General features: G+C 32.7%; 5 protein-coding genes and 1 pseudogene across 16 annotated transcripts; 4 read left to right on the top strand and 2 right to left on the bottom strand.

Moving 5' to 3' along the window:
- LOC126700892 (probable polygalacturonase At3g15720) overlaps window positions 1-634 on the top strand; it is a 7324-nt pseudogene extending 6690 nt beyond the window's left edge.
- Window positions 635-11077: 10443 nt separating this feature from the next.
- Window positions 11078-14862, top strand: LOC126700891 (probable polygalacturonase At3g15720). Its single transcript, XM_050399059.1, has 9 exons — window positions 11078-11212; window positions 11664-11798; window positions 12408-12560; window positions 12686-12709; window positions 12950-13157; window positions 13267-13348; window positions 13512-13620; window positions 14428-14544; window positions 14632-14862. Exons 1-9 carry the CDS (start codon window positions 11078-11080, stop codon window positions 14860-14862), a joined length of 1194 nt encoding a protein of 397 aa, XP_050255016.1.
- Window positions 14863-23265: 8403 nt separating this feature from the next.
- On the bottom strand, window positions 23266-26794 carry LOC126700149 (cell division cycle 20.2, cofactor of APC complex-like). The gene is made up of 6 exons (XM_050398164.1): window positions 26388-26794; window positions 25427-25699; window positions 24662-24931; window positions 23980-24561; window positions 23743-23884; window positions 23266-23328 (listed from the first exon to the last, which is right to left on the bottom strand). The coding sequence occupies exons 1-5, from the start codon at window positions 26493-26495 to the stop codon at window positions 23744-23746; spliced, it is 1374 nt and encodes a 457-aa protein (XP_050254121.1). The 5' UTR covers window positions 26496-26794; the 3' UTR covers window positions 23266-23328; window position 23743.
- Window positions 26795-31151: 4357 nt separating this feature from the next.
- Window positions 31152-34576, bottom strand: LOC126700148 (gluconokinase). 3 transcript variants are annotated; one of them, XM_050398162.1, is made up of 5 exons: window positions 34173-34574; window positions 32449-32662; window positions 32246-32288; window positions 31710-31789; window positions 31152-31624 (listed from the first exon to the last, which is right to left on the bottom strand). In XM_050398162.1, exons 2-5 carry the CDS (start codon window positions 32465-32467, stop codon window positions 31188-31190), a joined length of 579 nt encoding a protein of 192 aa, XP_050254119.1. In that variant the 5' UTR covers window positions 32468-32662; window positions 34173-34574; the 3' UTR covers window positions 31152-31187. The 3 variants fall into 3 exon arrangements, with proteins under 3 accessions (XP_050254119.1, XP_050254118.1, XP_050254120.1); XM_050398161.1 differs by having other exon boundaries at window positions 32449-32585; window positions 34173-34573; XM_050398163.1 differs by lacking the exon at window positions 32246-32288 and having other exon boundaries at window positions 34173-34576.
- A 1563-nt stretch (window positions 34577-36139) lies between these two features.
- On the top strand, window positions 36140-46096 carry LOC126700147 (altered inheritance rate of mitochondria protein 25). 4 transcript variants are annotated; one of them, XM_050398157.1, is made up of 13 exons: window positions 36146-36302; window positions 37121-37175; window positions 37282-37911; window positions 38294-38380; window positions 39388-39429; window positions 39559-39603; window positions 41354-41419; window positions 41535-41591; window positions 41700-41761; window positions 42925-43045; window positions 45146-45223; window positions 45313-45419; window positions 45782-46096. In XM_050398157.1, exons 3-13 carry the CDS (start codon window positions 37303-37305, stop codon window positions 45810-45812), a joined length of 1305 nt encoding a protein of 434 aa, XP_050254114.1. In that variant the 5' UTR covers window positions 36146-36302; window positions 37121-37175; window positions 37282-37302; the 3' UTR covers window positions 45813-46096. The 4 variants fall into 4 exon arrangements, with proteins under 4 accessions (XP_050254115.1, XP_050254117.1, XP_050254114.1 ...); XM_050398159.1 differs by lacking the exon at window positions 36146-36302 and adding an exon at window positions 36326-36412; XM_050398158.1 differs by lacking the exon at window positions 37121-37175 and having other exon boundaries at window positions 36140-36302.
- A 10101-nt stretch (window positions 46097-56197) lies between these two features.
- On the top strand, window positions 56198-64952 carry LOC126700146 (YDG domain-containing protein At5g47150-like). 7 transcript variants are annotated; one of them, XM_050398153.1, is made up of 3 exons: window positions 56198-56628; window positions 63201-63298; window positions 63670-64952. In XM_050398153.1, exon 3 carries the CDS (start codon window positions 63709-63711, stop codon window positions 64768-64770), a length of 1062 nt encoding a protein of 353 aa, XP_050254110.1. In that variant the 5' UTR covers window positions 56198-56628; window positions 63201-63298; window positions 63670-63708; the 3' UTR covers window positions 64771-64952. The 7 variants fall into 7 exon arrangements, with proteins under 7 accessions (XP_050254110.1, XP_050254109.1, XP_050254111.1 ...); XM_050398154.1 differs by lacking the exons at window positions 63201-63298; window positions 63670-64952 and adding exons at window positions 57240-57328; window positions 57717-58968 and having other exon boundaries at window positions 56266-56524; XM_050398151.1 differs by lacking the exons at window positions 63201-63298; window positions 63670-64952 and adding exons at window positions 57240-57328; window positions 57717-58968 and having other exon boundaries at window positions 56266-56628.
- The last annotated feature ends 6086 nt before the right edge of the window (window positions 64953-71038 follow it).

Genomic DNA, 71038 nt, shown 5'->3' with positions numbered 1-71038 from the left:
ATTGGCAGCCTTGGAAAGAATGGTCAATGGAGCTTTTGACACAGTCGAAGAAGTACACGTGAGGAATTGCACTTTTAAAGGGACCCAAAATGCAGCAAGAATCAAAACATGGCAGGTAAAAAAGTGAAATGAAAACATCATTACATCAATCTTATACTAACTAATATTTAATGTGATTAATGAAGGTTTTTGTTGTTTTTTACTATTGTAGGGTGGAAAAGGGTATGCTATGAAGATCTCTTATGAGAATATCCAAATTATAAATTCTCAAAACCCTATCATTTTTTACCCTAATTCTCTGAATGCCAATGCACAGGTACAAAAAAATTATAAACATTAATTTGTTAACCATTCTTTGTTTAAATCAATGTAATGGTGATTCAAATGATTATATTGAATGCAGTCAGCAGTGGAGATTAGCGACGTGACATTCAGAAATGTGTATGGAACTTCGGTTGATGAGATAGCCATTGATCTAGTTTGCAGTGATCACTTTGGCTGCAGCAACATTGTGTTGAATAATATTGATATAAAATCGGCTATTCCAGGGAAGCAGACTATTTCTCGCTGCAACAATGCTCATGGATCAACCCTGTCACTCTGCACTCCTATTGTTCCATGCCTATCTCACTGATTTTGAGCTTATGACTGTGGTGGCTTCGTGCTGTCTACCCAACCGAACTAAAAACCAAGGCCCTGCAAAGATCTAAACCCCTAGATGTTAACTTTTAGGAATAGACAAAAAAGAAAAAGAAAAAAAACAGCAAATAGTTTGCCGCCGAAATGAATGTAGTAAGAATAAAACTTTACTGTTGCACCGTGTTATCCTTTTAGAGTGGCTAATATTTTATGAATTGTAAGCCCACCAATTAATGCAAGCATTAGTTTTTGGAATTGCCTGATTTTGATGATTCATATTACGGAGTTTGTTAATCAATTACTTACATGCATGTTGAAAACCAAATTTTTTTTAATTGATGAAGTACTTTATTATTAAAATCCTCTTAATGCATAAAATTTAAAAATAAATAAATAAAGAAAGAAAGAAGCAAGTGATTGCCATTGACATACTAAAATTAAAGGGAGTAAGTGCTTGAGGAGCTAATTGATGAGATGACTGATAAAAAAGCGTAGACTGACTTGATAGCTTTTTATTTTATTTTGGGCAGTGTTTATGGCACAATGCATGCAAATACACAGTGCCAAAATACACTAAAAACATTATATTTTTCAGTGTGTAAGCACACTGTTAAATCCTCTGTTTCCTCACCTAACTGCATCTCTAGCAAAGCACTCACTTACACACTGTAGACTAACTTCCCATCAAAATTTTCTCTCTCAACTTTCTTATATCTCAAATTTCATTGTCTTCAAAATGCATGGTGCCACCCCCCCCCCCCCCCCCTCAAAAAAAAAAAAAGAGAGAGAGAGATAAATAGATAACTTATAATCAAAATACATCTTGTGGCTATTGGACCAATAATCTTGGGCTTATATATTGGGCAAAACTTAGATACATTCTCTTAGGTGTTGTATCTTAGGTTTCCCAAGTGAATTCAACCAATCTTTTATATTCATATGTTATGTTGTTTAGGGGTGGCAAAATTGGATACGACTCGTGAACCCGACATGACATGACACGAAATTAGCAGGTTATGGGTTGAGACTTAATAAATTTGTGTCATATTCGAGTTGACACGATTAACCCATTTAATAAACGGGTTGGGTTAATGTTTAACCCATGAAACTCGTTTAACCCGTCTGACCCGTTTAATTAAATAACATTTTACTAATATACCCTTCAAACCCTAGGTATATAAACTTATTAGTTATTATGGTTTATTTTCTTTAACATATTGTGATTAATTATTTGTGACATTGAAATATGTTTTAGTTTTGAATAATTATTTGTGGTGCAATTACTTGTTAGTTCTAATTTTATTTTTTTTTCATTTTGATAAAATTTGATAAATAGGTCAACACGACTGACTCGTTTAATAAACAGGTCGTGTTAGGGTTGAGGAATCTTGACCTGTTTAATAAACATGTCGAGTTAGTGTTGACTCATATAGTCAGATACTCATGAGTTAAAACGACACGAACCTGACACATGAACACAAATTGCCACCCCTCATGTTGTTAACATCAATCATCATATTTATTATCTTTAGCATATTCCATGGTTTATGGTCAAGATAAACAAAATGGTTGAATTCAATTGGGGAACACCTAGCACCTAGAAATTGTATTTAAATTTTATCCTATACAAAATAAAATTGAAATATATTACATATGATCGATCACATTGGGAATATAAAGATTTATATAGTTCAGCTTTAAGCTTACCCCTCCAATTAAGTTCTAATAAGATTTTCATTATTTATGCTATATAATTAATTTTAATAATCTACCATAATTATTTGTTTTAATAGTAAAAGTTGGGCAGTATTTATTGTGTTTGTATCATATGCGCCTAAAATTTGTAAAACAATTTTGCAATGTGTCTTATTATATGTACAATAAAATTAGTAACATTGTATACTATGAGTTAAACTTTATTACAAACCTTTTAATAAAATTAAAAAACTTTTCCAATTAGAATTCAATATTAAAAGTATCAAGGAATTTAAAAGGAATTTCATTATTTATTTTAAATTTTTTTGTAATTTATTGTAATTTTCAATTTTTTTTCCTTTTATAAAAAGTTGGTCTTATATAAAATGCATTTGTCATGTAACTTAAAGTAAATTTTTCCATTTTTTTACTATCATTTTTTTATTCAATTTTTTTATTATATTATTGAAATATCCATCATCATTTACATATGATTCTCGATTAAGCAATTCATTACACTTACATAATACTTATGTACTACAACTTCTGCCATTTTTCTACATTTCATTTATTTGGAAGTTACTCACAGTTGCAAAGTTGCTTTATAACGTGCCCTCCACATAAATTTCATTTCTATGATTCTTGTGCTTGTGTGCAGTCCAAAAATGGACATCTGTGTAGATTATAGAGCTATAATTGGGTGCTTAATATGTTAATTTGTAAGAGCTATTAGCTCCTTGAATCGAGAACTATCTTTAAGCTAAACCTAAACCAAGCATCATGTCTCCTTGGATATGGATGTTCTGAATTAAAATGACTACTCAATTTATCTTTGATCAGGTTTAGTTTGTGTTTGGTAATAAGAGGCTAGGAGATGTCAGCATCTTTAATTTCTCTTCTCATTTGAGAGAGTATTTTTACTCACTAATAAAACTTTTGCAGATTTGACCACAATCTTCAGCCACGTGAAAGGACACTGCTTCATGCTTTCTTGGACCCCAACCAAAGCACTGCCTCAACATTATATTCAAGGGCCTAGAATCTCTTTGGAAACAATCTCTTATCTCTTGAGTCAAACATTGAATTGGAAATATCTATATCTTTCAGATCAATGTATTGTCCTGTAGTGCCTGATATATGCAACCACACAATGAATGATCTTATTATGTTTATAGTTTCTTGTGCTTTCCTTTGTAAAATTCCTCTTTTACGTTCGATCGAGAAATTTTAATGCCTATACAGTATACTCTGAGCAGGTCCGGCTGCTTCCAAATCTTGTTGCAACTTTTGACTCCCCAGAAATGACAATTTAGAAGCAAAAAAGCTGCTAGTGACTCCTTTATATATATATATATATATATATATATATATATATGCGGCTTGTGAAAAACAAGTTGATCCTATCAGTTCTATTTCTACAGATTCAACAGCAAATATGCGAAATTGCTTAATGGCCAAGTAGTTCTGAAGAGTTAGGAAACCCTCCTATTTCTTTCATTGTGATTTTGGTTTCTGCTTTTGAAATGAATTTTTCTCATTCGTAAAAATTAAATAAAAAAAATATTTATTCAGAGGAAAGGGTTGAAGGTTCTGCAACTCTTCGAATTTGATTTTCCTATCTCTTTCATTGTGTCATTTGTGTGGTTTCTGCAGTGTGTTTTGCTTTATAAATTTTTCTCATTCATAAATAATTTTAACATAAAAGAATTACAAGCTAAAATACACATAATCAACAAAGGACCACTCAAACAAATACTGGGAAGATTGAGGCAAAAGTTTTCACTAAGAAAAATTAGGAGAATACAGCACAAAAATTTCTCGAGTTGAGAGTAATCAAAACTTTACACATAATACCAAGTATGTTACTATCTTTACACATTCAGCCAAAAAGTAAAACTTTACATCACTATCTTTCTAAAAACAAAAAAGCAAAAACAAAAAACAAAACAAAACAAAAAAGTAAAATTCAATTCGGATTGGCGTTTGTTAGCAAGTCTGCAATTTGAGAATTTGTTCTAACATGTAGCGACTTGATGAAACCTTCCAAGACTTTATTTCTCACGAGGTGACAGTCAATTTTAATATGTTTAGTCCTTATATGAAAGACATGATTGGCAGCTATGTAAAGTGCTGCTTGACTATCACAAAACAGAAGAGTTGCTTAAGGGTGCTTCACTTGAATGTCACTGAGTAGGTAAAGAAGCCAAACGATTTCACAAATAGAGAATCTCCAAGAAAAACACAAAAGCCAGTCACTGATCTTCTAGTGTCAGGGCAGGAAGCCCAATCTGCATCTACAAAAGCCTTTAGATGTAGCATTGATTATTGCTTGAAAAGAACAACCCTTGTCCTGGAGTTGCTTTGAGATATTGCAAGATCTTGTTGGCTGCATTCAAATGTGATTCTCTGAGGTGTGCCATAAATTGGCTTAATTTGTGCACAGCAAAAGTTATGTCATGCCTAGTTATAGTTAGATAGAAAAGTCTTCCTATTAACCTTCTATAGGAACTAGGATATTTTATTCTTTCCCTTCATACTTGCTGAGGTTGAGATTTTGATCCATTGGTGTCTTTGTTAGCTTACACACCAACATACCTACATCACTCAAAACCTTCAAGTGTGTATTTCCTTTGACACAAGTTAATACCATCTGCTGTCCTTGCCACTTTAAGGCCTAAGAAAAAATTCAAATCACCAAGGTCCTTCAGCTTGAATTGTTGATCTAGCAAAACCTTCAAATCTTTCATAGCTTGCTCATTGTCACTAGCAATGAGTATGTCATCAACATATACTAGTAAGGCAATGAAAGAACTAGAATTTTTCTTAGTGAAAAGAGAGTAATCAGCTTTGGACCATGTGAACCCTAAAAGAAGTAAGGCAGTGGAGAATTTTGCAAACCATTGTCTTGAGGCTTGCTTTAGTCCATATAAGGAGTTGGTAAGCTTACATACCAGCCCCCCCCCCCCCCCCCCCCCTTGCTATAGAAGCCTGGTGGAAGGTCCATATACACTTCTTCCTTCAAATCATCATGCAAAAAAGTATTGTTGACATCAAGTTGTCAAAGGAACCAGCCTTTCACAGCAACAATTGCAAGAAGACAATTCACAGAAACAAGCTTTGCAACAGGAAAAAAAGTTTCAAGATAATCAAGGCCTTCCTTTTGAGTGAAGCCCTTAGCCACTAACCTAGCTTTATACCTCTCCATTGTGCCATCAAACCTATATTTCACCTTGTACACCCATTTACAACTAATAGCTTGTTTATTAGGTGGAAGGGGAGTGAGGGTCCAAGTGTGGTTAGCTTCAAGGGCTGAAATCTCAAATACCATAGCTTCTCTCCACTTAGGATCTTGAACTGCTTGGTGATAAAACTTGGGTTCCACAATTGAAGAAATCATATTACAAAAGTGCAAGTGTTTAGGAGATAGTTTATGTGAGGACAGGTAAGAAGATAGAGGATAAGAAGTGCTGGAAGGAATTTATGACTAACTCTAGTGGATTTCCTAAGAGGAGGTATAGTGGGAATGATTGGATCAAGTTGAACAACAAGAGGAGGACTAGATTGAGATGGATTAACAACTAGAATAGTGGAAGCTGAATCCAAAGGGATTGGTAGAAAATCAATTAAAATAGATGTGTTAGGGTCAAGTGAAGTGGAGGTAGAGGGGGATACAGCAGAGAGTGGTTTTGCAGAAGATGTGGAAGAAGAAAAAGGCTAAACAAAAGGTGTTTCTGTAGAATCATGTGCATCAGAAACATTAGGAAGGGAAATGGAGATTGGACAAGATGAAGACTCGGTAATAAGATCAGGAGCACTGGACAAAGGAAGAGACAAGGGAGGTGATAGCAAAGATGTGGATGAAGGAGAAAAAGGAAAAATAGACTCATGAAATACAACATCCCTAGAAATAGAAATTCTTCTAGTATGAAGATTAAGGACTTTATAACCCTTCATATTAAAGGGTTATCCTAGGAAAACACAAGGGACAGCTCTAGAGTCAAACTTCAATCTATAAATAGAAAGAGTTGAAACAAAACATAGACGACCAAAAGATGACTAAAAGAAGGTTGTTTGTGAAAAAGGAGTTCAAAATGAGACTTTTGGTTCAGCAAAGGAGAAGGTAATCTGTTTATGAGATATGCTGTAGTGAGAATACAATCACCCCAATAGGTTGAAGGGAGATTAGATTGAATTTTTAGGGACCTAGCAACATTCCAGAAATGTTGATACATCTTTCAACCATAGAATTTTGTTAAGGTGTATAAGCACAACTCTTTTGATGTATGATGATCACTAAAAAATTCAAGTAAAGAAAATTCTAGAGCATTATCTAATTTCCTTAATACCATTGTTAAATTGGGTGAGAATCATATTATAGAAGGAAATTAGAAGGTGTTTGCCATCGGATTTAGCTTTCATGAGATATACCCAGGTAAAACTGGTAGCATCATCAACAATAGTAAGGAAACACTTAAAACCATCATGTATACTGACAAAATATAAACCCCATACATCCACATGAATTAGGGAAAAAGACTCAACACACAAATTGTTATGAGAAGGAAAAGACAATCTCTTTTGCTTAGCCAAAGGGCAGATAGTACAAATATCAGTACACTTATCAGAGAAAGAAGGTAACATTAATACATCCTTTAAAGGTAACATTTTAGTGAAAGAAGGGTGTCCTAATCTAAAATGCCATAAAGTTTACATATCTTTATTGGAAGTAGAAGTTGAAAAAGATGACTTGAAAGCCTTGTTGGTGGAAAAATAAATAGACAAAGAAGGCGTAGTCCCAGAGGTGGATTTCTGCAACAAGTACAAACCATTGTGGACTTCACCCACTCCAATCGTAATCCAACAAAAGAGGTCCTGAATGAAGCAAAATTGAGACAAAAACACAAGACAAAGAGGCAACTTTTGAGTAAGTTGACTAACAAATAAAAGATTGAAAGAGAATGATGGAACACAAAGAACATGTTCAAGGATAAGAGAAGCTGAAAGTTTAACAGTCCCAATGTGAGTGACATGTGCTAATTCACCATTAGGCAATTCAACAACATAGTGAGAAACAGTGGTATAAGATTGAAAAAGGGATATTGAACATATAATATGATCACTTGCTCCTGTGTCCATGACCCATGTATTATTACCAAAAGCAATTCTATTCACAAGCTTAGCAGAGAATATGGAATGCTTGAGATTTCCTGCCAATGGTGTGGATTGAGATGTTGAAGCTTGATTGAAAGAGACATTGTTGGTCATAGCAATGGCATTGTTCTGAGCATCATTGCCTCCAATCATGACAAGCAACTTTTGGCACTGCTCAAGTGTGAAGAGAAAGGGTTGTTGTGGTTGTATGGTAGCTGCAACAGATTCTTGATTAGATTCAAGAATGGATACTTGATTGGCCCTTGACTTGGTCTTGTATCCGGAGGATATCTATGGATTTTGTAACACTTCTCAACAGTGTGACCAAGCAATCCACAGTGGCTGCAAGTGTTCTTGGAACCAATAGTCATTGTCTTTGCTGCAAGAGCTGTGGATTCAATAAAAGGGCCATTGTTGCTACCTTGTCCAACTGATCTTTGCTTTTCCTCTTGAATTAACAAAGAGTACACCTTGTCAACCGGTGGAATAGGATCCATCAGTAAAATCTAACCTCAAATTTGAGAGAGAGAGAGAGAGAGAGAGTCATTGAGACCCATTAGAAGCTGCATAATTGTTTCTCTATGATGAAGATTAGAAATTTTGTCATTCACATGGCATACACACTTCTCACATGAACAAAGAGGAAGTGGATTGAATTTCTATATCTCATCCCACAGATTTGAAAGATTAGTGAAGTAATCACTCACAAAAAACTCCCCTTGAGAAATACTAGGAAGATCCTTCTACAATTGATAAACCCTAGGTCCATTGCCTTGACAGAATCTATCTTGAAGTTTCTTCCAAACTTCCTTGACAGCCTTGTGGTACACCATGCTAGTTGCAATTTTATGGGAAACACAATTAATGATCCAAGAGACCACAATGTCATTGCATCGTGCCCAGCTTTGCACAATAAGAGGTGATAGGCCAAAAAAATGAATTGACCCCTTGTGATGAATTAATTGATTAATTAGCCAAATTTATTAATTAATCAAATTAACATGCAAACGCGTAGTAGCACAAACAAATCACCAATAAACTAAATATGTAGCGGAAAATAAATTAACACGGTGATTTGTTTACGAATAGGGAAAACCAACACGGCAAAAACTCATCGAGTGATTTTAAGGTCACTACTTCCAAAATTCCACTATTATCACAGCAAGCGGTTACAAGTAAAGGAATCCCAGTACCTTATACCAACCTACAGTTGAACCCTTACCCCAATATCCAATTGGACTTGTTCTGTAGTTACAATTTCTCCTTTTGATGCACGGCTCCCAATACGTGACTAACCAATTACGTGGATCCTAGTATGCGACTTCAATCACCAACTAGAGAAGATTGTTGGTTGCAAAGTTCTTCAGTTCATCCCAACAATGAAAATCTAGAAGATTCTTGGTCATAAAACCCTACGGTGTACAAACACAGTAACTTCTTCACAAGAGCGATGAACTAGGGAAAATTCTGTCTCTGGTCACAATTTTTTTGAAAAAACTTTGCTCAACACTTGTGCAACTTGTGAACACTTTGACGGCCCTTAAAATAATCATTTTATATGTCTAAGGTTGTGAAAAAAGAAAGTCCAAACACATAATCACAGATTGGAGTCAAAACAGAACTGAAATTTGTTTTTCATAAACCTCAACAGATACTCTATCTGTCAAGCTGCTATCGAGCCACAGGGCTGAACAGCTCTTTAAGCTCGATAGATGGCTAGCTGTCGAGATTTAATGACAGGCACTTTTCAGCTTGTTTCTTAGACAGACTTACATGGTTTCAATACTTGATCTTGAAACACATTTTCTTGAAGTATTAAACACATCTTAAATCTACCCAAATACAAGTAAAATGCGTTTTGTCAAAGGATTAGCCAATTACATAAAATAATGACATATGTTCCTAACAAGTAAATCACATATGTCCTAACAAGAGGAATTTTCTCCATTGCTGAAGTTAGAGAAGCAAAGCCATCAATCAACCAAAACTTATTCTTGATACTAAGAGCTCTTTTCATTGATCGTGCCCATGTAGGATAATTTTCTCCTCCAATGAGTGGTTGAGACACGAGGATTGCACTAGGACTCTCAGCGTGGTGAAGGAAAAATGGATGTGACTCATCAATGGTGATACTAGCAGATGTTTGATTAGAGGAAGCCATTGATGAAGCTTCAAAGAAGAAAACCTAGCCTTTGAAAGAGGGAAAAAGGAATTCTCATCAAAGAGAAGAGAGGAAAAATCTAAGCAGAAGCAGAAAATTGCTCTAATACCGTATTGGAAAACAGAGAAAATTCTAGAAGAAAGAATTGTATTGTTTGATTTCTGTACAAGCTTCTACACTAATATATATATAAAGAAACGAAGGAGAAGAAAAACTAACTAACTTTCCCTCCAATAATAACAAACTAACCAACCAACTATCACACATGCCAAATACACGCTTAACACTTACACACAAAACTAAGCTACTTGTCGTTTACACTATTTGTTACTCTTAGTTGATTCTGTTGTTTTGCTCTCAGGTTTGTCATTTGTTGATTTCTTCTTCTCTTTTATCTTCTTTTCTTTGCTCTTATCTCTGTCAATCCTTTTACTATTTTGACAGAATCCCACAACTGTACTTCAGAGTTGTTCAAGCCAATGGCAATGTGCTGGCCATCAGGAGCCCAGCTAACACTTGTAATAGGGCCATCTTCATTATCAACAGTAACAAGTTCTGAAGTAGAACCATTATAAGCATCCCAAAGATAAACTGTATTTCCAAGAGCAATTGCAAGAACATTGCAGCTTCCCCAATCCAGTAAATTTAAGTAGTAATTGTCCACAAGGTCAGGGGCATCTAATGTCCTCTCAGAAGTCTGCATAACCAAACAAAAGAAGCATACAATTCAGACTGATATTACATGAGCATTCAAAAGGTGTATGATGAAATAGCCCTTGGTGGCTGTTTATGTATCATATAAAATTAAATTAAGATGACTTAATATCTAAGCCCATAAATTTCTGTACCACAAAAGAATCAATTGCAAGACTAGAATCATAGACCCCAAAAATAAACTTATTTAAGCATACCAAAGGAGTGTGAAGTATTGTATCATGTAAATTAAATTAAGATAACTTTTAGATATTACCAAGTCCATAAACTTTTATACCACAAAAGAATGAAATGCAAGACTAGTGTGCGTAATCAAAATCAATTGCTGATCGGTTTGGAATAAATATATCCAACTGTTTGTGAACAACAAAAGGTAATTACATCAGAATACCTTATTTCCATAAACATGAACAAAGAGTAAAATAGGAATCTTAATGGAAAATTCAGGATCTATACATGCTAATAATGAATATGAGATTTCAAGGGATGTGAATAATAACTGTAAATGATTTCTTGCCCAAAAAAATACAAAAATTCCATTCATTTGGCCATTGCATGACTTATTTCCATTAGTGGTACATGGCTACCACACTATATATTTATACTTCTCTTTCTCCTCCTTTTCTCATACCTCCACTTACTACAATTTCTATCAATTTTACTTCCTCTCTTTCTCTCTTCAACTCCATTATAATTGTTGTGTCTTAGTTTTTAAAGATGAAAGCTGCAATCCTCACTTTGTTTCTTATCTTCATGATGATTGCTTCACCATGCTTATGTAATGATCTTGGCAAAGTTTTTAACGTTATTTCTTATGGTGCTGTTGGAAATGGCAAAACTGATGATACGCGAGTATGATTTTTCATCCCATCCCTTTTTAATCAAAGTACCATTTTTATCACTTTTTTTGTTTGTTCTTGTTTTGTGTGAATATTTTCCCTTGTCTTTTTTATAGTTCCTCTTTCACTTGAAGTAAATTATTGGGTATTCATAAAGTACAATAATATTACACTCTCTTATTGCATGAATAGCGAATCCTACTATAAGTTTGATTAATGATAATCAACACTATTTTACTCTCATTTTTCTACCTCTCATCTATTTAATTAGTTAAAAACAAAGTTTGGCAACAAATTTGATTTTTGCCAATAGTTATAACTCTATAAATTAATATTTAAAAGGAAAGGATATCTTTTTTTATGACAACGAATTCTGTTTATAGATTTTTTTATTAACTAATATTAGAAAAAATTTCTTCTAATAGAAATGACATATTACTAAACGAATTTGTGGCAACTGATAGGCTTTTGCAAAAGCTTGGGAGGCTGTGTGTAACACAAATGGCATCACAAGCCTCATTATACCAAAAGGAAAGATATTCCTGCTGAATCCCGTCCAGTTCAAAGGTCCTTGCAAGGCCACCAAAGTTCTTGTGCAGGTATTATCAATTTTACATGAGTTTTCAATTTATTTTTTAACGATGAACTCAAATTAATTATTTATGGTTTATTGGGGGAAAAACAGAAGGGAAAGCCAATTATAAAATTTGATTTTTTTTTTCTAATATATATTAAAAATTCTGATTAAAAAAATATCATTTTTTTTTCAAAGTTTATTTCTAATAAAAAATATGATTTAATTTTTGTTTTTCTAATGTTTAGTTAACTCATTTTATTTACTTCTAGTTGATATATTACTCTTTTTATTATACTTATAATCAATATACTATTTTTTTTTATGTATACAAATTCATTAAAATAATTCTCTCAAAATAATTCATTAGAATAATAAAGAAAATGTTACATATTTTCTCAATGTCTTGCAAGGTTCAAAAGTCAAAATCTGTTTTTTTTTTTTTTTTTTAAGTCAAAACCTATAAAGGAAAATGAAGTTAAGGGAATATAAAGGGGACAAAAAGGGGAAAAAAAATAAGAAGAATATTATTATTATCTTTCAAAAAAAAAAAGTATTAGAAAAAATGCTAATCAAACTTCAAATTCTTTATGTCATAATAAGCATATTGGTTATTGTTCCTATTATTTTTCAGGTTGGTGGGACTATTGCAGCATCAGCAAACCTAAAAACATGGACTGACAATGAGAAGTGGATTCATTTTGAAACTGTAGATGGTCTTGCTATAAACGGGGGTGGACAAATTGATGGCCAAGGAAGTGTTTGGTGGAATGCTTGCAGTGACAAGGTCCAAATTAAATTAATAACATTTCATCTATATATTTAGATTGATTTTAATCAATTTTCCTTTTATTCTGTAAGTTTTTACTCATCAATCTAACACTGGGTTTCAAACCCTGTTTTTGTTTTCAGGAGCATTGTGATGATCGACCCACTGTAAGTTGACTCTTTCCCAAATCTGAGAAAATATTGTGTTATGCTAAAACTAAATAGGAAATAGTGAGCCTAAAGGCAAATTTTGTAGTCATGAAATATGTAGCATAAAAGGAATTAGAGCTAAATTCTTTGTCTTTCTTTCTATACAAGTCATTAACATGATTGGGATTTTAAAAAGTCTCAATTTGCAAGGCATTCTGACCCAAAATCAAAATTGCAAACCGTTTGATGATGTTGCAGGCTCTTCACTTTCACAACTGCAGTGGCCTTCAGCTAAGCAATTTGAGGCATCTTAATAGTCAAAAAAATCACATAAGCATAAGTGGCTGCAAGGGAGTTAAAATCAATAATCTTCGTATTTCTGCACCTGAAGATAGCCCAAACACCGATGGTATTGACATTTCTACCTCAAGCAATATCGAAGTCCTAAACACTGTGATGGAAACTGGTAAATTAAATCATTTCAAAAAATCTTTTAATGAATTTTTCATTAAATTAAGTTGATCTCAATGGGGGTGCAAAATTTAGCTGATTGGCATTTGCTTCTGTCCCATTAGGTGATGATTGTATTGCTATCAACGGTGGGTCATCAAATATTACCATCTCTGGTGTTGCATGTGGACCAGGCCATGGTATTAGGTGTGTTTGGTTTCCCATTTTCTTTCATGCTTATAAAGAAGAGACAAAAATCAATTAGCCATAGAACATTCAACTTCAGATTCCTACTGTTTTTCCATGGCAAGATGAACTTTCTTTCTGATCAAATACTGGTTTCTCTTTCTCTGTTTGTCATTGTATGCAGCATTGGCAGCCTTGGAAAAAATGAAGCTTTTGACACTGTAGAAGAAGTACATGTGAGGAATTGCACTTTTAAAGGAACCCAAAATGCAGCAAGAATCAAGACATGGCAGGTAAGGAAATGAAAACCTTATTATCAATCATATACTACCAAATTTTTAATGTGATTAATCAGGGGCGGAGCCACGTTATGCTTTGGGGGGGCCATGGCCCCCCCAGAATTTTTTGAAACCTCTATAATAGTAGGAAAAAAATGGTCTCACAGTTTTTCATTTAAGAGCTGGCCCCCCTATGAGAAAAACTTGGCCCCTCCTCCAATACGTAGCCATAAAAATGCCCCACTCCAAATTCCTACTTTTTATCTTTTTGACTTTTCCTTTACTTCTCTCAGACATGTCAGCCATATACCACATTTTTTTTCTTGTGTGAGGCCATATCCCATAGCTATTCAAAGACATATGTTGTACTAGTGTAGGAATTATCATTAGAGAGTAGAGAAACTATGAGAGAGTAGAGAGACTATGAGGGTATAGTATTAGACTATTAGTAGGAATGAAATTGATTTTGAATTTAGTTGGGATGAATGAAATTGATTTTGAATTTATTTTTGACCATATAGTCTAATTTGGTTGAATTTAACTGCTATTTATTTTATGGTTGCTTATAGTGACTTTGTTATATTTAATTTTTATAAATACTATTTCTTGTAAATGTAGTCTAATTTTGGTTAGATATAATGTTTTTTTCTAAAACTAACACAGGAAGACATGTATATATGTATATATGTCATACTTTGTATTTTTCTTGAATTGCAAATCAATATGATAATATTACCTCGGCCCCCCCAACCAAAAATTTCTGGCTACGCCCCTGTGATTAATGAAGGTTTTTTTTGTTTTTGTTGTTGTTTACTATTGTAGGGTGGAAAAGGGTATGCTAGGAAGATCTCTTATGAGAATATCCAAATTATAAATTCTCAAAACCCTATCATTATTGACCAAAACTACAACCCTAATTCTCTGAATGCCAATGCACAGGTACAAAATAATTATAAAAATTAAATTGTTAATTATTCTTTGTTTAAATCAATGTAATGGTGATTCAAATGATTATATTGAATGCAGTCAGCAGTGGAGATTAGCAACGTGGCATTCAGAAATGTGTACGGAACTTCGGTTGATGAGATAGCCGTTGATCTAGTTTGCAGTGATCACATTGGTTGCACCAACATTGTGTTGAATAATATTGATATAAAATCGGCTATTCCAGGGAAGCAGACTATTTCTCGCTGCAACAATGTTCATGGATCAACCTTGTCACCCTGCAATCCTATTGTTCCATGCCTATCTCACTGATTTTGAGCTTATGACTGTGGTGGCTACGTGCTGCCTACCCAGCAGAGCTAAAAACCAAGGCCCTGCAAAGATCTAAACCCCTAGATGTTAACTTTTAGGAATAGACAAAAAAGAAAAAGAAAAAAACAGCAAATAATTTGCCGCAGAAATGAATGTAGTAAGAATAAAACCTTACTGTTGCACCATGATATCCTTTTAGAGTGGCTAATCTTTAATGAATTGTAAGCCCACCAATTAATGCAAGCATTAGTTTTTGGAATTGCCTGATTTTGATGATTCATTTTATGGAGTTTGTTAATCAATTACTTACATGCATGTTGAAAACTTAAATTTTATAGTTGATGAAGTATTTATTATAAAAATCCTCTTCTGCATAAATTTTTTAAATAAATAAAGAAAGAAAGACGCAGGTGATTACCATTGCCATATTAGAATAAAGGGAGTAAGTGCTTGAGGAGCTAATTGATGAGATGACTGATAAAAAAAGCTTAGACTGACTTGATAGCTTTTTTAATTTTGGGTAGTGTTTATTGCACAGTGTGTGCAAATACATAATGCCAAAAATACACTAAAAAGGTGACTTTATTACACTAAAAACATGAGTTTTCAGTATAATTTTTCAGTATGTAAACACCCTGTTAAATATATTTTCCCTTTTATTTTTCCTTATCTGTTTCCTCACCTGATTGCATCTCTAGCAAAGCACTCGCCTTACACACTGTAGAATAACTTCCCATCAAAATTTTCTCCCTCAACTTTCTTGTATCTCAACTTTCTTACAATCAAAATACATCTTGTGGCTACTGGACCGATAATCTTGGGCTTATATATTGGGCAAAATTTAGATGGCTCTCTTAGGTGTTGTACTCAATTGAATTCAACCAAAATTTGACATTCATTTATTATGTTGTTAACCCCAACCATCATATTTATGGGTAATTATTGAGTACTCCCAAAATATCATAAATGCGTACTCTCCCCTCTCACATAACTGTGAATCTTACTAATTAAATTTATGATGTGATCCACAATCCGTGTGAAAAAATGGAGTACGCATTTATGGTACTTTTAGAATATTCAATAATTTTCTCATATTTATTATCTTTAACATTTTCCATGGTTTATGGTCAAGATAAACAAAGTGGTTGAATTCAATTGGGGAACACCTAGCAACTAGAAATTGTATATATATTTTATCCTCTACAAAATAAAATTGAATATATTACATATGATCAATCACATAGGGAATAAAAAGATTTATAATTTTAAGCTTAACCCTCCAATTAAAATTCAAATAAGATTTTCATTATTTATTTTTTATAATTTTAATAATCTACCATAATTATTTGTTTTAATAATAAAAGTTGGGTGTATTCATCTTGTTTGTATCACGTGTGCCTAATGATTTGTAAAAAAAATTTGTAACGTGTCTTATTATAAGTACATTAAAACTATTAACATCGTACACTATGAGTAAAACTTTATTACCAAATTTTTAATAAAATTAAAATAGTATTCCAATTAGAATTCAATATTAAAAGTTATAGTTAGTAAAATACGGTATGTGTATGATACAGAAAATATATGAACATGTATAATTTGGTCATTTTAAGAAAAATACTTTTCCAAAATTCAGCAAAAAAATACGAGAACGGATAAATAACAGTACATGTATAATATGTGTATTTTTTTTTTAACTTTACAAAAAATACGGAAATATTTGTCAAGTACTTTGTTTTATAAATAAATACAATAGTCGTTCTATTATGTTTAATAGAAGATTATAAAGGATTTAATATGAAATAATCTACTATAAGTACTAAGCAGGCTTAGCTTTTTGTTTGTTTGTGTTTTCAATAAAAAATTCCCTGTTAATCAAAAACGAAAAAAGATATCGACTTTACTGTTCAATCAGTTGATAGCTTACTTTTTTTTCCTGAGAAATTGACAACTTACTAGTTGCTAGCAGATTACAAATATTTATATTGTATAATATATATATATATATATATATATATAATTGATTCAATAAAATGTAAAATTAAATCATAACTATATTATAATAAGAGCATTCTTATCAAAAATTGTAAAAATTTTAGCACTTAGCATCTAGAAAACTAATTTTATAACATTTAACACATCACTTTACAATATAACCTACATCAAAACTTCTATTTTTTTTACCATTTCATTTAAATATTCTTTCTTTATTATTTTTTATTCTTCCTCTCTCTCCATGTCTCTCTCTCCTCTGTCTCTCTCTTTTACAACCCAACCATTCTCAACACCACCAGCCACCACACTACCAATAGTCACCACAAAACCCACCAAAAACCACCACCCATACCACAACCACCACAAACCTACCACCCATGCCACAACTAACCAAAAAAAAAAACCTCCACCATCACCACCACCTGCCAGATCCATGACCGTCGGACCCACAACCCACGATCCATTAAAAACACCGCACCGTGACCCACAACCCATGACCGTGGAACCCACGACCCACAAGAACCAAAATCACGACCATCGGATCGTTGGACCCACGACCCATGCCCATCAAACCACAATCACCGACCATCAGACCATCACCACCACCACCACCCACGACCATCAAACCACGACCCACGACCATCGGACCACAACCCACAACCCAAAATCAAAACCCATAGTCATCAAACCCATAACCCTGACCATCGGACCACAACCCACGACGGTCCACAATCGCTGGACCACAGCCATCGACAACCCATAATCACCGGACCACAACCATTGGCAGACCACAATTGCCGATTCACGGAAGAAAGAAGAGAGAAGTGGGAGAGGAAAGAGAGACAAAAGTGAGAAAAATAGATGTTGGCTAAGTAAAAAACTTTTTTCTTTTTTCTTTTTTTTTTTACAATCCAACTACAATAAGCTGTTATTGATAAAATTTTTAGGATTTAGCATATTTGATGTAGGTGTGTTTTTATCATTTGAGGTGCTAAAAATGCTAAAAAATAACATTTAGCATTTTTAGCACCTTTGATAAGAATGCTCTAAGGAAGATTCAAATACAATGTGTAAAGTTGTGATTTACAACTATGTGTTTTGTTGGTTTTAATTCCGTGCCAAATTTGATTGTAATTTTATTCAATCTTTTGTACCATGTATTTATTGTGGGATTTGATTGTAAGGGTTGTGTGATAGAGAGAGAGTGAAGACTCAAGCTATTGAAGACTGAAGAGATTTTCGCGGGTAGCTCGCGACTTAGCATCCCGCGAAGTAATGCATGTGCCCTGCATATGACTGGAATGCGAAGAGTCAATACAGGTGGAGACAGTTGTGTCTCGCGAGTATCTCGCGGGTAAGGCCTTCCCGCGAGACATTCTATTTTACCAGACTGTACTATCTGATACACATTTTTTGTACCTATACTATATATACCCACATTACTCACAAATGTTAAGGAGTGCTTCTAAGAGAAAACCCTAGCCAAACACCTTGGGAGTTAGATATTGTTATACCCACAATCCTCTACACAATAACTTGTGGATTTTCCTCAACTCCTACCTCTCCATTTCCATACCATTGAGAGGTTGATAGCCCAAACACCTATCACACCCTTTCAGAGTGTCAAGTGATCGTTTGGTGCTGCTGGGAAGTATTGGAAGAAGTCAAGGATGGCAGATGTAACATAGAGCTTGTTGCAGGATCCGGAAAGTTAGACAAGACACGGTTCCGAGAAGCCTTGTTGGAGTAGGAGCTTTGGAGGATTTAGGTACAGCGAGTAGATTAGGCTTGGAGAGTCTCTTGCTAACCTATGTATCCCAACTAATTGTCAAGTGGATCGATTACCGCTTGGAGGGTAACGGAGAGGTTCTTCGTTGAGTTCTTCGGTTTCCTCTTCGATAACACATCGGGGGTTTAAATAGCTCTTGTATTTTTTAACACATTTTCAAGCTTTCACGATGGTATAATATTTAAAAATAACAATAATAAAGCATAAAATGTAGATTGCACTTACAGTAACAGTGGTGTTGGATGGCTGGATGCACGAGACAAAGCCTTAAAGGCACAATTAAAATTCTCCTAGCATGGTAGAATGGAGGATAGCTTTATGACTTTATCACTGACCTTTATAGCTTTTATCCTTTACTTTAGTTTTTTAATTATTTTTTATGTCAGTGTTTCAATCTACGTTAGTTACGCAGTCCGTATAGCACGGCAACTAAACTTCTCATTTCAATAAAACGCGTTATTTACCGTGATTTTGGAATAGAGACGTTAAATGGAAGTCATTTTGTTTGTTACGTATGCACGCGAATGTTTCGCGTAACATATATGTAAAAACTAATGCTATGTTTGGAAGTTTGGAGGGAGAGGAAAATAGAAAAGAATGGCTATCCTCCACCTTATTTGGATGTTTTTAAAATTAAGTAAGAGAAATGAGAATAATTAGTCTTTTCATAATTTGTAATTTTGTTAATATGGTAAGGGTAAATTTGGTAATTCATTTGGTTAAGCATTTCTATGTTCTACTCTCTTTCCAAATCTATCCAATTTGGGGAAATTAAAAATGAGGTGTTAGAACCCCTCCAAATCCCCCCCCCCTCCCTTAAAAAACATCCAAAAAAATAATTTAACTTATTCTCCCCCCCCCCCCCTCCCCCCCTCTACTCTACTCCCCTCTATCCAAACAAGCTATAACTCAAGGAATTCAAAAGGAGTTTCATGATTTATTTTAATTTTTTTATGATTTATTGTAATTTTCAATTTTTTTTTTCCTTTTATAAAAAGTTGGTCTTATACAAAGTGTATTTGTCATGTAACTTAAAGTAAATTTGTTTTTTATTTTTACTATTGTTTTTTATTCAATTTTTATTATATTATTGAAATATCCTTTATTGTTTACATATGATTCTTGATTAAGCAATTCATTGTTAGGTCTCAAATAATATTATCACAAATATTAGCAATCCAGAACAACAATCACACACAAAAATACAAATATTTACATGGAAAACCCTTTCTCCTTGAAGGGAAAAATCACTAAACAAATTCCGAATCAATTCACTATTATCAAATCAATTACAATAATTCTTATGTATGTCTCTCGGCTAAAGAAAAATCTTTTTTTTTTTTTTCCCCTCTCACACACACAAATTATCTCTCTCAAAGGTGGCAACACTTTACTCTCTCCTTTCTATTTTCTTCTCCACGCATAGCTCTTTCTTGGCTGTCTTCTTTCTCTAAGCGGCTCCCTCTTAGATGCTCTCTCAATTCTTTTGTGTGGCTTCCTCTTCCTCTGTTTTCTTCCAAGCGAAACTCCTTTTTTGCTCTCTTGGTTTCACCCTCTATTTTCTCTCTCCCCATAGGAAGGATCCTTGGGCCAAAGCCATCAAATTCTTTGTAGTATTATCTATTTATAAGACTCTTTTCCTATTCCCTCTTGGATTAGGAATACATTACCTCTTTAACAAGGAATAGACTTTCCTTCCACACCAAGGAATAGTCTTTTCCTCCACAACAAGGAAACCCAAATTAATTTTTCCTTCTTCCTTTTTCAATTAGGAAATCTAATTGACTTTCCAAGTCACAATTGGAATTTGAGGCAATTTCCCAACATTCATCACACGTACATAATACTTATGTACTATTGTTAGGTTCTAAGACTTTAGGAACTAAATATATTAGAATTTTAATTTGTAATGTGTTGGCAAACCATGATTAAAACTTAGAGTCTAGATTTAGGCTACTCAAAGTGTGTTTATTTGTAAAGTTGGAATCAAGTGATTGCTAAATTTACTAATTAAATCTGCAAGGCTCGATCGATCGAAAATTAGACTCGATCGATCGAACCTCGTGCAGATTAATTTTCTGTAGAATTTTCCAACTCAGCCCAAGCCCAGTTTGACGTGTAGGGTTTTATGTTTTACTCCAAGTATAAAAGGAAAAACTCTAGTTACGTTTTAAAGGTCTTTAATGTGCTGTGTGTTGAATCTCTTGTGAGATCTAGAGGTGTTTATCTTCATACACACTTAGGGTTATCAAGATCAAAATTCATATCAAAAACTTGGTGATCGTTTCAGTTGCTGCATAAAAAATTTATAGAAGATCTGAAACCTTTAAGTGGAGTCTCAAAGTCACAAGTGGGAGTACTTGTGGTTGCAGTGGATCAAAGAAAGAAATAGTCTGTGGACTCGAAGCTGTCACGTGGTCGCGGTAGTAAATTTTCTATTCGAGGTAGCAATAGGATGTTAGTAGTATAAGTCTTATTGTATAAACTTCAATTCTTTCATAGTAGATCTGTTTTACCTTGAGAATAGTTAGATTTAGGGGTGTGTCGGTTCAGTTTCGGTCGGTTTTCTAAGTGTTGGCCAATCGAAACCGAAATTTTCAGTTTGTGAAATTCTCAACCGAAACCGACCGAAATAATTGGAAATCCATCGGTTTCGGTTGGATTTCAGTTTCGGTCGGTTTTTTCGGTTTCCTTATCATTTATTTTCTAAGAAAGCAAACAAAAAGAAGAAGAAAAAAATTAACAAACCCAGAAAATATTAACCAACCCAGAAACCCAAAAAATATTAACAAACGCAAAAAAAATAAACAAACCCAGAAAAAATTAACAAACCCAGAAAATCCCTTTGCTTTCCCACGTTTTCTCACCACCCAAACACCAAGCACCAAGCAAAGTAGCAAACACAAAACCCAAAAAAAAAAAAAAACAGTGAAGAAGCGTACCGGCAAAGCCAAACTCACAACCTTCTACCTTGAAACCCATAAATCATGAAGAACAAAACCCAAACCACAAACCCAGAAACCTTGAAACCCAAACAGAAACCCACAAAGAACAAAACCTAAACCACGAAGACAGAAAAATCAAACTAGAGAGGCAACGATAGCGAAGGAGGCGGCAATGATTGAACCCAGGTGGCGAAGACTCCAGGCGGCAGCGACAACAAGGTTTGTTGATGTTTTCTCTCTAGATCTTTGGGTGGGTTTCTTGATTCTTGTTCTTGATTCTCTCTGAATCTTGTTCTTGGTGTGGGTTTTTCATTTCTTGCTTCTTGATGTTCTCTCTTGATGTTGCCAATGGAAGTGAGAGAGAACAAAACCCAAACGTGAGAGACAAATGCTGAAAATAGGATTAATAGGGTTATAAAGCAAACCCCAAAACGACGTAGTTTTGGTAATAAGGAGAGGAAAAATAAAAAGGCTATTACTAAGGGTCGAACCTAGGCTGACTGAAGACAAGCGAGTGTCCTTGCCGCTAGGATACCAGGTACTTTGTTAAAATATTTTGTACAAATTATTATTTACTATATTTCGGTTCGGTTTGATTGGTTCGATCTATTAGAAATTGCCACTGAAAACCGAACCGAAATTTTTCATCGATTCGGTCGGTTTGAAGCGGTTTTTTCAGTTCATCGGTTTTTTGCACACCCCTAGTTAGATTAAATCTTCCCCAGGTTTTTTACCGATTTGGTTTTCCTGGGTTATCATATCGTGTGTTCTTTATATTTCCGCATTACTTACATGATATGATTTGATTGTGTTAACCTAAATTTGAATAATTTATTTAAGTAATCGCTTGATTAAATAACTAGGTTAAACAACTTGTGTTTTAAGGGGTCTAAAAACGTACAACTATAACTTCTACCATTTTCTACATTTCATTCATTTGGAAGTTACTCACAGTGGCAAAGTTGCTTTATAACGTGCCTTCCACATAAATTTCATTTCTACGATTCTTGTGCTTGTGTGAACTCCAAAAATGGACGTGAAGATTATAGAGCTATAACTGGGTGCTTAATATATTAATTTTGTAAGAGCTATAAGCGAATCAAGAACTATCTTTAATTCAGAACGGAAGCATCATCTCTTCTTGGATATGGATGTTCTGAATTAAAATGACTACTCAATTTATCTTTCAGGTTTAGTTTGCTAGTAAGTTATATTTGGAGATAATAAGAGACTAGGAGATGTCAGCGTCTTTAATTCTCTTCTCATTTGAGAGAGTATTTTTACTCACTAATAAAACTTTTGCAGATTTGGCCACAATCTTCAGCCACGTGTCTTTCTTGCACCCAACTTGCATTGCCTCATTATGGTACAATCTCTTTATATCTCTTGAGTCAATCAAACATTGAATTGGAAATAGCAATGTAATTTTGAATTTTAAGGTGATGATGTAATTTTGAATTTTAAGGTGATGATATAGATGTCCCTGTTTCTATGCAACCACACAATGATTATTGTAAAATTCCTCTTTTACGTTCCGATTGAGCAATTTTAATGCCTGAGCAATTTTGGCACCAGCAAGGCAGCAATGACAATTGAGAAGCAAAAAAGCATTGCTGGTGATTCTTTACACATTCAGCAAGGCAAGGCATCACTATCTTTCTTCAAACAAACAAACAAACAAACAAAAAAGTAAAATTTGATTCGGATTGGTTTTGCCTTGTCCCTGTTGTTGAGTAATTTTTTTTTTTTGAAGTAATAAAAATTTTATGACTATGCGAGGCTTGTGATAGATTGCTGATTTCTCCTCCCCATTTGATGGATCTATCATTCACTTCATAAAAAAATTTAAAAGAAAAGAAATTAAATTACAAGCTAAAATACAAAATAATCAACAAAGATTGAAAAAAAAAGGGGTGGACAAAAGATTGAGGCAAAAGTTTCCACTAAGAAAAATTAGGAGAATACAACACAAAACTTTCTCGAGTTGAGAGTAATCAGAACTTTACACATAATACCAAGTATGTTACTATCTTTACACATTCAGCAAAAAAATAAACTTTACATCACTATCTTTCTTCAAACAAACAAACAAACAAAAAAGTAAATTCAATTCGGATTGGTTTTGCCTTGTCCCTGTTGTTGAGTAATTTCACTATCGGATACGATTTACATGGGAAAAGGGCTCGGGGTTTGCTTTTGGAGCAGGTTTTGCTGCTTGGGGGGCTCCAAAGACATTCCAGAATTTGAGTGTTTCATCTGCAGCTGCTGATGCCACTGTGCAACCATCTGGGCTCTGCATTATAAGGTGAAAAACAAGTTAAGCCATGAAGAAACATAAAAATATCAAGGAAATGAAGAAATTTTTCATGTCAAGTTCATATAATATACCTGAGCCATAAACAGAACTCTGGAAGTATGACCAGTGAGCTCGGCCATCTTCACCATTGATGGATATTTCCAGAGAGTAAGCTGGTTCTGAGTAAAACCATGAGAGCTGAGCAGCTCTCTCTCATTCTTGTTCCACAATAATGAACAAACCTGAGAGCCAGTGTCCACAGAATTCAAGCATGCACCAGTATGAGTATTCCAAAACTTTATGCACCTATCACCTCCACCTCCACCAGAGGCTAGCAAATTGCTCTGGAAAGGACACCAAGCAAGAGCTTTCACTGCAGATGTGTGATCTTCGAGCCTGTGAGCCCATTGCGTTGGTGAATTTGAAGATGCCGTTGATCTGTCCCATATGAATAGTAGATTATCATTTCCTCCACTTGCCAATTGCTGGCCTGAGGGTGACCATTTCAGCCCGCAAACCTCTTGCTCATGACCTCTGTAGGTTTCGACAATATGTGATCTGACTCTTACATCATTGTTAATGATCAGACTGTCCATTCCTCCAGTGGTAAGGATGTGATTGTTCCATGCCAGTGATCCAACTCTCAATCTGTGGCCTCCTTTCAAAGTTCTTAGCTGCAGAAAGAACATTTACACAGCAAGCTAAAAAGCATTAGCAAAAACTTATAAAATAGAATTCAGAGAAATGAGGAGGAACAATGAAGAATTAAGGTACCTGTTTGTTAGATGTTGAATCCCACAACTGTACTTCAGAGTTGTTCAAGCCAATGGCAATGTGCTGGCCATCAGGAGCCCAGCTAACACTTGTAATAGGGCCATTTTCATCATCAACAGTAACAAGTTCTGAAGTAGAACCATTAGAAGCATCCCAAAGATAAACTGTATTTCCAAGAGCAATTGCAAGAACATTGCAGCTTCCCCAATCCAGTAAATTTAAGTAGTAATCGTCCACAAGGTCAGGGGCATCTAATGTCCTCTCAGAAGTCTGCATAACCAAACAAAAGAAACCAACTATTTAGAACATTTATAAGGCAAAGATTACAAAATCAAAATTTCACGGGATACAAAATTATACAAATGGAACCAGAGCAATTCTCCATTCCCCAAACTCATTCATAGGACACTACATAATGAAACCCAAAACTAAACTGATTTATCAATACTGCTACCATACAAAAGGTGTATGATGAAATAGCCCTTGTGGCTGTTTATGTATCATGTAAAATTAAATTAAGATGACTTAATAGGAACATTTTCCAACCAAGAAGATTTGTCATCCTCTAAATACAACCTAGTCCATAAATTTATGTACCACAACAGAATCAATTGCAAGAATTAAGTATACCAAAGGTGTGTGAAGTATTCTGTCATGTAAATTAAATTAAGATAACTTCCTAATGTCTTATCCTCTAAATATATATAACCAAGTCCATAAACTTTTATACCACAAAAGACTGAAATGCAAGACTCATAGACCCACCTGAGGAATGCTTCGCTTGGGCTTGGTGGGCTTATCCTGCTGCTGAGAAGAGAAGAAATGAGGTGGGAACAACTCGACTGGAGCAGGGGGCTTGTTCTTGAAAGCGAGAATTCGAGTCCGGTTCATGTTGAAGGTCTCTGCCAGATGCTTCCTGTAGGCCTCTCTGGAGGGTGAGCTTGCAGGTGGGTTCTCTTTGCCTTTCCTCCCTTCCATCAGCATATAGTGCGCGTAATCAAAATCCATTGCTGATCGGTTTGGAATAAATCTATCCAACTGTTTGTGAACAATAATGGTAAATTACATCAGAATACCACAGTAGAAAACACTTATAATATTTCAAAAAACTAATGAAGAAAAACTGACATTGGTTTCAGATTTCAAGCACCCAAAAAACAGGAATATGATTTTTAATATAAAAGAAAAAGGACAGTTTGAATGTCTACTTTTTCAAATAAAAACCCTAAAAATAATTTCATTGAAATTGAAACATAGGGGGAAAAACCCAAAAATTCCCAAATCCATGAATCCTAATTTCAAATATCAAATTGTACATAGGTTAACCCAAAAATTCCCAATTCCATGAATCCTAATTTCAAATATCAAATTGTAGAAAACCCATGTGATTCAATTAATAACAAGAGAGCACCAACAATGGAAATAAATAGGTAAAACTGTGAAGCAAATAAGAGATGCAAACAATAATGAAATTGGTTTCAGATTTCAAGTACCCAAAATATATATATGCTTTTTAAGTTATTTGATCACATATCCCTAAAAAGAGAAAGGATCAGTTTGAAATTTGGGGAAAAAAATTGAAATCCCCAATTCCAAGAAACCCTAGTTTCAAATCTTAAAATTGTAAAAAACCCATTTGAAAGAAACGAGATTAATTACAAGAAGGCACCGAAAATAGACAATTGGAATCAAAAGGGTAAAAGCTGTAAAAAGCACAAGAAATTACGTTTTCTTTGGAACTCTTTTTCTGGTGAAATTGGTCACGAAGAGGCCATCGAGACTGTGCGTTCAAGTATGAACTTGATGAAGAAGAATTCAATGATCCTGCATCCATAACTCTAACACAAACAACAACAATATATATATATATATAGACAAAAAAGAAAAAAACAGAGAGAGAGAGAGAGAGAGAGAACACAAAACCCTACAAAAAATACTATTAGTAACAGTTAGAATCAAAGCCTGTAAAACAAAGGGTTAGATCAAAAGCAACAAAATAGTATATAAAGAAAGAGTTTTGATGAAGAGAGCTTGTTGTTGTTGTGAATATTTTGAGCGCTTGTGAACAAGAAGTAGATCTTGAGAGAGAGAGAGAGAGAGGGAGAGAGATTGTGAGGGTTGTGAGAGGAATGAGAGGGTTTATATAGTGAGAAATACTGATGAGGATTATTAGGGTTTTGCTCTGTTCTTTGTCTAATTTTAGTAATTTATCTAGGTTTTTGGAAAGTTGCTTGCAACGGCTATATTTCCTGAGAGAGAGCCGTTGTAATTTTGTGTTGACGAAAATATCCCTCTCAATCTGCGTTTTATATGTACTGTTTCAGTTTTATTTTGGTAATTCTAACCTTTTATTCAAATAAATAAATAAATGTTGTTTCCGTTTTCTATCCGATCCGCCGCTGAGGCTAAGGGGTCATAGATTTTTTTTATTTTTTTATTTTGGGTTTAGGACCTTTTAGGGCCTGGTCATAGGTTAATTAAAAATGCTATAATATAATTATTGCATACAAACAGGGGTTAGATATATAATTATCTATTTATACTTTTATTCAAATTTAAATGTAAAATGCGTGTCCTAATTTAAATGTTTCTAAAAAAAATATGAAAATACTTCTTTCTTTTCTTTTTCTTTTTTTCTTTTGCTCTGTAAATACTAAATAGTGAAACTATTTTTTTTTTTTTAATTAATGGAGGAAAGAAAGCGAGGTAATGTTCATAATTTACAATGAATTTAAAATTTGTTTAATGAGGTTTAAGTTTCAAACTATGTACTCTCAAGGTAAGAGCCAAAAGTTCCATTTGCAATAATCCCAAAAACAAGGCAGAGTTATGGTTTAACCTCACTTTAGATGAAGTCAAAAACCAATTGGGATTTGCAGTAATGGTTGCATATGATATCGTTCTCACAATGATTAAGTCATATACTTGTGGGGTTCACCTCCGTATAAGAAGAATGTTAGATTCACCCATTAGGCTGTTACACAAAAAAATAAATCAAACATACTGAAGAAACTAATGGGTAACATGAACCATGATGAGATTCTTGAGAATGTGTGGACCATCAAAGCAAATTGATGAATAACAATGGATAATAGAAATGCCTCTTCAATTTTCTCATAAGTATCGAGAGAAAAGATGGTTTATCAAGTGTGCAGAGAGATTCCATAAAGGTAAAATAAGAAAACTCATAATGAATTCAAGAAAAAACTACTTAATGTCAATGATAGATCCAAGATTGAAAATACTCATATTTGAGAATTACAACCTTACTCAATGTCTTTTTATTGGAGGTGAATTTTGATAAATCCACCCTAAGCCATTTTTGAACCAGCAATGCCCTCCCCCACCTCTCTACCCATCTATCATAACTCTTCCCTGGTTTTAAATTTGTAATTGTCTCACGTATACTAGTGTCCAAACTCCAAACTCTTTCATATTTCCACTTTTTCATCTAGTGGAAAAGTATGGCCGTTATATAAAATAAAACAATAATTTGTCATATATAAATAATAAAAGAAAATTTTATATTTTTTTGGAACATAGCCTTATTGTTGATTTGCAAAAGTATTTTAGTCTTGAAAAGTCCTAGAACATGATGATGGTATAGCATTAGAATTACATAGATCCTGTATCCCACCGCCACTTAATTATATGCGTGGTGGTGTATCTAAACTTTTTGAGAAGGTCAACTTAATTATGTTTTGGTTCTTTGAGAAGAACAAGTTCTCTTAGGTTTAGGATTTTTCTGCCAGAGTACTGTCGGTTCATATATATGTATATAGAGAGAGAGACAGACACACACACACACAACTATGGCTGCCTTAAGCTTATACTACGTCCTCATCTCCCTAGTCTTAATTAGCAAACCCCAGATTTTATTTTGCACAGCCACAAGGCATGGCCTCCACAGTAGAAACCTTCACGTACCCTTGTTTCCAATCCCTGATGATGATCAACCCCAAAACTCTATCTTCCCCTTAACCCCATCTACTCTCAACCCACCACCACCACCACCACCCTCTCTCCAAACTTATACCATCCCAACCCCTAAACCAAAACCCCCTGAACACTCACATCCTTCTGTTCCCATCACTGATATCGTACTCATCTCTCTACTCTCCTTCTTTATTCTTGTTTGTGCGGCTTTTGGGATTTACTATTGTCTCTATGAATTACGTTACTACAAATCAAACGACAGTAAATTATCCTCCCCCGAATCATCGAACAGCAGCCAAAGAAGACTCCAAAATGTGTATGGTGATGGTGATGATCATGATCATGTGAGTTTGCCTGATATTGGAAACTCTCCAGAGCTCCGACCACTCCCACCACTTGCTCACAGGGATAATAATGTTATTGCATTAGCAGAAAAAGAAGAACAGGAAAAACTGCAGTTTTACTCTCCAGCTTCTACTTTGACAAATATTCTTACCCCTCCGAGAAATTTTGGAGCCAGGACAGCTGAGGATTCTGAAGCAGGCTCAAAAAGATCACCTGAGTTTAGTTCTGCACCTTCTTCACCATCTTAGTCAATTTAACAATCAGCCAATTTCTGTAGTTAGGCTTTGTCGATATTGCTGTGAGGTTTGTAAATTTTGGGCACAAGTAGCTTTTCTAGGATATTTTTTTTTCTTAATAGCTTTGGCCCTTAGAATTTTGAATCATAGTTTATTGATATCTTTGTTGAGAAAGTGATTGAATTAGAAATATTTATTATGAGGTGTTTCTGTTCAAATTCTCTCTTCCTCGTATCAAACAAGATGGACCATTATTTCATGACTTCAAACGTCATATATTGAAATTTGTAAGAGAACAATGGAAGAGGTATATATATAAATATATATATATATATATATATAGCTTAATGATTTAATTACAAATTATGTCAATATGATGAATACAGATGTTCTGACTTATAATTCTTCCTATTTTTTACTCTCCCTTTAATTAGGAGTGTTACTTGAATTCTTAAATTTTAAAGATATTAAGGCCCAATGCTCGAACATGTTGTAACTAATATAAAGATATCAATGACTTATTTGCAGTATAAGTAAAGAAAAAAACTTACTAGTAATATAAATAAAAGTAATCCCAAAATTAGTCTATGATTTGAATTGAGTTACTCTCTATTACCCCCAAACTTGCTAAATATCAAGAGCTTTTGTTACGAACATAGGCTGTCCTTGTTAACTTCTATTTACTTTCTCTTTCACTTTTTTCCCTCCTCTCTCATACTGTTAATCCCAACATAAATTCAATATGGTATTAAAGTTACATCTCATCAATTCTAACATAAAATCAAAGCCAAACCCCCTATCTGGTTCTCCAAAGGTAGCCAACTCGTTTATGTTCCTCACCATGACATTGTCTCTAGTCCATGTCTTCCATCTTCCACGACAATATCCTTGGTTGCTCTCTTCTGTCAAACTGTGCAGCTTTCCTTTAGTTGTTGGTTTTGTTGTTCTTTAGCCACTATCCATCGCTAACCACCAATAACCCTAGCGTATGTCTCACATATGCCATCATCGAGCAATTGTTCCCTTGTCAATGTTGCCTAGGCCTACGGTGCAGCCATTCAGCCACGGTAGCTGTCCTCTGGTCACAAGTGCAACCTTCCTCCACCACAGTAGTTGTCTTTCAGCCTTCATCCATTGCTGATTGTCATTGTTTTCTGTCAAAGTAATTGTCTTGCACTTTCCACATTACATCATGCCCAATTCATTCTTCATTCTATCAAATCTTCCATGGTCACTGATTCCTTCAAGGCGTCTTCAAACTTCCAACTTGATTTTGAGGGACGACATTAGAGATATCGAGTTCTGAGCTCTTTATCAATATTTTAGATTCAATGTACTAGCTACTAGGACTTGTAGTACACCGTACAAGTAATGTAATTTTAATCTTACTTGTAGCGTAAGTAAAGTAATCTAATGGTTAGTCTATGGTTAGCCAATTTATCCACCAATTACATATATATGGACACCTAACTTGATTTCAAAACTCCATTTGATTGATGGGATAAAGAAACTAGAAGGAAACTAGAAGTTTACTTTCCGTTGTTCATTAATTGTCTTCTTGCAACAAATACATTTCACCAAGGGAAAGTTTAGCCTATTTTCCTTGGGTCAAACAATAACATGAAAACTAACCTACCTCTGTTTATATTTCCCTTCACTATTCTTGAATAAGATTTTCCCACAAAACTATCTTGTCATTTCACACAGCTAACATTCTGAGATTGCAAATGTCACATCCATATTATGAGAGAGAGACTGACAATTATAAAATTCAAAGGAGAGTAAAGAAAATAGTAAATTTTTTTAAATATGATTTTTAAGAATTTCTCCTAATGTATTAGGAGTTCAGGCTTAGTCCTACATCAGTTTCTTTCATACCAAACTTGACAGGGAATATAATCATCTTTTGTTCAGAATAATATAATGGTGAGAGTTTAATAAATTCCCAGAATTACTTTCTGAGATACTAAACATAGCTGAAGCACCAATTTAATTGCTGAATAAACTGGTTACAAATTCTTACTGTCCTGAGCTACTTTTGACGAAAAAATCCAGGTGTATATGGTACTTACAATGGTCTGTGGATTTAGAGTAGCATCTACTTTAAATATTCCTTCAGATTCATCAATCTGAAGCGAGTCTAACTGAGATTGCAAAAGCTTAGCCGGCATGAAATGCTTTCCTTCTGCAGCTCTGTTCTCTAAACGAGCAGCAAGCACCTCTGCCTTAGCATCCAATAAAACAAACTTTACTTCACTGGCACAGCGTCCTAGTTCATAATTTGGGTCTGCAGATCTGAGAATATTTCTGTATTGCTTCTTGAGAGCAGAACACCCAAGAATCACAATTTTTCCATTAGCTAAGCTCTCTTGTAAGGCATCACGTAGTGTTTCAAGCCATGGAATCCGATCTTCATCTGAAAGAGGGATCCCTTTGTGCATCTTTTCTGTTAAGTTGAACATGTGAACATGCTGAAAAGTATAAAACAGATTATAGTTTTTATCCAATAGAAAATAAGTTTATATAAATACCTTTATTTGAAAGTGGATGATAATCATCGGCATCAAGAAAGCTGCAATTAGTAACTTTTGCCAGCATCTCACCTATGGTGCTGTTGAACCACACATTCAAATAAATGAATAAAAAGAGAAACTACAATATGAATATTAGGAATATCAAAGAGAAATGAAAAGAGCATAGGAAAGGAAAACTGGCGTGAAGTAGAAATTAGGGCTTACACCAGTACATTTGTGTGCAACTGAATTAATGGAATCAAAATGAATTCTTCAAAAATCTCTATTCAACCATCAAGAAAATTAATGATCTGAATTTATTAAGTAATGTTACTTGAAAACCAAAATGCATGTGATAAAAGTGATTTAACAGGGCCATTAGATCCTTGAAATGTGTAAGTTTGCTGTGCTTCTTAAGATGATTTTACAAGTACAAACCTTATAGAATTTCCTGGGATATCTATATCTAGTCTTCATTTAAAATAAAAGCAATGATGATGTACAAAGGATTTTATTGTGAAATATATAGGTGCCAGATGAGGGTTAAGACTTACGATTTTCCAGCACCACTGACACCCATAATCACAACAGCTATTCCTATTAAAATAAATAGAAAAAACGATTAGAAAATCAATAGATAAAATCTACAAAGCAACATATCAAAGAAAGAAAAAGGAATGATGTTTGGTTTGGAGATAAAAATAGTGTTCACATTAAGCAGCAACCAATTAGGAAAAAGAATGTTGAGTAAAATTACCTTTGAGACTGGAATCCATATTTAGACCAAGAAGCAGATTATCTATGAAGCCTTATCTGCTAAAAAATTTTACACCTTTAAAAGTGAGAAGTGAGACCGATCCTTCCACTAAATAAGGCATGACGGATGCCCCTGCACTGTATTGCAATGAGAGGAATTATATAAAATTCAACTTCAGAATCATTTATTCTACAAGACAGCTCATGCTTTTATCCTATACACAAAAAACAAAGACGTGTTACTGTCAAAATAAAATAAGGCAACAAATTAAATAGGATAATGCCAAGTATTACTATACAAATCAATCAAGTAGCTATCTATGTACATTCAAACCCAACAAAAATTTGAGCTATTAAGAGTGCTGTAACTGCTTAGTGACTCACTATGGTTCAGAGAACAGACTATGTACTGTCTGAAATTCTGCCAGCACAGGATCAGTGTGTTAGCTTAAGCCAAGATTTTTTTATTTTTTTTCAAAATAAAATAGCTACAAGTGCTGATGTTACCAATATTGCTAAAATGCCCATTCCCAGTAGCAGCCAAACTCAATCTACATCATTGATGCGAAAATTAGGCCAACTGCCATAAGTTTGATGGCAATAACTAATTTATGCACCAATAGTAATGATGTTTCTCAGGGAGATAATCTCTGTTATCAAGTCCCAGAAAAGAAAAGGCAAAGACGTTATCTGAAATTTCAGAGCTAAAATTTGCAATATGAAATGTGATTTTTCAAATGCTGCAGATGGGTCAGATAGCCATCAGACAAAGCAATTGTATTCTAGAATCTAAATTACTAATCCAGGGCATCAAAAGAAACAAAAATTAAAAAAATATTAGTTCGAGTCTGATTATATATCAATGTATACAAATATAATAAGGGTGAATCTGAGTTTAGCGTTTACAATTTTGGCTTTAACCTTAAGAAATAAGTATCAAATATTATAAATTGCTTTGTTGTCTTCATTCACATATATAGATAAGATTTGCACAATTCTTCAACCATCTGAATATAGGTAATAGTAATACTAATATAATCAATCAGAACCCCCCAGATTCAAGTGCAATCCAATGTAACACAAGTTTACTAGTTCATAATCAAGCACTGGCTACTTCAAAGTAAATAGGACATATTCAATTGCATTTGGATCCTGATTTAAACCATTGACAGCCCTCTTCATAAAATTATTTAGAGAAAAACATGGACACTGACTTTTCTCATTTTTCACATTTGCTTATCCATAAACACAACCATCTGATAAACCAACATTCAAGACATTTCAGATATTCATGTAGACTTCAGATTTTTAAAATTTCAAACAAGAACTTTCCAAAGCAGTATTACCAGCACCTGCTATATCAGACTATTAAACCACCAAGTTAACAATTCAAGTATACAATCCCAGAACCTGTAAATGTAATTCCTCACATATCAAAGGAGCATCACCAACCAACCAAATTTATAACTTAGAATAGAAACCACCCAATAAATCATAAAATTGAAGAAAAAAAAAAGTCGAAGACTATTACAAAGATTGAATTAGCACAACCCAATTGATCCTTCAGACATGCAATGGATTAAACACTATACAATGAAACATATTTCATGACATTCCATTATAAGTTGTCCTTTCGTGCCACTAATAATAATGTTACATAAAAAAGCACTAAATGGAATAACCAATAATAAAAAATAAAAATAAAATTGAGTTAATCATGCATACCTGAGCTGAACAATTAAAACAAAGATTGCCCCTCCAATTGAAACAATTAAAACGAATGAGCAAATACCCAGATCGGTAGGAAATTTAAAGAAGAAGGAGAGCAAATTTGAGTGATCAATTAAAAAGAAAGTAACCTTTGAGTATGAAGGAAATGGAAAGAGAGAGAGAGAGAGAGCAAAATTTCCAAGAATTGAAAGATTACTTTTTTTTGAGAAAGAAGGATTTGAAAGATTACTGATGAAAGCAATGGTAGTTGAATAATTGAATTAAACAATCTTATTAGCCTGAAACCGTATTTTTAACTTTTGCCCAACGATGTTGACCAAATATTGTGGAAGGATGGTCTGACACGTCATGGAACAAAGTTTTTGGGCCAAAACGCAAAAATCTTGCGTTTTGAAATTGGCAATCAATCACAGTTTAAGAGAGTGATTGCGTTTTGAAATCTTGCGTTTTTTTTTAGAAAGAGGTAAAAGTTAACTGAAATAGTATAATAAAACTCATGAATAGTACCAAAAAGTGCAGTGGGACCCATAAATAATAGCAAAATAAGCTTAATAGTAAAATAAGTTAGCTTTTTAATTTGGAGCCAAATGCACACACTAAGGCAAAAAGTTTATCGAATTCATGTCATACAAAAATCATGTTTTCAGTTTTACATATCAATTAGCAGGGGTAGACCCATTAAGAAGGGTGGGGTGGGGGTGGGGGTGGGGGGGGGGGGGGGGGAGGTGGGGCATGGCCCCTCCAAACTTTTCCAATTTTATAAAATACTACTAAATTTTTCAAAAAATATATGGTTGGCCCCCTCAAACTTTTCAAATATTAGATTTTTATCCCTTAAATTTTTACCTAAAACTTTTAAAAGAAATATGGTTAGCTCCCTAAACTCTTCATTTTTCTTGTATGACACTATTAAATTGGTTCAATTCTATATTTGTTATTACTTTTCCCCCCATTCATAAAATTCTAGTTCCGCCCCTGTTAGTTAGGATATCAGACATCCAAACTTTTAAGGTTTGGATATCTTTGAGGAAAAAATTCAATACTATTTATGTTATACAAAAATCGTGTCTTTGGAACATTAAATCAGTTCTACCTATCATGTTGGATATTTGACATTCGAACCTCTATAGGTTTAGATATATTTAATATAGGAATGCCTTCTTCAAATAATATTCATGTTATGCAGAAATTGCACAAACGAATGCAATTTAACTTGTTAAAAAAAAAAAAAAAAAAAAAAAAAAAGCCCTAAAGTAATCGTGACTCGTGAGTCGTAAAACCCAAATTGTATAGAGATATTATGGGTTGTAAAGCCCAAACAGCTAAACAAAGTAATTTCGCTCATAAAACCCAATCTTTGAAGTGAAGATGATATTAGGCTCACACATGTTTTGCATGATGGTGGAGATGTAAGCATAAAGATCAGCCCATGTAGATAAGGGTCTTTGTATTGCATTGATGTTGCTTCCGGTGGTCACTATTTAGTATTTATAAATAAATATTATATTAAATAAAAATCAAACAAACCAATCTCAATCATCACAGTTGAGCATTCGCATCAATTTATCTAAAATTTTTCATATATTTTATAATAAGATTTTATTTTTTCTATTTTACATAATTAATTTTCCCAAACACCCGTATCAAATTATCTATTCTACTTTTTCTCAAAAAAAAAAAAATATATATATATATATATCTATTCTACAATATATTTTAATAAAATATTTATTTTTTATTATTTTCTCTAATGGCCATACTTTTTGAAGAGAGAGAAATGTGCTATAGTGATGTGTGGGTTAATATAAAAATATAGAACAACAAGTAAATAATAAGATATAAAAAATTATAAAAACAGTGTAAATATATACGGACTCTGTAACGTAACACATTTCTATATTTACTCAATTTTGCAAAATAATTTTTCGCTTTAATGCAATTGCTCTTACCTATCATAAACCAGAAAAATGGGCCGGGTCGGATAGTTTGTCTGGTAGCACAACCCAATTAGCCTCTCCAAGGCCTAAAATAAAGAGAGAGATAGAGAGAGTTGATATTGAAAGCGATCGAAGAAATAGAGAGTTCAAGAAAGACCGGTCACTTCAGCTCGGTGCTCACTCACTGGTGAGTTATTAATATTCTCTCTCTCTCTCACACATTTGAAAGCAAAAACAAAAACATAAATGTGTTTTCTGGAAACAATATGTTCAAGAAAGAAAGATAGTAACTAACAGGTGATAGAGTCATATGATTGATTACCCGTTTGGTTTATTTATTTATTTTTTGTTAATTATTTCGTGACTTCGATATCTGACGTTGTCGTTTTTGTTTTTAACTTATGTTTGGTTGCCGAGAAAACAAACCGGTAAAGAAAAAGTCAAATAATAAAAAAATAAGTTTGAACTGTTATGCCGTGTTTGGCTGCTGGTAAAAGATAAGATTAATGTAATTCTGGGTTGCGTGATTAATTTTGATAGGATTAGTAGTGAATGAAAAAGCTCATTTGTACAAGCACTGATTCACAAATAACTCAAATACCACAATCATTACGTAGGTACTGGGAAAAAAATGTGTTTTGGTTCTGTTTCTTATTCTTGTGTTGTGGAATTTTGATGTTCTTTATTGGTGGTGATTTTTGGTACTGGGAAATGGGAATGTGCTCAATTTTTAAGTTAGTAGAAGCTCATGTATGATATAGCTTGTGAAACACGGAATCGATACGCATTTAGATGATGTGGGGATATGATTTTGTTTACATCTATGTATCATGGGTTTTGATTGGTTGGAGATGGTTTGCTCTTTTGTGATATTAATTCCATTTGTTTATATCGGTCAAAAATCCCGCTTTGAAGTTCTTTTAGTTTGTTATCTTCTCTTTGGCTTTGTTGTATTGTGGAAATCTTTTCTTTACTATTAATGTGAGAAAACTGTGAAATATGTAGGTGGAATCCCCAACAACTTTAAATCAAATCTTCACCAGATTTTTTTTTTTAGCTGGTATATATCTTGTTTTTTTATTCCTTATATGAAAAAATCTGTGCATTTTCATTCTTCCTCCTGCAACACATGGAGTTTTAGCAGTTAGCAAATTGAATTTCTGCAGGCACTGTGACAGTTCTATTTGATGAATTGGACAAAGGGTTGGCGTTGCCTTGCCAGCACCAATAAAACTGTTGGAAGGAGTGAATCATTGTATCATACTACAAATCAAAATCAAAATGGTGCTTTTACCCCGGAGAAGGTTCGAGTCCTTCAGCACTTGCAATCTAAAAGTGGGACATTTTCAGCAAGATCATTGTCACAAGATGGTTTGTGGGGTACAGCTATAGGTTTTCAAGAAAGGCTGGTCCTGGCAAGAAATCTTGTTTGGAGATTTAAGCTACCTGGTGGTTTAGAAGGAAATGCCCCTTGGTTGACACAGAGAAAGATAGCTGTGTCTCGTAAGTATGGACACAGCATTGAAAATGATAATCACTTGGACAGAGATTTTCTTGTACAGCTTTGGGTTGCAGATAGGAAAATGAAAAATTCTAAAGGAAAAGGAAGGCGGAAATTGATTAAGTATGAAAAATTTCCTGGTACAGCATATGAAAACCAACATCAATATGGAAGATGGTATTCGGGGGCACCTCTTGCAGAACAGGATTTTTTGGACAAGGGTAAACCAGTTTTGAATCAACCACCTCTGAGCCAATCTGAGTCAGCTTTTCTGGAGCCAGAATCTCCAGAGGAGGTGAGTTGGGTTTTAGTATTGCTGTCAATTTGTTATTTTTAGAATTAACCTGTAGATCTATTATGATTTAAGTTGTTTTTCAATGATTGTTCAGTAGCTCCATCTGTCATTATCTTTAACATATACATCAGCTTGCTCATTGTGCTTTTGCTGCTATTTTACTATTGCTATTTTTGTGAAAATTGAAATACTGGTTGTGCATGTGTGAAGTAAGAAATTAGGTTAGAGAAATCCCTGTTAGAACAAAGGGAGAAAAAACATGAGAATGGTTGAGGTTGCCTTGAAGCTATTTCCAAGATCTTACTGTTAAAAGTTAATCTTTTTCACCCACTGTCTGTAACATATGGATAATGTCTCACTTGGTATTTTGTGATTTATTTAGGCCCAGGTTGCACTCCTTCTTGCTAGGTCCAATTTGTTGATTACTAGGGATATAGAGTGGGCAAATCTTATGCTTGGTTTTGAGCAGGTAATTGTTTTTCCCTATCATTTCTTGTTCATCTTGATGCTGATTTAGGAGCACATGTAGTAACCCATATCTTTTAAATACTGTGTATGATACTTTTAGGATGCCAAAATATTACTCCTTTATTAAATGATTTATTTGTTTTGCCTTTGGCTTTAAAATAAAGCACTAGATTGAAGCGTCAATGATAAGAACATTAATATTTTTTAGTAGAGCCTCAGATTAACTCCTCTGAGTAGTTCCCTACAGCTTCTAACTGGAAAATAAAAAAGTTATTATTAAAATTATCTGTGCTATGATTTATTTAATTTCATCTTCTGTTTTCAATATCTACTTATATGTGGTTGATCAACTTATTAGCTTGCATATTTGGCTTTTCTTTGATGGTCCCCTAGTGCTTATATAGTTGGCCTTAAGTCTTACATAGGTATGGGTTTGACAAGATCCACTCATAGGTAACTAAAATTATGGTGTGTTGTGTTTCGCATAATTCACAAGACCCTGAGCCAAGTTTAGGGTGTTGGTAGTGTGATGCCAAGAGCCAAATGTCTGATCTGATGGTTGACGAAGTAGTGTTTAATTGGAACCTTTAACTGGCCCTGGTATCATTTAATGAGTTTTGCAACCACGGTTTGTGGACACGACTTTTATTGTCTGCCTATATGCTTTGCTATTTGATATTTTCCATTAGGAGTAATTGTTTTAGAGTAAGGATCAAGTTACACCTTTTAGAGTGAGGATCAAGTTACACTAGGTGTAACTTGATCCTTACTCTAAAACAATTACTCCAAATGGAAAATATTAAGTGTAACTTTTGGTGTTACACCATTAAAAAAGATTTTATTGGATCAATATTTTGAAAAATCAACTGTTGCATTCTGATAGCAGAACCTATTTCCTCTGTCTCTTTTGAGCATTTAATTTTTCATTTTCTTCTTCTTATGTTTATTTTCCTTGTTTAGTTGTATCTTTAGATTCTTTACTCTCAATTCTATTTGGTGGAACTGTAGGAAAACCGGTATGCAATTGTAGATGTGTGCTACCCCCAGTCAGTGAGTAATCAATCTAACTCCCTTCATTATCCTAAAGTTTTTCCACACACAATTATCTTTCAAACAAATGGGCTTATTATTTTACCCTTTGAACGATTTCCCAATTCCTAATACACTGTTGTTTTGCAGCCTGTAGGTTTTATTCGTGAGCAGAGCAATCTCCTTGCCAGACAGGTATATTCCTGATACTCTGTTGTTTTGCAGCCTGTAGATTTTACCGCTACACTCTTCATTTTTAAACATTTTGTTGTGTGCACAATATATATAATACATTTGGTGTCAACTTCTTATTAACTATAATGCATAGTGTGTTAGATTCTAATGTCATCCTTTAGCTTTAAAATCAACATGAAAATCAATAAAGTTCAATATTATATCATAATAAAACAGAAAGTGTACATGTTTCATGGAAGATGATTTCCTTGTATTTTTCCATGTCAATCTCATCATGTGGACTAAGACATTGTTAATTTTATTATCTCAGAATTTTTACTTATTTGAGATGAGATGCCTGATCTCACATTTGAATTTTGAATCTAGTCTTTAATATTGTTGAGGATTTTATGGAATGTTACTGTGGATTGTTTTGCTTCTTGAAGCCTATTAAAAAGAGGCCCTAGAAATAGATTTGAGCAGTGCAATACTTGGGTTTTCTGTTTTCCTCCTTTATTTCCTTATTTTGCAAGCACGTTCTGCATCAGTGATCCACCCACAAACATCATAGAGACCCACCCCCAATTTTTTATGGGTGTTTTCCCTCTGTTTATAGGTTTGGCATCTATGTTTTTTAAGACTATAATGCTTTAGTTTTAATTGGTGTTGTTTATCAGTTTCGCTTTTTTTTTTTTTGGGGGGGGGGGGGGGGGGGGGGGGTGGAATTGTTTGATTTAGGACTTTTATTTGGGGGGCTTGGCTTGGGTGTTTTGAATTTGGGCGTCAGTTTCAGTTCCTCTAATGGGATGGGCGTACTGTGCATTAACAAGAATGGATCTTTTAGGAAACAAAACAATCTCTTTATGTTTTCCTGAAATAATAATGTTTTTGGTGACTGATAAAGAAATGCATCAATAAAGAAATGTTTTGGAAAGTCAAGTAATGCATCGATAAAGAAAAACAAGATGTGTTACTGCCTAACTCAGAATCATTAGAAATTTTTTTCTTTCATTTCTTGATTGATTGGAGAGAAAAGGTTGGTGGTGGTGGTGGTGGAAAAAAAATGGTGAGTGGCGGTGGGTCAGTTTGCCTAGTAACAAATGGTAAAGACTGCAGCAGTAGCGCTGATAGTCATGCAAGTGCAATAAAGGTGGCAAGAGGCTTGGTGGTTGCAATATAGTGGTGGCATAATAAGTAAAGTTTGTTGAGCTTCTTGTAAGTGGAATTGGAGAAGTTAGTTTTGGTGGTGACTATGGCAGTCAGCAAAGGTCCAGTAGTGACAGAAAAGAGAGTGATGGTGCTGGAGGAGCCTAAGTGAGCAAAAAAAACAACTTTTTTATAACCTGAAAAAAGCCCAGCACAAAAAGGTTCAGCATTTAGAAAAATTTTATGTCATGCTGTTTTAGATAACTGTAATCAGAATTGTTCTGAACTACACTAGTACCAAAAGAGATTGAACTGACCAAGAAAACTTTCACCTGACTTGGGACATGGGTAGACAAGTATAGAGAACTCTTTTTTGTGTTAACATGCTGGCACTATTGACAGTCCTTTGGCTTTCCTTTAACTGATTCTGGAAATTAATTAAATATGAATAATAGAGTAGAGTACCTATAAATAAAAAAGAATAACAGAGTACATGCATGATGTTCTTTAAAGCTATTCTGTGTTTGGGTTTTGGAATACTAGTTTAATTTTCTTGCTTGCTTGTGATATTTGATTTTATCTTTTAGAATCTTTCCTTGTCAATACTTGTTTTCCTTTCTTGCAGTTGCTACGAACAAGGCGCCCTTTTGTTGCATATATAACTGATGGCATGGGTAATGAGCTCTTTAGGGTGAGATTTCTCTGAGATTTATTATTCTTTTGGAACCATATCAGGCTTTTAGATTCTTATGGTTTGAATATGTTTCTGGTTACGCTTGAACTTTTTTTATTTTTACCATGTTCAGGTTCGTAGGCCTTTTTGGTGGATTACCAGCTCAATATATGCAGAGATTGATGGTAAGGTATGTCAGCTAGACATTTATGCTGTTTTTTATTGCAACTATACATAGTTTTTAGCATGCTGAAGCCAATCTGACTGTTGCTGATTTCAAAAATCTGCTCCTATTTAGGAAATTGGTGTGGTTCACAGACGATGGCATTTGTGGAGGAGGATATATGACTTGTACCTGGGGTAAATACTATTTTCTGAATTACTTTGCAAATTTCTTTATTCATTTAAGGTTAGTGCCTTTATATTTCATTGCAATTGAAGTTTGGAGCCAGAGGTTTTATTTAAGGTGCTTTCTTTCATTGCAAAAGATACTTAAAGTATAGATACAAGATAGATGGTTGTGGAATGTGGATCATCAGGCTCAGGAAATGATTTTAGGTGAATTAGCTTATTAAGTATCTGCTTTGTTGTCCATGAATGGCAGAATTCAGTACATTCCGATATTGTGGGTTGATGATTTTAGTGGTATCAATCTTCTAATAACTACAATAACAAGCTATATTTCGTACTTCTTGAAGGACCATTTACCTACAATTGGAATAATATATTTTGGCACTTTTTAGATATCATTGGAGTATTCTATTTTTGGGTAGTTTGACCATGGAATTTCATTGTTTCTGTATTTCCAGAATATGTGTGTATTAGCTTATCTAGAGTGGGAACGTGTTAAAATGCCATAATGAAGAAATTTTGTGATATTTGTACATATATTTGATCAACATCTTTTAAAATGCCATTTTATAGCTGCCTTGACTTGAGGGAAGCAGCATTAGTCTTTCAAAACTGTGATGTTAACTTGTAGCTACCAAAGCAATGGCTAGTTACTTCTATAGGAAAATATAAGATTAGGAGGAATTTCATCTTCTTCATTTTGGTTCTACAAATATGAACTTTAAAAGAATTTTGACCTGGTTGACAAATATTTGATCGATTCTTGATTTTTCTACACTTGTATATTATATGTGCCGTCCTAGTTATGAACTTATAATAGCCACCTGTGTGATTAGTTATTAATTAAAAGAGATTATGGGTATGTATGCACCAACATGCTTCTACAGGGTAAACATGTTCCCTTGTATCATCTCTGTTTCAGTAATGTATTAATGATGTAATCTTGCATCTTGAGGTCACATTTTTTTTTTTGTTCAGTCAGTTTTTTATTGGTAATTACACATGTACCCAATGGATCTTAAACTCATGATTCACCCTCCATCTTGCTCTTAAAAGGGGGGGAGGTGCCATTTGAGCTAGATGTCATTGCAGTCTACACTTGTAACTTCTGTTATTGGACTTTGTTTTGTTTCTATCTTATGCCTCCAAGCCTAAGGTCATTTGATTTGTAGGAATAAGCAGTTTGCGGTTGTTGAAAACCCTGGCTTCTGGAATTGGACATTTACTTTAAAAGATATTGATGGAAAAGTGCTTGCTGAGATTGATCGTGATTGGAGGGGCTTTGGCTTTGAGGTTGTTTCTTTTCTGCTTTACAAAGATATTATATGAGCTATGTAGTTGATTCTAATGCACAATTTGTTCTCTTCTTTCAAAACTAAGTTTTGGATTTTACTTGATTCATGGTCTAATGCTTAAGTTTTATTCTCTTTTGTGAACCAAGGTTTTGATTAAACTTCATATTCTATTAGTCTACCAATCCGCGATGGACTTGCTGACTCGAAACTTTTTGAATTATATATAGTCTGTACCTATAAGTCCTTGTAGAAGTTTGTATTCATTATTGATGTTTTAGATTGTAGATATGCCTAGAAAATTATCCAAGATATTAATTGTTAACAAATTTACTGTGTACACCAATATTTATGGTTACTTCAAGGGAACCAAAGTCTCCAAATTTGATAGAATGTGGACTACTTTGTGAGTCTGGATCTCCACAACACAAGTTTTTTCACATAATAAAAGTGCACAAACCTTATTGATTAGTACTTGCTTCTACATGATTGACCAACATTCAAAACTAGAAATTAGGTACCACTGTAGCACCACAACATTCAAGTCCTAAAAAATAGCAACAGATAATGGAACAAACAACCAACTGGGACTCAACTACTGCCTAATAACCAGGACTACCCGATCAGCTTGAAGTATAAAAAAAAATCTTGGCATTGTCACCAAGCACACTCAAACTCAAACTAACTAATAATGCACATAACAAAATTCTGATTATCAAATATCTGTGTAACTCATGTCAGTAATTATGAGACAGAAGAATTGGAATGGTATTCCTCAAAACCAATGTTGATAGCATATGCTTGAAATCGTAGTACAATGGGAGTTTCCTTAATCCTTATGTAGATCACATAGAGCATAATAATTTTCCTTATGTAGATCACATAGAGCATAATGAGCTGGTTCTGAGGGCAAGAATGATTTCAATTTTGGAAATAATTTTTAAAGAAACAAGTGTTGTTAACATGTACAAGTTTTATGTTTTACCTTAGAAAGCATAGGGCTGTATGTACCCTTTAATTCAGGGGCGGAGGTACGTTATGCTTTGGCGCCCCCCCCCCCCCCCCCCCCCCCAAATTTTTTAAAACCTCTATAATAGTAGGAAGAAATAGGTCTCACACTTTCTCATTTAAGAGCTAGCCCCCCAATGAGAAAAACTTGGCCCCTCCAATACGTAGCCATAAAAATGCCCCACCCCAAATTCTTACTTTTCATCTTTTTGACTTTTCCTTTCATTCTCTAAGACATGTCAGCCATATCCCATAGCTATTCAAAGACCTATGTTGTACTGGTGTGGGAATTATCATTAGAGAGTAGAGAGACTATGAGGGTACAGTGTTAGACTATTAGTAGCAATGAAATTGATTTTGAATTTAGTTGAGATGAATGAAATTTATTTTGAATTTATTTTTGACCATAGTAGTCTAATTTGGTTGAACTTAACTGCTATTTATTTTATAGTTGCTTATAGTGACTTTGTTATATTTAGTTTCTATAAATATTATTTCTTGTAAATGTGGTCTAATTTTGGTTAGAGTTAACGTTTTTTTCTAAAACTAATGCAGGAAGACATGTATATATGTATATATGTCATATTTTGTATTTTTCTTGAATTGCAAATCAATATGATAATATTACCTCGGCCCCTCCAACCAAAAATTTTTGGCTACGCTCCTGCCTTTATATGTAGAGTTCTTGATGGCCCTTACTTTAAATTATTCGTTTAAAAATTTTCAATAATTAATTTATCAGCCTTCTATTGTTATTTTGTATGCATTGCCTTACAAAATGAATAATTAACCTTGTTTTGAAACATCTAATCAAGTAATGGTGTAATTAAGGTGTGATACATAATGCAAATTTCCTTAACAAACTATGAGATAATGAGTTGTTACTGATCTTTAAACCAGAGTGGGCTTAGACCATGTTGTTTTCTATCATTGACAGACGTCTATCTAGCCTTCTGGGTTATATTATGTCTTTTGTGAAGGATCATTTGCATTTGTATTTTTTTTTTTGAGTTATTAGATTTATTTTGGTTGCCAAAGGAACTAGCTACGGGTATGGAAATTTAATTTTGAACTATAATTTGATGAAATGCAGATCTTTACTGATGCTGGTCAGTATGTGATCCGATTTGGGAGTTCTGATCCTCGCTCCAAGACTGGCCCTGCTACAATGGTACCACATTAGGAAACAAAAAAGGAATTATTTTCTTTTAATGATTTCATTGATTTCTCTAATCTTATATGTGCTGTCTTTGCTGGCAGATACAAGAGTTGGAAGTTGCCCGTCCACTGACACTGTCAGAGAGAGCTGTAGCTGTTGCTCTTGCTATATCTCTGGATAATGACTATTTCTCAAGACACGGTGGCTGGTAAATTTGTTCTTAGTGCTAAAATTTTCACAACTGCAATAGAATCTAGGATTCAGATCATATTGATCACCTCAACTACTACTCATCTTCACACCATTTTCAAAAGTTTGTGGTGTTCGTTTCCTTAAAATGGTTACATATCTTTTATCCTAAAAATGCAATTTTAATAGCATTTGGATAAGATGGCACTTCCACCCTCCATAACTGTGGGGTGGTGGGTGAAGCCATGAATTTAATCACTTTATGTTGGAAATTTTCTCAGAACTAAAAATGTTAATTTTTTGGCCCTAGTTTCTCATCAATATTGATAGAGAGAGTTGAAATTAGTACTGATTTTGCCCGTGCTTTTCTTTTGTCATCAGGGCATTACCTTTTGTTGCAGTTGGGGAGTAGTTTTGGTTTGCAATATAGTCCTTAATCTGTGCGGTTATATTCTATGTTTGCAATTTGGGAGGGATAACAATGAGCCAAGCAATAATAGCCTAGAAGGTGGTCTACTGATCTGTTTTCTTGTTTCCTTACCTCACCCCACAATCTGAATTTGTAACTCTTACCCTTTTTTGAGCATGTTTTTACCAAATGACTTTCTTCTATTGCTCTCTTTATATGTGCTTGTTACTGTTGCTGACACCATTATTAATTTGAGATATCAAAATGACTGTTTATCACTGAGAGAATGTATTATTTGTGAAGACCGGGCTCCAACGTTTTACAGTAATTTATGGATATACAGTAATAGGATAATACTAGGGAATTGTAGCATGACCAGATAATGAAAAAGAAGATGCCTATGTTTTGGGTATGAGAAAGTTGGTATTTGATTAGAAAAGGTTTTTGCCTTCTTTGAGGAATGTGACAATTTCAATTCAATTATTTGTCTTTATTCAAGTTTTACTTTATTCATGGCATGCAAGGTTTCAATAATGTAAAATCGTCTTGTTGTAACGTTAGTTCTATAAAAACGAAAGGAATCCTTTTGGATGCTACTTTTTATTTTATCCACTTTGGTGCTCTACTCTTTTTTTTTTTTTTTTTTTTTTTTTTGAGGAAATGGTGCTCCATTTAAAAGAAAGAAAAACATGTCCTTGTTTGTATAGGAGTGTACTGTGAAGTGTAAACTGAGTAGTATTTTTTTATTTTTACTGAATCAGCTACTTTTATCTTATTCTTGGGTAGTTTTTTTTTTTTTGTTTTATTATATATATATATATATATATATATATTTGGATAGTTATTATTTATTGGGTATTTATCATATTTTTATTTTGCAAATTTTAGTACATCATTATTTATTTTTTTCAATAAAAAAAATACAACAATTTTCATGAATTTTTTTTTTTTGGGGGGTTGAGTTTCATAATTGTTAAATTGTTAGTATTAACTAAAATTTTCTATTAAAAAAAAACATGTTAGAAAGTATTTAGTATAAAATGATACTACCCAAATCAAATTTCAATATGACTATTTATCAAAAAAAGAAAAAATAGAGATACCAATATATAACTACCCTACTAACAAATAAAAGGCATATATTATGTAGGTAGTTAGTTTTACACACATATGTATACTGTTATTTAAGAAGTTTCTCCTGGTTGGATTCCTCATTTTCATAGTTCTAAAGTACCCTTATACCTTATACCTTATACCATTCATTTGCAAGTTTTTAACTAATATGGATAAATATGTAAAATAAAACTATTTTACTTTAATAACCCACAAACCCGCTTATGCTTTTGCTAGTTTACAACTTAATAATATCTACTCTCATTCTTCTTCAAATTACACAAATTCAGTCTCATCCTCTTCTTTCTTCTTCTTCTATTTCCAGATTTGGGTTCTAAATAATTCAGCATAATTTACACAATTCAAATGGCTGTTCAAGCTCTATCTTTTGCATCTCTAATCTAAATTGCAAGTTATTCTTTCTTTTCTTTTCTTTTTTCTTCATCATTGACTATTGTTTGAGTTCTTACCTTCCATGGCTACCAATGATTTAAAATTTGAGGTGTACTGACTTGTGGGTGAATGAGATTTTTATAGGGATTCAATGGTATTTGACTATTGCTTATTACCTGTGATTGGCTTCAATATCATGTGCCTCAAAAAAAAAAATTTCCCTTATATTTTTCTTCTTCTTTTTTGTTCCTTTGTACAAACATGTATCTATTTTTCTTTTTCTTTTTTTTTTTCCTTATCTTTTGCCTCTTCTTTTTTTTTTTTGTGGGTATTTTCAAACTTTTTAGTTTTAAGTTTTAACTCACACAAACTCTTTTTTTGGAAGTTGTCTATACGTATAATAAAGCCCAAAAGGAATCACTCTGGCATGAAACTCTATTTGAGTGTTTGTTGTATACCTTTGTCATCTGCATCTACGTGTATCAGGATTTTTTTTTTTTTTTTTTGCTTATCTTTTCCTTTTGTGTGTGGATATTTTCAAACTTTTCACTCAAACACAAACTCTTTTTAAAGATTTGAATTTGAGAAGTTTATCAATGACGAATTGATGTTTATCACTTTGTTTTAAATTCAATTATTTTTGTTTGAGATTTAAAAAAAAAAAAATATTGATTTTGAGAGGAGAATTTTTTTTTCTTTCTTTTCTTTAAAGTAACCCAACATACTTCCCCAAAAAAAAAGAGTAACCGAACAATTAAGAGTATTTGAGTTTAAAAAAACAAAAAAAAAATAATAATAAAGAAAAGAAAGGAAGGACCAAGAAGTAACCGAATTCAAATAGAAAATATACTTATCTACGTGTAATAGATTTCTTTCTTTTTTTTCTTATTTTTTTTGCTTATCTTTTCCTTTTGTGTGTGGATATTTTCAAACTTTTCACTCAAACACAAACTCTTTTTAAAGGATTTGAATCTGAGAAGTTTACTAATTAAGTGTATTTGAGTTTAAAAAAACAAAAAACAAAATAAAATAAAAAAGAAAAGAAAGGAAGGACCAAGAAGTAACCGAATTCAAATAGAAAATATACTTTTCAAATAGGGAAGAAGAGATTTAGAAAAAATAAATAAATAAAAAAAGTGAGAATTGAAATTTTAAAGAAACAGAAATTAAAAAAAAAAAAAACAGCAATTTATTAAAAATAAAGGGAGAGATAAAAGAGGTTAAAATTTAGAATTTGATGAAAAAAAGAATAGCTTAGTTTTATGTGGGAGTTAAAGATATATTTTTACTGAATTATCCTCAAGTTTTGTTTGTGTTTAAATTCCTATATCTATACTGCTATTTAAGGGGTTTACCTTGTTTGGATTTCTCATTTTCATAGTTCTAAAATATTCTTATACCACTAACTTACAAGTTTTTAACTAACAGCGATAAATATGTAAAATAAAGCTTTTTTACTTTAATAACCTACAAACACATGTACGCTTTGTCAGTTTACAACCCAATAACATCTACTCTCATTCTTCTTCAAATTACACAAATTCAATCTCATCCTTTTCTTTCTTCTTCTTCTATTTCCAGATTTGGGTTCTAAACAATTTAGCATAATTTACACAATTCAAATGGCTTTTCAAGCTCTATCTTTTGCATCTCTAATCTAAATTGCAAGTTATTCTTTATTTTATTTTATTTTATTTTCTTCATCATTGACTATTTTTTGAGTTCTTACCTTCCATGGCTAGCAATGATTTAGAATTTGAGGTGTACTTACCTGTGGGTGAATGAGATTTTTATAAGGATTCAATGGTATTTGACTATTGCTTATTACCCGTGATTGACTTCAATATCATGTGCCTCAAAATCCTTTTTTTTTTCCTTATATTTTCCTTCTTCTTTTTTATTCCTTTGCACCAACATGTATCTGTTTTTCTTCTTCTTTTCTTTTTTTTCCTTATCTTTTCCTTCTTCTTTTTTGTGTGTGGATATTTTCAAACTTTTCAGTTTTAAGTTTTAACTCACACAAACTCTTTTTTTGGAAGTTGTCTATATGTATAATAAAGCCTAAAAGGAATCACTCTAGCATAAAACTCTATTTGAGTGTTTGTTGTATACCTTTGTCATTTGCATCTACGTGGTATCAGTTTTTTTTTTTTTTTTTTTTGGCTTATATTTTCCTTGTGTGTGTGTGGATATTTTCAAACTTTTCACTCAAACACAAACTCTTTTTAAAGATTTGAATCTGAGAAGTTTATCAATAACGAATTGATATTTATCACTTTGTTTTAAATTCAATTATTTTCTATTTAAGATTTTAAAAAAAATTGTGATTTTGAGAGGAGATTTCTTTTCTTTCTTTTCTTTAAAGTAACCCAACATACTTCCCTCTAAAAAAAAAAAAAAAAAATGGGGAAAGAAAAGAAAAAAGAAAAAAAGGAAGGACCAAGAGGTAACCGAATTCAAATAGAAAATATACTTATCTACGTGTATCAAATTTCTTTCTTCTTCTTCTACTTCTTCTTCTTCTTCTTCTTTTTTTTTTTTTTTTTTTTTTTTTTTTTTTTTTTTTGTGTGTGTGGATATTTTCAAACTTTTCATTCAAACACAAACTCTTTTTAAAAGATTTCAATTTGAGAAGTTTATTAATAACGAATTGATGTGTTATCACTTTGTTTAAATTCAATTATTTTTGTTTGAGAATTTAAAAAATCGTGATTTTGAGAGAAGATTTTTTTTTGACATTTTTTTCTTTCTTTTTTTTATGGCCTGTTTGGATGGAGGGGGAAAGGAGGGGGAGTAAAGTAAAGTTGGCTAAAAATAAGTTTATTTTGTACTAAATCTACTCTACTCTACTCTTCCTCCCTCACCCTCAATCTAAACGGACCATTAAAGTAAGCCAGCATACTTCCCTAAATGGTTCACAGAAAAAAAAAAAAAAAAAAAAAAGGGTACTTGGCCCAAAAAAAGATTAAAAAAAAGAAGAAAAGAATAACCGAACAATTAAGAGTATTTGAGTTTAAAAACAAAAAACAAAAAACAAAATAAAATAAAAAAGAAATGAAAGGAAGGACCAAGAAGTAACCAATTCAAATAGAAAATATACTTTTCAAATAGGGAAGAAGAGATTTAGAAAAAAAAAAGTGAGAATTGAAATTTTAAAGATATAGCAATTAAAAAAAAAAGCAATTTTTTAAAAATAAAGGAAGAGATAAAAGAGGTTAAAATTTAGGATTTGAAGAAAAAAAGAATAGTTTAGTTTTATGTGGGAGTTAAAGATATATTTTTACTGAATTACCTTCAAGTTTTGTTTGTGTTTGAATTCCCATATAAAAATAAAAAGGGAAAACTTTTGAAAATACGTTAGTGAGAGTTTGTGTTTGAAATGCTATTAAAAAAAGCACAAAGTTTAAGTATAAAATTAGTTGTTACCTAAGATTATAACTATACTCAATAAAATAAACACTAGGCTCTTTGAGGCTCTTCTATTTTTTTGGAAAATTAATAATTTGCATCAATTATAATTTGGAATTACTATATTTTTCAATCACAAAAAAAATATGGGGGTGTGATGAGTATTATGAGTTTGTAGGTAAAATAATTTTTCATCACACCCCTAAGTTTTTTTTTTATTGGAAAATGTAATAATCCAAAATTATAATGGATACAAATTATTAAATTTTTTTCCAAAAAAATAGAAGAGCCTCTGAGCATGTGCTTAGAGGCCAGTATCTAATTTATTGATTTTTGATACCAGGGTATTATTTAAAAGAAGTGCTACACTCATAAAATTTTCACAACAAATTAAGATGGTTAGTTGTTATTGGTTCAAATTTGAACTTATCACTGAAATTACTTTTCTACCCCACCATTAACAACCCACTACATAGAATTTGTTGTGAAAATATTGTGAACATAACATTTACTATTATTTAATAAATTTTTTTTTATACGAGGGCCCACACTCATTCACGAAATAATACAACTTGCAACGTCACGTTTCACGAAGGAGAAAGGTCGCGTACCATTTTGTGTTTTTTGATAAAATGCGACATATCGTGTACCTATTTTACCGGGAAAGTTATTTAAATTGAGAGATAGATACAACTAAAACTATCACGCTTTAAAGAAGCACACCACACCAAATTATTAGAAAAAAACAAAAAAGGGTACAAAGAAGTAACTGCAGTTTCAATAGAGGAAAGAGAGAAGGCACAGAGGCAGATTACTAAACTGTTCTCTCTTCAATAGGGAGCGACGAGGAGAGAAAGGGAGAGAGGAATAAATTCAAAAAGCACTTCAAAAAGTATGTTTACTATTTTTTCCATTTCTATTCTTTCATTCATTGATATCATATTTTATTTTCTTTAACTTTTTCTTTGTTTTTCAAAAACCAGTTTTATTTTTTATTTTTTTGAAGTTAACTATCTTTTTTTTCTTTGCTTATAATTTTTTGATAATTAAGTTTGCATATAAGACAAAATCAAACTGCATTGCACGATAAGAGAGGCCTTTCTTTTTTTTCGATAGTCAAGAAGGGCCTTTTAGAAGAGAGAACAAAAATAAAATGATTGTCAAGAAAAGTAAACATGTTTTATCGGAAGAGAGAGAGAGAGAGAATAGTTTTATCATTTATGATAGTTGAGGCGGGTAACAAATTAAAATTTGTAATTTTCAAAATACTAAATTAATCCCTAAAGTTTAAAAAATAAAAGATAAAACCTATAATTTAAAATTTTAAAAATTAAACTTCAACTCATATAAGGGAAATAACATTGTGTTTTAAACCTAATAGTTTATACTAAGGTGGCGTTTGGGTATTGCATTTTTTTTTTTTTTCTGGATGCGCATCTGGCACTGTTTATTATCCATAAACAGTAATTTTAGGCTTATGAACAGTGTTAAATACGTGAACAGTAACTTTTTTATTTATTTCAATTTTCAACAAAATAAGCGGTATCCAAATGGATCCTAAGTGTTTGATTTGTACTTAATTACCTTTGAAACTATACTGTTCAATTTGTTACTTTTTGAAAGTTTAGGGTTTAGTTTGTTACACCTTTTAAAATGTAATTTTTTCCAAACTATTTTTTGTTTAAATCAAACACACTTTCTAGCTTAGGATAAAAAAGTCTTTATCAAGTGAAAAATAAGAAAAATATATAATAAAAAAATGTTTTAAAAACAAAAACATACCACAAAAAAATCCAACAGAACATAACTTAAAGTGTTGAATGCCTTGAAATGAACAGAATTGAATTGAATAAATATTAATTCTTTGAAATGAACATAATTGAATTGAATAAATATTAATTCTTATTTTTTATTCTTTTCTTATAATTTAATAAGGACAAAGTTTTCCTTATTCTTTTTATTGTATATGAATTTTGACAAATTTATCATTGAATTACAATTTTTTTTTTCATATATTTTATGTTTGTAAAATTTTCAAAAAATCAAAGATTAATACTTATGTTATCCACGAATGTTTAAATATTAAGTTTTTTTTTTCAATTGTATAAGATTATGTATAAAAAATAAGTTTATGGATCGAATATTAAATAACATTCGATTATAACAAAATTTATCATGCAAATAGTCCCTTATTTTTTTTATATAGGATATTATCTCTATATATTAAGAGGATTTAAAAAATTAGTTATTGACCTTTTGAGTTTCAAAAATATCCCTAATTTAATTAACTTATCCCTATTTCTAAAACATAAAAATGAGGTTAAAACTGTAAATTGACAAAAATTAAAAACAAAAAACCTACCCATGTTTATAAAATTACCCTATGTATTATAAAACTTTCCATTATCCCATCTACAAAACCAAAACTACCCCATGTTCTAAAAAAATAAAACTACCCATGTTCCCCAAAAAAAAAAAAAAAAAAACCCTAAGTTCCTATTAAAAGAAAAAAAATCTAAAAATAAACCTCATTACAAGTATGAAGCGTGTGTGACGAGACTAGTATTTAAAAATGCTCCAACTCTCCTATATTCTTTCAATCACTCAAGTTTTCAAAAATTTTTTTTTTTTTTTTTTGCGCTTTATCAAGGTTTACCTTTTTCTTTTTTAATTTTCGGTTTCTCTTACTCCCTATTCTCACTATGTTGAATTTGGTTTTATTTTATTTTATTTTTTGTTTTTTTTCACCTCAAATGAGACTAGTCTTATTTAATAGTTTGTATTTTATAATCATCAATGAACAGTTGAAATTAAATTATATAGGATGGTAATATGGTATATAAAAATAAATATGTATATACTATACATCCAATTATTAACTTTGGATAGTTATAGAAAAAAAAAAAAAAAATAAGGGGAGTTATTAAAAAATTATAATTAACGTCGGATAAAAAATTAACTTGGGAATTGGGATTAAATATATGAGAGAAAATGATGGCTTTTTTTCCATTTCATTTATATTTTATGTATGTAACGATAAGTTCATGAAAAATATAAACACAATAACGAGGCTAAAACACACTTGGCAAAAGCCAAAAGGGAAAAATATGTAGTGTATATATATATATAAAATATAAATGATTTTTTAATTAAAAGATCAAGATAAGTCTGACACAAGTCATAGCAAAATCATAGCAAAATCAATAATCGTTGAAGGTCATCAGTAGACTATATGAGCTTTAGTAGAGAGTAGAGAGTAGAGTAGTAGGTTTCAATTAATATTTGAATGACCTTTGACACTATCAACAATGCTATTGACACGTGAAAAGGTATTATAACAGGGCTACTTATGAGCTCGCCCAGTTTGACAAGTGTAATAATGTTACTTATGTTTGGAAAGATGTTTATCCGCCTTTTTAAAATCTCACCTTATTCAGTCAGGTCTTGGTTAATTGTTGTAGGCTTTGGCCCCTGTAATCCTTTTCCTGTGTTAATGTCATTATATATTTTCTCCTAAAAAAGAAAAGTATCAACAATGCTTTCTGCAGACTCTGATCACAATTCACAGCCTTTTCAGCGTCCATCTTTGCGTGACCCCCAAACCAAAACAGACAATACCTTCTTTTTTTTACTGACATACCTATGTGATAAACTGACATAGTGTTGTAAAAAAAAAAAAAATTGATGATTTTATGTGATAATAGTAAAAAGTTAATTATAATTTTTATTAATTACAACTTCTCATGGTACTATCAATACTGTTTAGAATTAGAGTTCCCATTTGGCCAGAGCAATTTCTTGTGAGTGCTTTTTTTTTTTTTTTTTTGGTAAAAGGGAAATATTATTAAACACAAAAACGTAACTACACATCAACAGAAGCTATACTGGCAGCAACAAGTCTACAATAGTACAAACCATTAATGTCCTTAGCTAATTATCTTACTAGTTTTTTTTTTTTTGAGAAATAATTATCTTACTGGTTATTATGTAGATTTCTTTATGTATCTCTATATTTAGTTGCTTCTTTTTATAATCATCTGGTCTATATACTCTATGTAGTACGTATAGAGATTTCTTTTTGTGATTGTTATATGTTTGATATCTTTTGCTTAAGATGTTAATTTTTTTTCCTGGGTAATTAATATTCTATTAAACATGTTTTTTTTTTTTTTTTTTGGGGTACCTGTTTGATATCTTTTTTTTTCTTTGTGATTGATATGTTTGATGTCTATCCACTCATGTTTTGGTCTGTGAAGTAACAAGTTGTTTCTTTTTATATGCATAAACATGTTATTGTTTGTGTTTGTGTTTTTTTTTTTGTTTTTTTTTTTTATAAATATTAATTCTTCTAAATGGATATGATTCTTGTAATCTTTGCCTGATATTTTTTGTTTTTAAAATTAATTCATGAAGTCTATTGGCAAAAAAAAAACCACCGACAATTTGTTATTGAGAGACTGAAAAAGTATTGTTCCTGTGAAATGACACTTGGCGTGAAAAATTAAATCCCTTTTTATTTTAGATAATAACATATATATATATATATATATTTTATTATTACTTTTTTAAACACCTTACATTAAATTATTAAGATATTGTTGTATTTGGTGTAAATTTATGTGGAAACATTTTTAAAAGAAAACCATGAAACAAACTTCAAATAAATTCACTATTATAAAATTTATTACAACTTATTTTCAAATTTATTTTTATGGTGCATTTACATGCTGTTTATTTTGCTGAACTGGTAGCAAAATATTTTGTAAAATATTTTTTGTATCTTGGTCTGATGATAAAGAGCTATCATCAGGAGCGGACGCCATAGGTTGAAATTCTCTTTCTCAAAAAAAATATTTTGCTGAAAATTTTACACACGGAAAGAGAGGAGAAATTTTTTTAAAGAAACTTACAGTGGTGTATATCCTAAAGAGCCTTTATTTTGCTGAAAATAAAAAATAAACAAAAAAATAATTTCTAATTACTGTTTATACTCACAAAATAATGTTTATATGCCTTAATATACTGTTTATTTTCCATGAACGATGAAGTAGGCGCTGATAAAAAAGAAAAGAACAAAAATGCAAACACAGCCATAAAACGCGTATTGGAGATTTTCGCTCACTTTGAATACAATCCCAAATTTGTCTTTCACCTTGTATGTTTCACGCGTATTGCTTTTTTTTGTTTCAATGTTTCACCTTATATTGTAACTTTGCTCTTTTTACTTCTTCCTTTTTCTCCCGCTAGCAAACACATTCCCCCAAAAAAAGTCACTTAAACATATATACAAATTTATAATTTGTTAATTTATACCACTGTAAGTAAGTGATAGACACATTCTACTACATTTGACTACTCACAAATACACAAATTAACCGGTTGTGAAATGAATAAAAAAATAAGTACATGTAATTATTATTATTATTTTTGAAGAAAAGCAAAAGTGAGAATGGTTGAATTAAAGAGAAGTAGAATTAACCTAAATATCACGTAACCTACTTTTAATGGAAGTAGAATTGTCCAAGCTCATACCAAAAGAGGTATTATATATGATGTGGGCTGGACTTTTAAGGTGCCTTGAACCCAATCAATACACTGATATATGCTTTAATCTGAAAAAGACAAATGTATTGGGTTAAACGGGAACTGGTTGAGTTCAGACTACAGAGCAAGAGTGGTAAAGAAAGCATTCACTTTCATTTCCTTGACACGCAAACAGAAACAAGGCTCTCTGCTCTGAAGTCTTTCCACTTTCAGTGACCATCTTTGCATGCATGACTCCAAATTTTCACCAAAACAATGTGCGTTTTTTCTGAGATTCATAGCATTTCAAGTCTCTTCTTGTTGTTTCTTCACTATCCTCTACCTATTCAACTCATTTTAGGTTTCTGAAGTACCAAGTAAAGTAAGTGTACCCATTTTGTCCTATTACAAGTGATTTCTTTTTGTGTTTCTATGTTATTTGTTTGAGTTGTTTCTTATTATCGTCTGGGCTATATAGAGATTTTGTTTTTGTGATTATACTATGTTTCATGTCTTTTGCTTTTAAAAATATTATATTTTCTTTTGTTGAAGGAAAAAATTTATTGATTTTTCTGGGTAATCTTCGGTTAAAAGCATGATTTACCTGTTTCATGTCTTTCCTTGTAATATGTGTTGATGTTAAGTGCTTATTATCCTATTACGTAGATTTCTTTGTGTGTTTCTATTATTATCATCAGGACTACATAGAGATTTTCTTTTTGTGATGGTAATATGTTTGATGTTTTTGGCTTTTAAGATACTACTTTTTTCTGGGTAATCTTCTATTAAAAACATGCTTTACCTGTTTGATGTCTTTCATTTTTCGATTGTAGTATGTTTGATGTATAGATTAGTTACTCTTGCTTTGTGGAGTTTGTTAAAAATTGTCCCAAATCCCTAATTTCCCTAATTTGATCTGGTTTGGATTTTCTTAGTATGTATGAAATGTCTATTCCTTGGTAAACAGGTAATGGTACTCCTTGTCTGATGTAGGTATTGATGTCTACTAGTAATGGCCCAAAGGTCTCTCACATGTGGAGGAACTTCTGATTAATTTGAGTTCTAAAGTGATTTTGAAACTTGTGAGTACTTTTTGGGTGTGCAAACACTTTGTGAATTCATGCCTTGCTACTCACAGATGTAGTCTATTGCTGAACCATGTCAATTCTTAGTGTTCTATCTTCTGTGCGGATGTGTTTATTTTTAAATTCTATCTTATTATTATTATTATTATTATTTGAGATCTTTCTATAGCCATAATATTTTTCACAATCAATCAAATTGCTATCATAGCTTTTGCATTTACAACATGTTTGATGTCTATTCACTCATGTTTGCTTTGTGGAGTAGCAAGTTCTCTTAGTTTATAATGCACAAACATGTTTGTGGTTCTCTTTAAATTATTATTATTTTTTATATGGATATGGATGATGTAATCTTTGTCTGATATATGTTTCTGCTTCTATACAGGTGTTCCTATAAATCCTTTGAAAAATCAAATTATAACGCATGATGGGTTTGTTTAATCCACCTATGCCTACAAAACAACGAGGTTTTGGATCTTCCTCCAACTCTAGCAGAGCTTGTGGTGCATTTGTGCGTCAGTGTGTTCCAAGTGAAGCTAAAGATAGTAATGCCACTGTAATGCGTGATAAAACTGCTTCTAAATTCAATAAGCCTAATGCTCCTAATGGCAGTGCTAAGGATATGCACAAAGTGCCAAGCTTTGGTCGATCAATTTCTGCTTCTTCTAATGTCAGTGTTTTAGGTAAGAAGAGGAAGCCCATGGAAGAATGCAAGCCATTGGTTTCAGATGAGAAATGTGATGGAACTTCCAAAAGAACTAGCGTGAGCTATACGTACAAACAAAATGAGGATGTTGTGAATCAAAAGCTTAGAGTTTGGTCCAAGTATTTCAAACCTATTGTTAGTCCTCGAAAGAAAGTGGAGGCGGCTCTGAATCTATTTAGAGAGTTGTTGAGCAAGCGCATGAGAGAAATGAAAGCAGAGTCAGACTTCAAAAGTGGGGCAACCAGGGCTGCTTATATGGAAGTGGCAAAGGATCTTCAATGGGAACGAAAATGGGTTAACGTAGACAAACGGATAGGACCTGTTCCTGGAATTGAAGTTGGTGACAAGTTTGAGTGTGCAACTGAACTGAATGTTATTGGTCTTCATCGTCAATTTCAGCGCGGTATTGATTATGTGATGAAGGGTAAACAAAAATTGGCCACAAGTATTGTTGCTTCCGGTCGTTATGCCAATTACATGAGATCACCTGAGGTATTGGTTTATATAGGTCAAGGTGGGAATCCAAGGGCTGGAAAAAGTGAACCAAAAGATCAGAAGCTTGAGCGTGGAAACCTTGCTTTGAAGAATAGTATGGAAGCCGGAACTCCTGTAAGGGTAATTCGAGGCTTTGAAAGTTCTAAGGCTTCGAAAAACATGATATACATCTATGATGGCTTGTATTTTGTGGATGAATTTACACAAGGAAGAGGAGAATTTGGCAAGCTTGTATTCAAGTTCGAGTTGATAAGGATTCCGGGGCAACCAAAGCTTACTATATAGGAGATAAATGTGGAAATGTTTTCTAGTTTTGCAATGCTAAGTAGATGTTTTCTGTTTTGTTTTTTGTTTTGCTTTCAAATCAGTAGGGATTTCTCTGTTTTGTAAACTTAGCTTTATTTAGTTGAAGTCATTTCTTTAAGTGTTTGATAAATACTGTTGTAAATGTCTAGATATCATGGGTGGTTTGAAGAAATTATAGAGGGTTATCTTAGAAACTTTGAGGGAAAAAATAAAAAGCAATTAAGATTTCTCCATTCAAAGTAATTAATTAAACCAAAGACATTCTGCCAGGACAACAGTTTTAGTAAGTATTGGCTAGCGCTTGGTTGTATCTATGTTATGACCGGAGATGATATGCTAGATAAGTTTTTATTTGAATTAGAAGTAAATTTTTATTTGAGAAGAAAAAAACAAATTAGAAGTATTTAAATTCAGGTGTAGTGATAGATTTTTATCTCTATAAGGTAGCAGTAGATTAGTATTATTATTTGTTTGTGTTCAAATTAACTTCTATGTTTTAGGATATGAATTAGGATTGATTCCTATGTTTTAGAATTTGTTGTTGAGATTATCTCATTCTTAACTATTTGTGCGTGTGTTTTTGTTTCTAGAAAAAAACAACTATTTATATAGTTTCTCAAAAAAAAAAAAAAAAAAAAACCTATATATATACATTAAATGCATTATTGAGAATTAAATATAAAATTAATCAAAATGTCTATTTTCCCTCTCAAGTTTAGAAAATTGGTTATCATTTTTTTTTTTTTGGGAAATAATAAAGACAGAAGACTCACTATCTTTTATATTCAGCAAATTATTCTGGTTCAGGACAGTCTATTGGTGGCAAGTGATGGTGGTAATTGTATTATAGCTAACCGCTCTGCCACCACCACCATTTTCATTGAGAATTTTGTGTAAATCAAAATTAAAAAGTTCTATTTTCAACCAAAACGACGGAAAACAAATAATTTTTTCCCAAAATCATTTTGCATTTCTTTTTTGAATGTTCTACTTATTACCTGAACTCCTCCCCTCCTTTCAAACCCTTAGTAACAAGGGAGTTGCCATTAATTAAATTATTTGGGTAGTCAGGGAAATCATTTCACATTGACACCGAAACAAATGGAGACTAATAAGTTTGTGTTAATTATAAAAAGGTGCCTCACTCGTGAAAATGAAATCATGTATTTCTTAACTTTGTAAAAGTTGTTCTTTTTCGGCATTATTGAACATTTTGGTACCGAAGACTAATTATTATTCAATTAGCCTTCCCTCTCACCGAAACTTGCATTTATGTCAAATTATGTTTATAAATTTCCATGTGTTAACAAGGTGAATGCATTTATTTCTATGGATTTTTATTATTTATTTTTTTGAGATAAGTAGACAATAGAGAGGGGGGGGGGGGGGGGGGTAGAGGTGGTTTAAATGTACTAATCATCTTTAGATGGTGCAATAATCACTTGTATAAAGGAAGTTTTATGGTTTTAATTATAAAAGTTATATAAGAAAAAATTTATTTGGAATACTTAAAAAAATTGATTTAGAATATGATATTCTTTATCATATTTAGTTGTTTTGGCTACAATAGAAACAAAAACCATCTAAAGGTAAAAAAAAAAAAAAATATATATATATATATATATATATATATATAACCACACATGCAATCAAATATAAAAATTAATCGTGCGGGTGCCCTTCAATTGGTTTGAAATAATTCAATATTTTTTGAATTCACTAAAGGAATATTTTTTTTAATTATATTAATCTTAACAATTTATATTTTCTAATTTCTTTAATATATATAATATGAAACCGCATAATTTTAATAACCTATATTTGTGTTATATGATTAAAAAATAGTATTAACACGCGTAAAGGATTTTTTACTAAGAGCAAAATTAATCAAACATAGTTCACATGGATATCGAAGATTTCAAAAGAGAACCTTTGAAATTTGAATTAATATCTATACTATATATAATAATAGAAGCATTGTATTTAATTTTGTAAAGCTAAAAAATCTCTTACTTTTCTTTGCTCTCACTAAGGGAGTCAATTTCGTACCTAAGACAGTTTTAATTTGGTTAGAGGAATGAAATATTTTTATACTAGTTGGGATCGGTGTACTGTTTCAAGATTACCATTATTTATAAATTTTTAATTTTCTATACGTACACACACACACACACATATATATATATATATATGTTTGTATTTATTTATGTAAGTATGATTTTTTATTTTTATCAATATAAAACTTAAAATCTAAATATTTTATAAACTTAACATTAACCCAATATATTATCTAAAATAAAATGTTTTTTTAATATTTTTTTTTCAATTTAATTTTTTTAAAAAAAATTGTACTAGCCAAAACACACAAAAATATCTCCAATACAAGCGGTATAGGCCGGCACAATTGGGATTTTTATCTAGTACATTTTAGAGGATCATACTAGTACTAGTTTAATGACCGGTACAATATATTTTCTCAGTAAGTTGGTACTGATACAGTATTGACTTCCTTGATTGTAGGGCTGTTAAGTGGGTTGAAATAAGTTGTATCACATTGATGTCAACTCAATACAACCTGTTTATTAAGCGTGTCAAGTGGGTCAAGTCAGGTCAACTTGCCTCATTAACAGACCATGTTAGGATTGAAGGATCATGATATGATTATTAGATGAGTTGGGTTCGAGTTAAGCTATTTAGTCTAATAACCTTACCTCGACACAACATGAACACGATACACTAACCTGAATTGACACCTCTACTTAAATATTACACACGCACTCTTTTTTCTCTCATTTTTCTTTTTATTTCATGATTTGTGCATAAATGAATGATAAACATTCTCTACCTACTACGTTAAACTACTTAAAAATGCACAAATTAACAAGTCGTGAAATGAGTGAAAAATGAATATGCATGTGTATATATATATATATATATATATATTTCCAGTTTGATGAAAAGCGTGAGTTCAAAATGAGAAATGGCTGTAATTACATTAACTTCTAAAGCATTAGCATGATGTCAAAAAAAACTTATTTTACATCCTTAAACACTATTTTATATATTTTACCAACTCATTTTATAACTCACCTTATATTTTAGTTTTTATTTTTACCTACAAGTCTACAACCTAATAAAATGACATAAACAATTTAATAAAATAATAAAAAGTATTACTTTTTTTTTTCTTTCTCATACTTACTTTTTCTCTTCACAGACCATCATAGGATTAAAATAATATTTTTTTTAACAACCTATGCTAGTGCTCTAGTAATAAAGAAATAGAAGTCACCAAAAATATCATTTAACCTTCTTTTTATAGAAGTATAAAATTCTAAACTTCTCCAACAAGTTCATACCAAGGCCATTATATGATGTGGGGCCGTGGGCTGGACTTTTATGGTTGCCGTGAACCCAACCAATAAGCTAAAACACACGTTATCTGAAAAAGAAAGTGCATTGGGTCAAATGGCCAATTGCGTGAGTACACCGAAGAGTAGAGAGTCGAATAGAAAGCATTTGTTATAAATGAGATTTTGGCGTCACACGCAAAGATGCTCTTCTGCTCTGCTCACAAAGCCCAGTTACTCAGAAGAAGCCGAAGCCTGTTCAGTGACCATCTTTGCATGCATGACACCAATTTTTCACTCAAAATAAATGTGTTTTTTTCTGAGATTCATTGCATTTCAATTCTTTGTGTGTTGTTTCTTCACTCATTTTAGGTTTCTGAAGTAGCAAGTAAGTACCCATTTGGCCATTAAGCAACTTTATTGTAACTTCTTATTATCCCATTACGTACATTTTTTTTATTTAAAATTTTTATAATTTTATAATTTTAATGTTAGTTGTTTTTTATTATCATTTGGACTATATAGAGATTTTGTTTTTGTGAATGTACTATGTAATGTTTCTGGGTAATCTAATCTTCGATTAAAAACATGCTTTACCTGTTCCATGTCTTTCCTTGTACTATGTTTTGATGTAAGTGCTTATTATCCTAGTACGTAGATTTCTTTCTGTGCATCTATATTAGTTGTTTCTTATTATCATCTGGACTATATAGAGATTTTCTTTTTGAGATTGTAATATGTTTGATGTCTTTCGCTTTTAAGACATTAATTTTTTATTTTTCTGGGTAATCGTATATTAAAAACATGCTTTACCTGTTTCATGTCTTTCCTTTTTCTGATTGTAATATGTTTCATGTATAGTTTAGTTACTCTTGCTTTGTGGAATTTGTTAGAAATTGTCTCAAATCCCTAATTTCCCTAATTTGACCTGGTTTGAATTTTCTTATATAATATGTATGAAAAGTCTATTCCTTGGTCAACAAGTAATGGTACTCCTTGTCTATGAATGTAGGTATTGATGTCTACTTGTAATGGGATGGCCCAAAGGTCTCTCGCATGGAGAAGAACTTTGGATTAGCTTAAAAGAGTTCTAAAAAGATTGTATTATTTGTGAGTACTTTTTGGGTGTGTAAAACACTTTGTAAATACATGTCCCACTACTTACGAATGTAGTCTATTGCCAAACCATTTAAATTCTTAGTGCTCTATCTTATATGTGGTTGTGTTTATTTTTAAATTCTTCTATCCTATTATTATTGAGATCTTTAATATTTTTCGCAATCATTTAAATTGGTATCATAGCTTCTGCATTTACAACATGTTTGATGTCTATTCACACATATTTTGGTTTGTGGAGTAGCAAGTTGTCTCTTTTTATAATGCACAAACATGTTTGTGTTTCTCTTTAAAATATTTAATTTTTTTTTATATGGATATGGATTTTGTAACTTTGTCTGATATATGGTTCTGCTTCTAAATAGGTGTTCCCATAAATCCTTTGAAAAATCAAGTTATAACGCATGATGGGTTTGTTTAATTCACCAACGCCTACAAAAGAACGAGGTTTTGGATCTTCCTCCAACTCTAGCAGAGCTTGTGGTGCGTTAGTGCCTCATATTTTTCCAAATGAAGTTGAATATCGTAATGCCACTGTAATGCGTGCTAAAAGTGCATCTGAATTCATTAAGCTTAATGCTCCTAATAGCAGTGCTAAGGATATGCACAAAGTGCCAAGCTTTGGCCAATCAGTTTCTGCTGCTACTAATACCAGTGTTTTTGGTAAGAAGAGGAAGTACATGGAAGAATGTAAGCCATTGGTTTCAGTTGAGAAATGCAGTGGAACTTCCAAAAGAACTAGCATGAGCTGTACATATAAACAAAATGAGGATTTTTTGAATCAAAAGAGTAGAGTTTGCTCTAAGTATTTCAAACCTATTGATAGTCCTCGAAAGAAAGTGGAGGCGGCTTTGAATCTATTTAGAGAGTTCTTGAGCAAGCGCAAGAGAGAACTGAAATCAAAGTCAAAATTTAAAAGTGGGGCAACCAACACTGCTTATAGAGCAGCAGCAATGGATCTTCGATGGGAACGAAAATGGGTTAACGAAGAAAAACGAATAGGATCTGTTCCTGGAATTGAAGTTGGTGACAAGTTTGAGTGTTCAACTGAACTGAATGTTATTGGTCTTCATCGTCAATTTCAGAATGGTATTGATTTCATGATGAAGGATGGAGAAAAATTAGCCACAAGTGTTCTTGCTTCCGGTCGTTATGCCAATCACAAGATATCATCTGAGGTATTGATTTATTCAGGTCAAGGTGGGAATCCAAGGGCTGGAAGAATTGAACCAAAAGATCAGAAGCTTGAACGTGGAAACCTTGCTTTGATGAATAGCATGGAAACTGGAACTCCTGTAAGGGTAATTAGAGGCTTTGAAGGTTCTAAGGCTTCGAAAGGCATGAGATACATCTATGATGGCTTGTATGATGTGGATAAAGTTACACAAGAACGAGGAGAATTTGGTAAGCTTGTATTCAAGTTTGAGTTGATAAGGATTCCGGGGCAACCGAAGCTTACCATATAGAGGATGAATATGGTAAATGTTTTCCAGTTTAGCAATGTTAAGTAGAAGTTCTCTGTTTTGTTTTTGTTTTGGTTTTAAATTAGTAAGGATTTTTAAGTAAAAGTTTTCTGTTTTGTTTTGGTTTGGTTTTGGTTTTAAATTGGTAAGGATTTCTAAGTAGAAGTTTTCTGTTTTGTTTTTGTTTTGGCTTTAAATATTAAGGATTTCTCTGTTTTGTAAACGTAGCTTTATATATTGAAGTGCTTTCTCTTAATGTTGTTGTGATAATGTTGTAAATGTCTAGATATCATGGGTGGTTTAATTTGAAGAAATTATAAAGGATTATCATGGCAACTTTTAGAGAAAAAAGAAATGAAAAGAGAAGAAGCAATTAATATTTCTCCATTCAAATTAACTGATTAAAGCAAGGACATTTTTCCAGAACAACAGTTTTGAGATATTGGCTTGTACCATATTTCTAAATAACGCACAATGGCTCCTTCCCTCATTTGGAATTGGTGATTGGGTTGTCAGTGCCGGCGGTCCTGTGGCCGATGCCAGGGGTCCTGTTGCTGGATCCCTGTCAAGCACGAAATTGATGTTTTTTTTTTTGCATGCATTGTCAATAACTCAATATATGCAAATATCGGTGTGGCTTTAGGTGTATGCCAAGATCAGTTTTGTCTCCTAAAGTATGTGACTTTGTTGCGTGGTGAAGCATGTTTGAAGATTGAGATCACGCCTACATTAAATGTGTTGGATTTGTTTCATGCTCTTTGCCGAAGTTGTTGACTTTCTTGTTGCATGGCTTTGTTGCATGCTTGCCGACACATGCACAACAATACTACTTGCAGAATTTTTTCTGCTCTATGTATATGGAGCTTGTTATTCAGAAGCGGTGTGGCAAAAGATGTAAGAGTGAAAGATCTCTTTGAAGCCTGGGTCTTAGTGGAGGGGTTGTGTAGAGATGAGAAAACCTCTCTTTGTTAATGGTTCAGCCCTTAGTTTTGTTTTCAGCTCCAACCTTTGAATTAAGAGAGAGAACTTTGTATTTATGTAAGAGAATAATTTGGGTGTATTGAGGTTTGGGCATGGTAAGAGCAACCGCATCAGCGGTTGCAAAATTTGTATGATACATAAAGTGCATCATTTTGCACATTTTAACCAAAAAAATGCCCACATCAGTCAGCGTAAAAGTGTGCAAATATGCATTATTGCTACAGTAACCGTGCATATATGCACAGTTACTGTAGCTCTTCCCATTTAATATTTTAGTATTTGTTTCTCTCTCCTCTCTGTACCTCTAACTTTCACCTCACTCTCTTTTTCTCATTTCATCAGATCAACTCTCTCAGGCTCACAACTCTCTCTTTCTCTCATCTCATAAATCTTTCTTCCTCTAGCTTCCATCGATCGCCGATCGCCATCATTGCTGATTGCCATCGCCACCACTTTCTCTTTCTTCCTTTGTTTCTTGTTCTTTTCGAGTCGAATGGGGTTGATCAGTGGGTTTCTCGTTGTTTGATCGTTGATCACTTGCCTTTGTTTCTCGTTGTTGCACAGTGGGAGGCCAGAGGTGTCGATCTTGTTGCTTAGGGTGAGGTGTCGATCTTGATAAGTGGGTTTTGATCCATTTTTTATTCTATTGGTTTTGTTTTTCTGGTTTTTTAGTTGAGCTTGAGACTGCCGTGATAGTGATTGTGGGTATGGGTTGGTGGTATCGCTGATTGTGGGTGTGGATCAGTGGTATCGGTGATTGTGGGTGTGGGTTGGTGGGTTGTGTGGATTCTGGTGTGATCGGCTTGTTTTTGGGGTTTTTTTTTTGTTGTTGTTGTTGTTGTTGTTGTTGTTGTTGTTGGATGCTGGTGTCGATCTTGTTGCATAGTGGGAGGTCAGAGGTGTCGATCTTGATGATGGTGGTTGCTTGATGATGGTGGTTGTGTGAGTTGTGTTGAGTCTGTAAGAGAGATGACAGTGTTAAAGAAATGAATATTTAATTGAATAAACATGTAGAATAGATAAACTGATGTTGGTGTTTTGTAAAAGTGGGTGTGTAAAATAGAAAAAATAAGTTTTTTCTTGCAAAATAGATGGAAAATTTACACTAACTGATGCGGTTGCTCTAAAAGAGTTATTATACCATTTTGCATTCCCCATAATTGTTAGTGAAAACCAGTCTTTCATATTTAATCTTCATTTGACTACCATTAGCAGAAACTAGTCTTTCAGTTGATTTTTCAAAATATTTTGAAGGAATCAATCCTTCTTGGATATAGTTCATATCCGCACCAAAATCAATCATAGCAATAATAGTGAAATGATAATCATGAGAAACAACATTTTTAACTTTTGTAAACCATTTTGGTATCAAAGCCACTCTTTTCTGGCCGGTGATAGTGTTGTTGTGTTCTCTGTCTCTCTGTTTGTGTTTACTCGAAACTTTGATACTCCTTTGTTGTGTTCCCTTTTTACCATCGTTAGCGCCACCCATGTCAAAAAGTGAATTTCCAAAACCGAACAGTAAAGCCCGTTTGAGCCAAGAGAGGGCGTGTAGGGCATGAGAGGTATAGGGTTGACTAGGGTATGTGTTACGAAATGCAATGATGTTAAGAAAAACATGATAATCGAGTGTTAAACCTAGGATAGTATGGATAGGTTGTAGAGATCCAACTCTTCTGTCAGCTCCAGGACTTGTTGTCTTCCTGATATTGTAAATGAAGAAGATCACAATGTTGAAGATAATGAATTGTTTCCTAATTTCCAGAAATGGAACATCCCTAAAGTTGATACTAAAACTGTTTATAAAACTAGTTTTGTTGAGAGTGCTTCTCATTCTGCTTATAAAGCTAGAACTGTTGAACAAATATTTTCTATTTCAAAAACTCATGAAAAATGTTGCTTGTTTTCTAAAAGAAATATTGGTGAATTTATTGCTGCTAAAAAAATTAGTTATTTGCATATTGGTATGGTTCAAGTTGCTATTAAACCACTCACCCGAAAGGATATTAATGCTTTTGTTCTCATGTGTTTACAAGATGCTAGATTTAAGAACTTTAAAGATAGCATTCTTGGTATGATTACTGCTTCTTTGTATGATGGTCCTGTATATTTCAACTGTTATCATGACCTTACTCTTGCTTTGGATGATCCTAATATTTTTAAAGTTTTAACTTTGAACATTGCTTCATCTGGTCATCACATGGAAGAAGGTAGTAAACCTTTTGCTTTGATTTATCGTATTTAATACAGACTTTTGGGTACTCAATTGAACTCTGGTGCTAAGATTAATAGAGAACCTTCTGGTAAAACCATGTTAATTCAATGTTCAACTCCTGATGCTAAACTTCAAGTTCCAAAAATGATTCAATGGCAAGACGTTAGGCTTCCCATTGAATGGTTGTTGGAGCATGAATCCCCTCTTGCTAAACCTGTTTTTGAAGAGCTAGATCTCACTCATATTCAACAATATCTTGATGGTACTGTTAAAATAAGTTTTCAAAACAATCAACCTTTTAGGATCAACGAAGGAGGACATTCCTTTGTTGGATTTGAAAGTATTTCAAAAAGAGATTAAGATCTCAATGATTTTTTGCAAAAGAATTTTGAAAAACCCACTGATTTAAAGTTAAAAGGTGTTTCAAGTGATAAATCTCAAATTAGCTCTGTTTACTATTCCACTAAACCTGAAGCTTCCTCTCCATATAACAGAACTGTGAATGAAGAAGAAGGTGACACTAAATCTTTTTGTTCATTCGATTATGATTTTCCTCCTATTGAAAATCCTGTTTACCAAAATCAATTAAAAGTTTTGACTGTTTTGGATGAAAACTTTGAAATAGATATGGTTTCCCTGTATAATGAATTTATGCTTGCTAAAAACAGAAATAAAAGAAAATATTTCCAAAATAATTTTGTTTAGTCTGAAAAAGACCGTCTTAAAAAAAATGGTTAGAAAAGATGAATCAATTGAAAAAACATATTTTATTTTTTGATTTTCTTGAAAACCATTATGTTTCAAAAGATGAAGTTCCAAAACAACATCTAAATGTGATAAAGAAATCAAATTTTGTTAAAGAAGATAAAACCATTGTTAGGTTTAGCCATTCGCCTCTTGAGACAGTTTTGATAACTTGTCAACAGAAGGAAGTGAAGGCCTCCTCTTTCAAAATTGCTGATGATCAAACTCCCATTGTTAGTATTATTGAACAAAACAATTTTACTAATGAATCTTTGCGTATTATTGGTCAACAGCTTGACTGCATTGAAGAAAAAATTGTTGAAAAAACTCTTGTTTCAAAAACTGAGATACCTTTGATTGATTTACCCAGTCAAGATAAAAAAGTGAAGTTTAAAACTTCTTAGGCAAAAACTCTTGACATTGTTGAAAAAATGTTTTTTGATCTAAAAGTTGAAACTGAGAGTACTTCTACAAGTACTGCTTGCACTATTTCAAGAAATGAAAAAGAAATTGTTTCTGAAGAAAATACAGATTTTGATACTGTTTCTGCAAAAAAAGTTTTTGATGATGATTTACCAGAAATTAAAAGATTTGTTGGAAATTCCAAACCCATGTCTTTTACAAAAAATTGGTATTCAAAACCTACTCCTCCTGATATGCAGTTTGAAGAAAGAGCTTTTCAAACACAATTTTCTGTTTCTGCTAATAAAATTTATGAATGGAATATTGATGGTTTGTCTGAACAGGAAATCATTAATAAAATGAGTCATATGTCTATGGTTGGAATTGCTTGTATTAACAATCATAATCTTGATCACCCTGAAATTGTTGAACTCCTTGTTACTGGTTTTTCTGGTACTCTTCGTGGATGGTGGGATTCATATCTCACAGAAGATTCCAGAGAATTTATTAAACATGATATTAAAAAGAATGATGAAGGATTGCCTATTTTTGATGAAAGAATTGGCAAAGGTATACCTGATGGTGTCAATACCTTGGTCTATCTTATTCTCAAACATTTTGTTCGTACTCCATCTCATATTTCGTCTTGAATTTCTGATTATCTAAATAATTTGAGATGCCCTGCTATGTCTGATTACAGATGGTACCGAGATGTTTTCATTTCCAGAGTTATGCTTTGGAAAGATTGCTACAAGCCTTATTGGAAAGAAAAGTTTATTGATGGTTTGCCTCCTATCTTTGCTCATAAGGTAAAACAAGAGTTAATTGGTAAAAATGATTCCATTGATTATGATAATTTAACTTATGGTGATATTTTAAGCACTATTAAAAAACTTGGTATTAATATGTGTAATGATGAAAAATTGTTAAAATACCAATTAAAGAATATAAGAAAAGCTAAATATGAAATGAGTAATTTTTGTGAACAATATGGTTTGCCCCCTATTACCCCTTCTAGGCAAAAGGGTAAAAAACATGATAAAAGTTTTAGTCATAAAAAATATAAAAAATACAAAACCAACTTTGTTAAGCCTAATGATTTCTATGCTAAAAAGAAAAATGTTTCTAAAAAATATGATAAACAAAGATCAGGTAAAGATAAATGTTTTAACTGTGGTAAACCTGGACACTTTAGTAAAGATTGTAAACAAAAACCTGGTAAGTTGAAAAACAAGTTTAACATGTTACATATTGATGATAATGAACAAGAAGTGTAAGGTTGAATTTAATCAACCATTTTATTGGCTTTATTCCGTGCCAAATTTGCTTGTATTTTAGCATTTAGTAACCCTGTATTTAGGTGGGTTTGTTGTAAGGGTAGTGAGTGAGATAGAGTGTTGATTGCTCAAGAGTGTGTAAGAAAACAGAGACTTGCGGCTTGTTCTCACGGGTGGCTCGCGGCTTCAAGCCGCCAGACGCAGCACACGTGCCAAGCGTGCCAGAAGGTGAACAGTCATGCTAGCTGGAGCACTACAGGACAAAACAGGACAACTGGCCATACGGTTATCTCGCGACTGGATCTCGCGACTCAGTCAAGTCGCGAGGTCAAGCCGCGAGCCACCCTTATTTTGTAAAACTTGACGTTTCACATTCCTCACTCACTCCAGCATAAATACCCCTTATACTCACAAATGAAAGAGAGCTTCCATAGAGAATTTTGAAAGAGAAACCCTAAAGAAAAACAAGATTGATTCACCTACAATCTATACATTAGAGTCTCTTCAAATTCCTCAACTCTCTTCCTCTCCATTGTCAAATCCTTGAGAGGCATTTTACCAAAACCTTGTTCTCACCATATTTATCACTGTGAGAGGGATGTTTGGTTTTCTAGGAAGCAATTAGGAAAGAACCAATCTACATTGGTTGATG

Source organism: Quercus robur, chromosome 9, assembly GCF_932294415.1.
Source record: "Quercus robur chromosome 9, dhQueRobu3.1, whole genome shotgun sequence".
NCBI lineage: Eukaryota > Viridiplantae > Streptophyta > Magnoliopsida > Fagales > Fagaceae > Quercus > Quercus robur.
Note: the sequence above shows the minus strand (reverse complement) of the source record. Positions and strands in the feature narration are given on the sequence as shown.

What these genes read in the sequence shown, in the direction of transcription:
- LOC126700891 (XM_050399059.1), top strand. Translation starts at nt 11,078, where the DNA reads ATGAAAGCTGCAATCCTCACTTTGTTTCTTATCTTCATGATGATTGCT. An exon ending in GGAATGCTTGCAGTGACAAG is followed by an intron (nt 12,561 to 12,685) that starts GTCCAAATTAAA and finishes TTTTGTTTTCAG; the next exon opens with GAGCATTGTGATGATCGACC. An exon ending in GGACCAGGCCATGGTATTAG is followed by an intron (nt 13,349 to 13,511) that starts GTGTGTTTGGTT and finishes CATTGTATGCAG; the next exon opens with CATTGGCAGCCTTGGAAAAA.
- LOC126700149 (XM_050398164.1), bottom strand. Translation starts at nt 26,495, where the DNA reads ATGGATGCAGGATCATTGAATTCTTCTTCATCAAGTTCATACTTGAAC. An exon ending in AAAAGAGTTCCAAAGAAAAC is followed by an intron (nt 25,700 to 26,387) that starts GTAATTTCTTGT and finishes GTTCACAAACAG; the next exon opens with TTGGATAGATTTATTCCAAA. An exon ending in GAGTTCTGTTTATGGCTCAG is followed by an intron (nt 23,885 to 23,979) that starts GTATATTATATG and finishes CTTATAATGCAG; the next exon opens with AGCCCAGATGGTTGCACAGT.
- LOC126700148 (XM_050398162.1), bottom strand. An exon ending in GTCAGTGGTGCTGGAAAATC is followed by an intron (nt 31,790 to 32,245) that starts GTAAGTCTTAAC and finishes GTGGTTCAACAG; the next exon opens with CACCATAGGTGAGATGCTGG. An exon ending in TCATCCACTTTCAAATAAAG is followed by an intron (nt 31,625 to 31,709) that starts GTATTTATATAA and finishes TCAACTTAACAG; the next exon opens with AAAAGATGCACAAAGGGATC.
- LOC126700147 (XM_050398158.1), top strand. Translation starts at nt 37,303, where the DNA reads ATGAATTGGACAAAGGGTTGGCGTTGCCTTGCCAGCACCAATAAAACT. An exon ending in ATGTGTGCTACCCCCAGTCA is followed by an intron (nt 39,430 to 39,558) that starts GTGAGTAATCAA and finishes GTTGTTTTGCAG; the next exon opens with CCTGTAGGTTTTATTCGTGA. An exon ending in AGACTGGCCCTGCTACAATG is followed by an intron (nt 45,224 to 45,312) that starts GTACCACATTAG and finishes CTTTGCTGGCAG; the next exon opens with ATACAAGAGTTGGAAGTTGC.
- LOC126700146 (XM_050398152.1), top strand. Translation starts at nt 63,709, where the DNA reads ATGATGGGTTTGTTTAATTCACCAACGCCTACAAAAGAACGAGGTTTT.